General features: G+C 40.6%; 1 protein-coding gene and 1 long non-coding RNA gene across 6 annotated transcripts; one reads left to right on the top strand and one right to left on the bottom strand.

The window, feature by feature from the left end:
* Positions 1–10,304: 10,304 nt before the first annotated feature.
* On the bottom strand, positions 10,305–29,635 carry LOC133252056 (uncharacterized). The gene is made up of 3 exons (XR_009737795.1): positions 29,541–29,635; positions 28,911–28,980; positions 10,305–10,555 (listed from the first exon to the last, which is right to left on the bottom strand). It is a non-coding gene; the product is annotated as an uncharacterized LOC133252056 (long non-coding RNA).
* Positions 29,636–39,724: 10,089 nt separating this feature from the next.
* Positions 39,725–71,552, top strand: LOC133251546 (hepatitis A virus cellular receptor 1-like). Of its 5 annotated transcripts, none has more exons than XM_061424158.1 (10): positions 39,725–39,854; positions 43,192–43,249; positions 45,083–45,412; positions 46,663–46,881; positions 54,659–54,877; positions 58,754–58,849; positions 62,085–62,143; positions 65,628–65,700; positions 66,552–66,588; positions 68,820–71,552. In XM_061424158.1, exons 2-10 carry the CDS (start codon positions 43,204–43,206, stop codon positions 68,920–68,922), a joined length of 1,182 nt encoding a protein of 393 aa, XP_061280142.1. In that variant the 5' UTR covers positions 39,725–39,854; positions 43,192–43,203; the 3' UTR covers positions 68,923–71,552. The 5 variants fall into 5 exon arrangements, with proteins under 5 accessions (XP_061280142.1, XP_061280141.1, XP_061280138.1 ...); XM_061424157.1 differs by lacking the exon at positions 39,725–39,854 and adding an exon at positions 42,747–42,881; XM_061424154.1 differs by lacking the exon at positions 39,725–39,854 and having other exon boundaries at positions 42,888–43,249; positions 68,820–68,929; positions 69,990–71,552.
* Positions 71,553–72,089: the final 537 nt, after the last annotated feature.

Below are 72,089 nucleotides of genomic sequence, written 5' to 3'. Positions count from 1 at the left end.
ATGATGACTACTGGAAAAACCATAGCCTTGACTAGATGGACCTTTGTTGGCAAAGTAATGTCTCTGCTTTTTAATATGCTGTCTAGGTTGGTCATAACTTTGCTTCCAAGGAGTAAGTGTCTTTTAATTTCATGGCTGCAAACACCATCTGCGGTGATTTTGGAGCCCCCAAAAATAAAGTCTGACACTGTTTCCACTGTTTCCCCACCTGTTTCCCATGAAGTGATAGGACCAGATGCCATGATCTTCATTTTCTGAATGTTGAGCTTTAAGCCAACTTTTTCACTCTCCTCTTTCACTTTCATCAAGAGGCTTTTTAGTTCTTCTTCACTTTCTGCCATAAGGGTGGTGTCATCTGCATATCTGAGGTTATTGATATTTCTCCTGGCAATCTTGATTCCAGCTTGTGCTTCTTCCAGCCCAGCATTTCTCATGGTGTACTCTGCATATAAGTTAAATAAGCAGGGTGACAATATATAGCCTTGACGTACTCCTTTTCCTATTTGGAACCAGTCCATTGTTCCATGTCCAGTTCTAACTGTTGCTTCCTGACTTGCATACAGATTTCTTAGGAGGCAAGTTAGGTGGTATGGTATTCTCATCTCTTTCAGAGGAGATTAATTTACACTTAAAAGTTTTTTTTTTTCCACTTCCACTCTTTCATTTTCTAAAAGGAATATTTTCAGAGACTTGAGGTAGAAGGAAGTTTAGATATCATTTAGTACAGCCTCCTCATTTTATAGATGAGAAAGTAGGTAGAGAATATATTGTTTAGATTTCATTCTGATCATTGTTTTCTCTTTTGCTCTAGAGTTTAAATTGTTCAGTTTTGTATTATATAACTCATCTTGTAAAGGGTTGTTGCCCTGGTAATTCTTTGATTCACAATGTCTGACATCAGTTTTTCCTAACAGAAAAGCATTTTCTTTCTTCAAGGGATGAGGTTGAAACTCATCAGGCTTATTTCTATTTTGAGAAATGAACTGTTAACTTCCCTCACGTAATCCTCTACATTTTCCTATATCTTTGACCTTCTTTGTGTCACTCTTTCTGTTGTAGAGGAATAAATAGTCTTATGCCTACAAAAGCAAACTTTTCATGTGTATTCTTTTCCCCCATTTTGTTTCATAGTCTTTTAGCAAAGTAATCCATGTTAATTGAATACAAAATAGTAGTGGGGATACCCTAGTGGTCCAGTGGTTAAGATTTGGTACTTCCATCCCTGTGGTCTGGGTTGAATTCCTGGTCAGGTATATAGGACCCCACAAGCCATACAGCACTGCCAGGAAAAAAAAAATAGCTAAGGTGTCAACTGCAATTTCTATCTCAGCAATAATTGTCTAGAAAGCATAAGGTATAATTACATTAGCTTTAGGAAGTATAATGTAGTAATTAACCTAGTCAAGGATGCAGAAAAACTTTATAAAGAAAAATGTCATGGAACATAAGGAAAACTGATGTACTAAGTTCATGGACTGAATGACTTAACATTTATGAAGATGTCATTTCTTCCTTAATAAATCATCATTCAAGCTAATTCAATAAAAATCTAACAGGATCTTTTTTCCCTCCAATTTTATTGAGATATAATTAACACATAGTATTGTACTAGTTTTAAATGTACAACTTGATGATAGTTATTTGTATGTGTTATGAAATGATTACCACAATAAGTTAACAATAATCACCTTCAGTTCAGTTCAGTCTCTCAGTCGTGTCCGACTCTTTGCAACCCCATGAATTGCAGCATGCCAGGCTTACATAGTTACAATTTATATCTTGTGATGAGACCTTTTAAGATTTACTCTCTTAGCAACTTTCAGATATACAATATAGTATTGTGAACTTTTTTCACCATGATGTACATTATATCCTCAGACCTGATTTATTTTATAACTGGAAGTTTGGACCTTCTGACCACCTTTACCTATTTTTTCCACCTCCCATCCTAACAGAATCTGTTTAAGTACTCAACAATTATATCTAGAATTTTCATGGAAATATTAAGTATAAAATAGTTTAAAAAATTTTTAAGAAGACCAAAGAAAGTGGGAGAATTTGGAGTCATTTTTCTTAATATTAAAGCTTGATGCAATGTTGTTATACTAAATACTGTAGAAGAAGAAGAACAACAACAACAACAACAAAACCCAGCACATCAGAAACAGAATAGAATACACTCATATTCACACAATTTATCTACTTGTCTAATATTCAACATAGCATATGATAGAGATGGCATCACCAATCAGTGAAGAAAGAATGAAATTGTAGCAGAAAGTAGTGAGAAAATTAGCTTACTATACAGAAAAAATAAAGTTCAATCCCTATCTCATACCATGTACATGGTGAACTCCAGAGGAATTAAAGAGCAACTTCAAAAGTAAAACTGTAAAATTAATATAAAAAATAAAGGGAAATATTATAGTAATTTTGGAATAGAAATGGGACTCTTAAATAAAATCTTCAAGTCAGAATCCATGAGAACAAAGCTTGATGGATTTTAATATATCATTATTAAGGATTTCAGTTCGATGACATTTTCAATGGACAAAGTTGGCAGAGACATTATGGAACAGAATCACTTGTAATGTTCAAAGATGACATTATACACACACACGCAGATTGAGAGAAAAATAAAATAAATAGAAAAATGGGCAAAGATAAGAGAAGCCAATTCATTAATGGGGGACCATAATGTGATCAGTAAGTGAAGAGATGATTGACTTCACCAGTAGTCAGAGAAATTCAAAGGGAACACAGTAGCATATAACATTCGTCAGCATGGCAAAAATTCTAGAGAGATCATACAGAGGGATTCTAGAGCTGCTCTGGCGAAGCAGCTCTCAAGCACAACTAGTACCAGTAAAACTGTGCAGTTCTAGAGAGACCTTTGTCAGTACCCGTTGAAATTAAGTAAGTGACTAGCCTATAATTTAACGATCCCTTTTCTGGATACTTATCCCTAAGAAACTGTTTCTCAAGTCCATGTCAGGACATGTGTGAGGTTGTCAATTTAAATGATATTTCTACTAGTGGGGAAGGCTTCCCAGGTGACTAGGAAATAAAGTGGTAAAGAATCCATTAGTGGTAAAGAATCTGCCTGCCAATGCAGGAGATGCAAGAGACACAGGTTCGATCCCTGGGTCAGGAAGATGCCCTGGAGAAGTATATGGCACTCCAGTATTCTTGCCTGGAGAATCCCATGGACAGAAGAGCCTGGCAGGTTTACAGTCCATGGGGTTGCAAAGAAACATGACAGGGCAACTGAGAACATGCAGAGGGGTAAAACTACATGCTCATCAAGAGAATGGTTGACCATAATAGGGAATATGCCTACAATGATAAATTACGCAGCAGTTGGTAACTCTTAAGATAAATATGTTAACACAGAGCTCAAGAATATTGGGTTGAGTAAACATGAAGCAGAATGAGATGTATGGCAAAATATTTTGTCAGTTTGAAATATAGTATACAAAACAATGAGCTTCCTTGGTGGCTACCTGATAAAGAATCCACGTGCCAATGCAGGAGACTCAGGTTCGATCCCAAGGTCAGGAAGATCCCCTGGAGAAAGAAATGGCAATCCACTCCAGTATTCTTGCCTGAGAAATCCCATGGACAGAGGAGACGGTGGGCTACAGTCCTGGGGTTGCAGATGAGTCAGACAGGACTTAGTGACTAAACAACAACAGCATACGAAGCAATGCTATGCATCTTTCAAGGATGCTTACATATCCAATGACATTTACACAACACATTGAAGAAAAACTGTTAGTTATAAGGGGAAATACGAGAAGGCTTTACATACCTGAGATTATATTGTGCCTTAAGCTATACTATGAACTCAACTCTGCACCTATGAAAAAATATACACATTCACCCACAGCAAGAACATTTATCCATTCAATAAATACTTATTGAGCACCTACTGGAAAACAGTATCACCTAAACCTTACTTCAGAAATGACCATGTGTGACATTTTGTATACCTGTGTTCTTTTCTCCACCTCGTTTTTCTATTTCTGAATCCTTGACTAACAAAAATTATACTTTTATGCTGAAACACATTTTTTCCTTTAGAATGACCATTTCTGATGCTACAAAACTGGCTTTTTCCCCATCCTGAAAATGACCCATTCTCTTGATCATCATTATCTGCCTTTCTATTTCTCATGTCAAGACTGTGTCTTCAAATAACTTACTTTTGCTTCCCAATTTAGAACAGTTGTCATTTCTTCCAAGTTTCCATTAAAACTGCTGTTTTCTCAGAGGTCACCAATGGTTCCTTAAGTTTAATCAAGTGGCATTCTCTTTGTTTAAATAAATAAGCATGTATTGTTTATACATGTTAATATTTAGCATGATGCCAGGATTTATTGCTGGTGCTACAGGGAGATTTTGTTACAGTCCCTGTGTTCACACTCAGTTAGAAAGTAGATTTGGAACTCTATGTGATGTTCTGATTACAGAGATCAGCTGTGACCAGGTTGCTACTGGAGCTCAAGGGGGAACTTTGGATTCAGGAGAACATTTTGGAGAAGATTTCAGTCTGAGTGTTGAAGGGTGAACCAGTTAAATAACATTAAAGAATTCTAGACAAGTAGCTCTCAAACCTAGCTGCACATAAGGCTTTAAAAGTGCTAATGCCCAGGCCCCATGCAAGACCAATAAAATTACAGTCTGGATAGAAGCTGGGCATGTATTTGAGGTTCCTCTTACGATTTGAAGGTGCAGCCAGATCTGAGAACCACAGATCTAGGTTGATAGATGAACACAAGAAAGGACAAAGGGTGCAGAATGGTAGGACTTGCAGTTTGTGAGTGTCAGAGCCTCTAATGCTGGACTGTCTTACTTCAAAGAATGTTTTAACCCCTCCTGTTACTGCTTCCATGTGACCACGGTGGTGTTAGGTTACATGACATCATGTTGCAGTGAGGCAGTTGAGTGGTTTAGAACAATGCCGCTTTGTTTGTGTTTCTGTTTGCTTCCATGGAGGGTCGGGAGGGAAGGGTTCCCACTTGATGTCATTCTCACTCTGGGACCAAGGCTTGTGGAGCTTCCACTGTTTGGAGCCAGTTCCTCTGTCAGGGGAGGGAGGACAGTGAATTGTACACCAGTTCTCACACTTCTACCTGCATGTGACTCATGACACTTCTGCCCACATGCACAGGCCAGATCAAGCCTGGTGGCCATATGTGACATCATGGGGGTGGGGAATATCCCTTCACCATGTGCCTGAATTTAGCTAAAATATTTGTAAAAACGACTGTCACTAAGTTTTATGAAATCAAATTGAGCTCAGTTGGATGACATCACCAACTCAATTGACATGAGTTTGAGTAAGCTCTGGGAGATGGTGAAGAACAGGGAAGCCTGGTGTGCTGCAGTCCATGGGGTTTCAAAGAGTCAGACATGACTGAGCGACTGAACAACAACAGTTGCTCCAGGCAGCCAGCTATACTCATCTGTAGTTCTACAATGTAATGTAACCTGAAAGTAGTGATTTCATTATATTGGCCCAAGTAGGATATCCCAGGGGACCTGGATACTTTACTTTTTCTATCTTATGTCTTTCAATTTCTTAATCCAAGTTCTTGACTTGCCAGAAGAATAAGAGTTGTGTTTCCAAGCTTTCAGCACTTCCTATATTATTCAGATGGAAACTATCTTTCATCTTCAGAAGATAAAACCAACATAACAATGACTCTTTCAGCCAATCAGAATATGTTTCTGCCCAGGCTCCATTTCTGCCTTTCTGTCTGTGGAGCACCCCCCTTCCCCATAAGGATGATATTTCTAAGGCCTTTTGACTCATGCTGGTTTTCTCCTGTCTTTGTTGTCTTTGTTTCCATTGCTTGTAAATTAAAACAATATTTCCTAATTCTTTATGATCTCAAAGAATATAAGTAGTCTTATTTGATCCCTAAATCAAGTTTATGATGAATGGATTGTTCAATCTTATTTTACAGATAAAGAAATTGAGTTTGACAGATGTGAGACTTGATCTCATGAGATTTCTGAAATATTTGCATCTCCTGGGTTTGGGTGGACTCTGGAAGTTGGTGATGGACAGGGAGGCCTGGCGTGCTGCAGTTCATGGGGTCGCAGAGTCGGACACGACTGAGCGACTGAACTGAACTGAACTAAACTGACAACCACCTTGGTCTTCTTTCTACTCTGTATTAGTTTTTCCCTTTAATGAGTCAAAGTATTCTTTCATTCACTCAGTTTCTCATCCTACTCAACAAGCAATTATTATCTATTGGAAGCATTCAGCCAGCTGTAGGGGGAGTGTATTCCGAGTCTCTTCTTTTGGAGGAGTACTCTGTTAAAGAAAGTGCTGTTTTTTGCTCCACTAACAGCCTTTCCTTCTCTTAATTGAACTATAGTACTTTCTCAGAAAACCAGCATATTCCATCCCTTGATCTCTGAGACCATAAACCCCTATCCCAGGCTCAAGGAATGTCTCTGATTGGCCTAAATCAGTCATAGACATCTCGTAGATTGGATTAGAGAATTGACTGGTAGTGAAAGTCATGCAACAATGATGTAAAAGCACTTTCACTCTCCTTTCCCCTTCCCACAGATGAACTTGATGTCCAGAAGTATGTCAGCCTTACTGTGACCACGTGTTGTCACAAATCAGTAAGGTGGAACAGAAAGAAAAGAGCCTGGGTCCTTGATATTTTCTAATCTGTAGGTTGCCTACATCCAGATGTCTCTAATGAGAAGAAAAACAAATACTTTGTATGTTTAGGCTTCTATGAATTGGATTCTCTATTACAGTTGAATGGTTTCAACTGACCATTTTGGTGACATACATAAACAAATTTTATTTGTGGTAGAGTTCTCAGTCATAGCTGATTTACCCCAAGGGACTGTACCCCATTCATAGCACTCATTGCTCAAACTACAAATGGAATGATTGTATTCTACTCAGTTGGGTCTTCTTCTCATGGTGATGGCTGATCCTAGGGTGCCAACCACAGACCTGCCGGTGAACTGTAACCTCAGGTCTGCCATGGAAAATGAGGACTGGAGGGACTAGAGTCCTCCTTCAGGGCTGTGAACTTATAAATGAAAGAACGAGTCATTGAACTCAGAAAGCTGAGTTACGGGTGGCAGAGAGGACTTGGGGCTGGGGTGTATGCTGTGGACCAGGAGCAAGCTGAAGTCATGATGAGCCTGGTCGTGGGGAGAGGTTCAAAGACAAGAAGAGAGAGACATTTGAGAGAAATGCAGAACAAGTTATGCCTTGGGAGTATATGATGGGGTAGTGATTCCTGACCATGAGAGCCCTTGTCAGGAATCACCTCTTTTCTGGGTGACTCGTTGTCCATATAAGTGACTCTCTGACCTTCTCCTCATAGAAGCTCTAGCGAATCTACTAGAAAACAAAAGCTATACTTTGAGTTAAAGTTTTAACAATTCCAACCCTTCTTTCTTGCTTATATAATATAAAAGGTAATACTTCTTTACATGTTTGTAGTTGGAATTATATGTGAAAAATACAGTACTTGGCACATAGTAGCAGCCACATGAATGTGAATTCCTTTCATTTCCCTAACAACTAGGATTCTATGGAGCTAGAATGGACTACTTGGAAAAAAGATGCAAACAAAGGCTTGACCATGTGTATCAAGCTTGGAAGGTTGGTAAATTAGTGATCTTTCCTTTGACTTTGTTTCCAAGAGTCATGATTCTCCACATCTCTGAACTATCTTCTCCAAGTAAATCAGTCTATTTTGTTTGCCTTGTACTGATCCCTACAAAGGAATAGGTTAAATGATTGACTCTGTTATTGCAGCTGCTAAGTCGCTTCAGTCGTGTCCGACTCTGTGCGACCCCAGAGACGGCAGCCCACCAGGCTCCCGCGTCCCTGGGATTCTCCAGGCAAGAACACTGGAGTGGGTTGCCATTTCCTTCTCCAATGCATGAAAGTGAAAAGTGAAAGTGAAGTCGCTCAGTCGTGTCTGACCCTCAGCAACCCCATGGACTGCAGCCTACCAGGCTCCTCCATCCATGGGATTTTCCAGGCAAGAGTACTGAAGTGGGGTGCCATTGCCTTCTCCGATGATTGACTCTACCCACCCTCAGATGCTGGACTGGATCCACACAGATTGAGGAAGGGATAGTTCCATAAAGGAAGGGCTGTTGAGCAAGCAATGACAAGATGCATACTGCAACAGGTCATACTGTCTTCTGTGCTCCTCCAACACTACCTGAATCATAGCTACTTGGATAATAAGTAACATTTCTTGGGTGCTTACTATTTGCCTGGTACTCTGCTAAATGCTTTACATGGACCATCTTATTTAGCACTAACAGCAATTAGAGATATAGGTAATATCATATAATAGATAATATTATATAAACAGGTAATTGCGCACAGAGAAGTTAAGTAAATTGCTCATAACCACACAGCTGGTATGTAGTCAAGATGGAATCCAGGCTGGCTGGATTTCCCACAGGAAATCAGAGAAATTACAGAAGCTGATGCATGGGTCATAGATGAGAGGGAGCTTGCTGAGGGGTCCTCATGGTTGACAATAAGCAGGAGAGGCTACCCTTATCCTCTCACTAAGTGAGCCCAAAAAAATAGCCCTCTTCCCATTTCCTGATCTCAAGAGTCATGCTGTACAAGGTGGAGGAGATTTAATGATCTTGTAGTTAGTTCTTGAAAATGCTTCCAATTGTGAAATTCTTTTTTTTTAAACAAGTTTTACTTTGAGGTTCAAGGATCATACACAAATGACAGAAATAAACTACACTTCAATTTAAAAAAAAGGTGAGTACCTCTTCACTTTCATGACAATGCCTACACTCCTTTATTGTGGCTTTTCAGGCTCTTGGTAATCTGACTCAACCTGTATTCCAACTTTCTCACTTGGCACTTCCACTTCTTCCCTCCTGATTTCAAGTTCAGTTACAGTGAAATATAGGCACATATATATCAATCATAATCCTAGGATCACTACATGGTCTCATCATTAGTCTAAACATGTGCTAAGCCACTTCAGTCGTGACCAACTCTTTGTGACTCTATGGAATATACCTCTCCAGGCTCCTCTGTCCATGGGATTTCCCAGGCAGAAACACTGGAGTGGGTTACCATTTCCTTCTCCAGGGGATCTTCCCAACCCAGGGATCAAACCTGCATCTCCTCTGGCTCCTGCACTGCAGGCAGAATCTTTACTGTTGAGCCACCAGGGAATTTTTAAATTTTTTTTGAGAGAGCATTTAAGTTCTACTTTTAAAATTACAATATACACCTTTAAATGGTTTAAGTAATGTAATAAATGTCTGAAAACCTGAAATTCTTCTGTTAGTCTGAAGTGCCTTGCAACTATCACCACTGATAAGCTGCTCCCTCTGCCTGAAATTCTTTCTACCCCACCCCAATCCTCTCCAATGTCCTTTAGATCTAGACTTAAGAGAGTGTCTTTGACTCTCTTCTACCTTTCACACTGGGTAGGTTTCTTTTCCTAACACTCCCATAGAGTTTTGTCCTTTTCCTATCACATCTTTTCACACTGTGCTCTAGTGTTTGTTAACTTGATTATCTCCCTCTAGGAGGCACTAGCCTATGAGTTTATTGAGGACAATAATGACTCCTAACATTGAAGCTTGGCACAAAGCAAGAATTCAATATATGGTTCAGAGATTGACAGTTTTTACTGCTAAGATTATAAACATTTTTGGATATGTGGACCATACAGTATTTGTTCCATTTACTCAACTCTGTGATTGCCATGTGAAAGCAGCCATAGACAGTAAGTAGACACACAGGCATGGTCGTATTGCAATAAAACTTTATTTACAAAAATGGAGGATGGGCTGGATGTGGTCCATGGGCTGATCGCCCCTCCATTGTAATTGATAAGGAAAAGAACAAATGAAAATGAATGAGTGGAATTACATTTAACCAGAGAGGAATTACTGGCTACCACAAAGAGCCCTTTATCAGAAAACTTGGATTCTATTTTCTTTCTATTACTTAAAAGACTTGTGTACTCTGTGGCCTCCAGGGCCTTGTCTTTAAAATAGCACCTCATAATACTGCTTCTGCTTAAAGATTTGAAACTATCAGGTCCTTATGGTTAAATCTGTGTCTTATTTGTCTTCACTCCCTGAGCCCAGAATGTAGAATTCCTACATGCCTAGAGTATAAGAGATGACAAACACTAGTTGGAGTGAAACAGATGTTTGGTGAAGCAGGTAGTTGGACCATATAATGGTAAAAACCCTTAAAACTGGAAAAACTTGTCATCCAGCCAAATTGCCACTATGTAGACGGCCTTTTGGTTTAGATGGGGGTCTTTTGATTCCAAATAATGGAAGACTCAACAGAAATTGCCTAAAGCCCCAAAGGGAATTTACTGGCACATTGATGTGCCTTGTTCAGGGGCTCAAACCACGTCAGAGATCCAGGGTTTCTCTTTATGTCCACTTGCCTTCTGCCTGACTGGTTCTCTTATCAGTCAGGCTTCACCCATTTGTAGCTTGGTGACTAACATTGGCTTCAGGCTCCTGTCCTCACAGTTCAAAGCAGCTGCAAAGACAGAATTGATTCCATTAGCTATTGCTGCCTAAGTTCGTGGGTGCTCAGTCATGTCCAACTCTTTGCGACCCCATGGACTGTAGCCTGCCAGGCTCCTCTCTTCATGGAATTTTTCAGCAAGAATACTGGAATGTGTTGCCATTTCCTCCTCTCGGGAATATTCCAGACCCAGAGATGGAACCTGCTTCTCTTTTGTCTCCTGCGTTGCAGCAGATTCTTTACCTTGCAATTCTTTACCACTAGCGCCACCTGGGAAGCCCCTTAGCTATTGCTAGTAATGAGTATTCGACTCACTTGCTGTAAGGAGAGATGCTATGAGCATCAGTGCTGTACAAAAACACATCCAGAGAAGTAAAGACATGGCAGGTCAAGTGGAGTTCTCTAATGCTCTTAGTTTTGGAGTCTCCCATGTTCATATTGGTTTAATAAATTCAGAAAGCATGCTGGTCATAAAGAGAGGTACATTTTCTGAAGTAATCAGCTTCTTCCAGGAGTTACCTATAAATTACATACAATACTGCCAAGCCAGCCTAGAGAGCAGAGAGGCTAGGGAAAAGAAATTGGCTTATATGGAGAAATGGTGTCTTTCTGGATGTGAACAAGCTTTCTCTAAACTCAGATTCACTTATTTTTCAAGCACTTTCTAAGAGAAAATATGAAAATAGTGGCATGTTCACCACAAACTTCTCAGCTTATTTCTGGGATATTATTTGAGAATATTAAAATTGAAGAATTATGTCACAGATTACGTTTTTAATGAACTTTGAAGGAATACTATACAATTGATAAAGTGATTGATATTTTCAGATCTTTCTATTATTTCTTTTGCTCTGAATTTTCTCAAAACCATATCTTTGTCAAGTTACAAATTTGGATCGTGTTAAAACATTTGAACATGAACCAACATAGAGTATCTGAAAATAATCATAATTTGTTTTATATAACAAGGATTAATTTGTTTCAAATTATGCTCATCTGTAGTAATATTAAATGCTACATTATATTTTCTAACCTAAAGTAGGAAGCAATAGTTTACCTTACTTAAAGAAATGTTTTGAAGCATATTTGGTAACTTCGAAGTTAAAAGAAAAGCTCAAAAAGTCTGCAGAAATGTAGGAGCTGGATTATCTCTGGGGAGCTCAGTCTAAAACCTTAAACCTTGTTTTCTGGATACTGAATCTGGAAAATTCAGCTCTTCAAATTTAAATTCGTCAAAGAGGGAATTAATTGGGTGATATTAGATGAATGACGTTTTAACCCTTGCTAAGGTAAGAGTGTCAGTATGATAGCCAAACATAGGACCTGCATGGGATGAAGTGAGACTGTTCTTTAGAAGAGAGAGATTTTAAAAGACATAATTAAATACAGAGATATACCATACTTGTGCACTGGAAAATTTAATATTATTGCAATGCTAGTTCTGCATTTCTCCACAAGTTGATCTGTGGTTTTAATGCAATCACAACCAAAATGACAGAGGACTTTTTGCTGTTGTTGTTGTTTATTTATGGAAATTGACACACATCTGAAATTTATATAAAACACAAGTAAGAAAAGCCAAAACAATCTAGAAAAAGAATGTTGAAGAGCTCATACTACCTAATTTAGTATAAGCTACAGAATCAAGACAGTATACTATTCATTTAGTATCCTATTAGCAAAAGAACTGACATGTTGAATGGTAGCACAAAGTAGTAAATCCAAAAAAGGACTCAAGCATATATAGCCAGCACACATATAGACTCAGTTGACTTTTGATGAGGGTGTCAAGGCAGTTTGAATGGGGAAAAGAAGTCTTTTTTTTCTACAAATGGTGCTGGGAAAACCTTATTATTTTTTTTTTTAAAGAAATTGTCTCCACCTCATACCACACAGGAAATTAATTTAAAATAGATCAGAGGCTAAAAATTAAAACCTTAAAGTACTAAACTTCTAAAAGAAAATAATTTGGGATAATTATAATCTTTTTAAACTCTAAAAGCTCTTTCCTTTTCTCTGATTTTTCCTATTAGTGTGGTTTCTCCCTTCCTTCTCTTTTTTCTTAGAAGATACTAGTTTTTTTGTTTGTTTGTTTGTAGTCTGTTTTCTTCTGTGCTCTCTGTTGTCTTTATATCTTTTTCACACTGTATACTCTCCTGATCTCAGAGATCCTCAGTCCTCCATTCATATCTCAAAGTGATGGCCTAAACACTAATTAGGAGGGGTGCATAGATGACTGAGACTCTTAATCTGATGACTTTATTGAAAGGGGATTGGGTATATTGTTGTGGGGAGTCGCAAATCTCAGTATCTTTGAGTGTTTTATTTGGGCCATTCAGTTTTCTCAGAGATTACATTCCCCAGGTTTGGAGTGGGGAGTGGGGTGGGAAAAGGATTCCACAGTTTATTGAGCAATTCAGTGGAAAGATTTTCTCTGAATCCCTTTGTTTCCCTCCCTTCCCCACTGTTTCTGGCTTCTCTGAGTCCAGAGCCTCACCCAAGATTTGTATTTTCATGCATACTTCAGTGCGAGAAATTTGAAAATTTAAGGCTCAATTGGCTGGTTACTATCAAATGAAAATTTTTTTTAAAATCTTAAACATTTGTGCATCCTTAAATTCCCACTCTGGTATAGATAGGAGTTAGCCACTGGGGGTGCATTGCCCTAAAGGTCACAGATCAAAGGAGTGTGCAGTGATTAAGATCAAGGGCTTTGGCATCAGAAAATCTTGGTTCAGCTCTGTTTCTACATTTTTGCTGTGAATATTTTTACTTGGTTCCCTTAAGCTTCAGTTTCCTCAAGCTTCAGTTCCCTCAACTGTTAAATGGGAAAAATAATTATATTTATTTCTTAGGGTTGTGAGAATTAAATAATACATCTATATCACATAGCAGAGTGCCTGACATAAAGTTAAGCCTTCAATGATTAATGATGATGAGATAAATCTGTTTAAGAAAATACATCTGGTTGATGAACACTGATTTGATTCCTCTGAGTCTGTGGTCCTGGATATGTTGTTGAATCCATAGAGTCCAGAAGAGCCATAAATATCACCTAGTTCAAGCCCTGAAATCTGGTCCATGAAATGTGTGCTCTTCCCCATCAAGTGGTTTCACTAAAGTGGTGGAATTGGGCCCAGACCTTGGCTTGTTTACTACCTGAGCCTGTCTGGTAACTATCACCATATGCTTCCTCTATTGAACCTCTTCTTTCCTTGCCCAATAAACTCTAATGGTATTTTTGGTTTATGATATGGTTGATAGCAGCCCTGCTTTTATTTCTCCATTATCAGGGCAAGGAGGCCAAGGGGCTGGGTAAGGGAGAATCCAGTATGGGAGCAGAACCAAATTCCTGCCTAATTTTCCTTTGGCTCCATGAGGAGTCTGTGTTTAACTACTGCCAGCAGGGAGAGTTAATTGCATTCGAGTGTGAATTGCACAGTAGCCAGGAGGACCATGGCTGATGCACAGTTTATGAGCAAGCATACACACAGCATAGGTGCTCATGTATGTGTGGGAAACCCCCAACATGCGTGGACAGCAGTGTCCATGCATGCCCACACCATCACTCCACGTGTCTGCATACACATTAATGGCCAGGAGGAAAGTGCTCAGCACATTTGATCATACATCTCAGATTGAGGGAGGCCATTCAGGAGAAAGAAAGGGAAGATTATGAGGCAGAAAGAGAAATGAAACCTAGAGGTTCTGCCCTGTCAGCATTAACTGGAATGTAAGAAATAGAATTTGGACAGACAGACAAACTCCTGACATCTGCCAACAGCTAAAATGTTCAAAGGGTTTCTAATTCTCTAGCTGGTGATTGAACTTGGGTGGGTTTACCTGAGTAAGAGTTCTCAGTCTTTCCATCCAGGAGTCCCAGGAGGCTTGGCACCCTGTGATGAATTTTCATGGCTGATCTGTAAAGCCAAAGTCCATGCATTCCTGCATCCACTCAGCTTCTCTTCTTGGAGGGTCTCTCCCTTTATTTGTGATACACTGTTTATCCCGAGACTGGTTTGGATGTTTTAGGGTGGGGATATTTATGTTCATACCAGAAATGATAATCGAAGACACAGAGATATGGACTCGGATAACATGGGAAAAAGAAATTGCCTTTGCAGGTGTTGCTAGCACTGCCAGAACAAGGGGAATTTGTTCTGCTGAGAGCTCTTATTATAATTCTTATTTTTCTCTTTTTTTAGGAGTTTTTGCTTGCTTCTTGGTTCATTTTATTTTGCTGGGGGTCAGGCATCAAGGTGAAGTTTACCTTTTCCGCACATCATTTCCAGGCTTTGGAAGATGCAAATGTACACACTCAGTGTGGGCCAGAATAGACCGTCACATGCTGATGCTATAGGGTGAGATGCTCTGAACTGAGCTGCAGTCACATCTTGGTTATTATCTTTTGACACTGACATCTATGGCCCTTCCAGATAAGAAAAGAGGAACATGGATAGGGCCAGTTTTAATAATCCATGACTCTAGGATGAGACAGTATCTAATGCCCTTTGCAGTTTTAACAGTTCATAATTCCTGCACATGAATCTTTCAGATGTGCTGCATGAGAAAACACCTGTATTCCAAAAAACAAGCCCTTGTCCTGCTGCTCTCTGTTCCTTTCTGTCCTCTGTGACTCCATGCATCCTCAGGTCTCCATGTAAGCCAGGCTTTTCCAGTCCACCTACAGCTGCCAAACTGGTCTGCATGTGTCTACTGTCTTCCCTGGAGGTCCCCCATCAGAGAACTTGTCACCCTGAGGTAATTATTCATTGAACTGCTTCTCTCCCCAGATACCCTGTGGTAGCTAATGGAATGAAAGCAGTTCCTGTCACTTTCTCATCTTTTTCCCTGGTCTATATATTCTCCTATGGGCTGGAGGTGTGGGGAAAGGTTTGGTGATGGCTGGACACTGAGCGGGCTTCTCCAACCCTCCTTGAAGAAGGCTGTGCCTGGTGGCTAATCTGTTTGCTTTGCTTTTGTGCCTTTTCTGAAGGTAGTGACTGCTCGGGCTTATCAAAGATCAGAGCTAAATGTGCTCTTAAAAGTTGCAAAATCAAACTCTTCACTATGTAGATGACGAAATTGAGACCCAGATTGGGGAAAGGCCTTGATTAAGTTCACCAGCTAAAGAAGGAACCCAGTTGGCCCCAGAACCCAGGTTGTACCCACCATTCTGGGTAATTCCTGAAAAGAGAAATTGATTTAGCACCATTGATTCCTGCACTCCAGGATAATTTTGCAGCTGAAAAGAACAGTTTCTTTTCTATTTCTAAATTCTGATATGCTTGGTGATTTGTACTAATAGCTTATTTGTTTCATGTGGCCTTTAATGCTCCACCTCATGTGAACCTGAGAACTATTTCTGAGGTGAACATGATCTCTCCCCTTTCCTGCATAATGAGGTCAGGATTATTGTGGCTTTCCTCCAGAGAACACAAAAGCAGTGACTGACAGAATGAGGTTTTCATTGTAAGCATAATGTTTTTTTTTCTGCCACACTTGCTTCCTTTTTTAATGTTGATTTTTAATCAAATGAGTAATACAGAAACACCCTTTGTATAACAATTAAAATGTTATAAAGCTAAAATCCTCTTTGACTACTACCCTCAAGCCCAGTCTCTTTCCTCTGATCAAGGAGATGCTGACACAGTGAGTTGAGTGTATGTCCTGTCAGGCACTTTTCTATACATTTACTTTTATATGTCTGTGCCCGCAAATCCTGAAAACTAGTTTATTTTTCTCTTAATGGTTTTGTATTTTAGGTGAAGTTTTGAAGTCTCCCTCTCTATGTGATGTTTTGAAGTCTCCTGTTTTCAGTAAGGCTTGGAGTTTTCACACAAATGGATACAAATCTGTCTAATTCTCTTATCCTTGTACATGTGGTTCCTTGGAAGAACTGTGCCATAGGTAAGCCACTCCCCGTATACACATATTCATTCCATCCCCACACATATGACACTGCTGGTAACATTTGCAAATATGTTTCCTTGTGCACGTGTGCTTTTCTAGAACAGATAACAAACCATAAAATTGCTCTGGCTTCGCTAGGTCATGTGCATGTCAATTAACCAAAACTGCCAAATTGCCCCAGAGTGTGGCTGTACTAATTCATACCCCATTTCACTCCAGGAGGCCAAGTCATTTCCTAGGCCTCTGCCAGGCCAATACTTGCTATATCAGTGTTCTAAATTTTTTCCAGTCTAGTAGGTTATATTTACTGGCTGCTCATTTTTCCTTATCTATGAATGGGGGACTTAAATAGATACTCCTCCAAAGAAGATGCACAAATGACCAATAAACAGATGAGAATAGGATCAACATCATTAGCCATTAGTGAAATACAAATCAACACCAAGAGATATCACTTCACACCGACTAGAATGGCTATTTTTTTTTTTTTTAAGGAGAGTAACAAGTGTTGGTGGGGATGTAGAACAACTGGAACCCTTGTACATTGGTGGTGGGAATATAAAATGGTGCACCCACGGAGGAAAATTGCATGGTAGTTCCTCAAAAAGCTAAACATAGGATACCCCATGACCCGACAATCTCATCTCTGGTGTAAAACTCCAAAATTCTTAAGCAGGGACTTTAACAGATACTGTACACCAGTGTTCATTGAAGCATTATCCACAATACCCAAACAGTGGGAAAAAAACCAAGTGTTATTCAACAGATGAATGGATAAATAAAACATGCTGTGTACATATAAAGGAATGTTATTCATCCAAAGAAAGGAATGGAGTTCTGATACATGCTACGACATGCATGAAACTTAAAACATTACAGTATGTGAAATAAGTCATATGTAAAAGGACAAATATTATATGATTTCACTTATATAAAATATCTAGAATAGGCAAATTCAGAGAGACAGAAGGTAGAATGGTGGTTGCCAGGGGCTGAGGGAAGAGGGAATGGGGAGTTATTACCTAACAGTTACCAAGTTTCTGTTTGGGATGATGAAAAGAGTTTGGAAATAGATAATGTACATATTGTTGTACAATACTGTGAATGTAATTATACCATTGAATTATACAGTAACATGGATAAAATGGAAAATTTTATGTTATATATATATTATGGCATTTTTTTAAAAGTTAGAATCCAGGTAGAAACCAGAGCATTTTTCATAGAGGCTTCATCATTTGGTGGAGGTGGAAAGCCCCCACTATAAACTAAGATATACAAGATGGATTTAAAATTCAAATAGAAAATAGCCCAGTTAATATTAACATAAACATTCAATGCATTGTCTACATTGCACATTCCTGATGTTCTAAAATCATGATTCAGGTTCAAAATGGTGCCCTTACCATGGTCCAAGATTCTCCATCATACTGGAAATCCAAAGAGGTGACTGGTACCAAAGACATAAATGAAAGGCAGGAAAGGACAGAAGATGATAACCATCAGCAGATGCACAGAAGCCACAGAGTGCCAGCATCACCTCAGAGTAATTTATGACGAAAAACAGAATGAAGCCAAAAGCCAAATCTCAGAGGCGTTCCAAGAAAATTGCCTGTGAACCAGGAGTGATAGCTGAGAGTAAGAACCACAGACAAAGTGGGCAACGCCCTGGAGTTGACCATGGTAAACCACAGAAGAGCAAAATCAGGGCCAAGCACCGGGCCCAAAGATAAACAAGGGTAAAGCAGCGTCAGAGTTCAGAAGAGGCTGGTGATGCAGAGGGGTCAGGAGCTGGGATGGGTAATAGAAGAACTGTGGAACATGGGCAGCCACCCTAGAGTGTCTGTTGCCCCCTGCTTCAGAACTCCACCTGGGGAGGTTATAAAAAACACAGGTAACAGGACCCAATTCCATATTCATACACTCAGCATCTCCTGGAGGTTGGAACCAGGTATATGCATTTTTAATATGTTCTCAGATGGTTCTGAAGCTCCTTAGAGTATGAGAAATGTAGATAAGGGGACATTCCCACAGCCTCTTAGATAGACCACCAGTCCCTAGGTTCAACATTAGCTCACAGGATCAATCTTCATCGGGGGCAGGCAGGTCCTGCCAGCAAGCTTTGATAAACACAGACTCTGAGCTTGTAGGGCTGGAGAGGGAGCTATGACAGCAGCACCTCCTAGCGCCTACTAGTCATGGAGCACCCACCCCATGCCATGCTTTCCTGGCATTGCTACATTTAATGCTTACTTATGAGGAGAGTCCCATGATCAGTCCCACTTTATAGATGATGAAGCTGAGACTAACAGAAGCAAAGCAGTGTATCCTGGGCCTCCTGGAGCAGCTTCAGGTTCTGGGCCGGTTTGACTCCAAGACTCTTTGCATACACCGAGGTGTTACAAAATGTTTCAGACATCGTTTTAAAAAGTTGGGGGAAGAAAAATGTGGAAGATCAAAGAGGAGATTGCAGTATTAGTTGATGGTGAGTCTTTGGTTAATGTAAAAAAATGTTTTTCACAGCAAGCCTAAGGCATTAATGGGGAAGCAAGACTCTGCTGTCTTTTCTTGATCCTCCAGCCAGAGGTATTATCAAGTTACATAATCTCTCTTTTTTTTTTTTTTTAATCTCAGTGAAGAAGCATCTGAGATTAAGTTTGGGAAGAGATTGAAAATCAAAGTTCAGAGGAATAGATTAAAATGATGCAAAGGCATCCTGAATCACGAGGGGAAAAAATGACAGGACTTTGTTGATGGAGCTGCTGAAGGAAGATAAGACACTGAAGGCATCTCAGAGGGAAAAGGGGCCTGGGTTGGGAAAGAGAACCGAGCAGAAGGAAGAGATAACCGGGTGGAGAGCAGAGATAAGAGGCAGGGTGAGGCAAGGCCAGGGAGGAAGACCAGACTGGATTTTCTAGTCTGGAGTCTGTCCAGGACTCTGCCTTTCTCTTTCTTGTTTGTCTCTCAGAATATATCTTAAAAGGGAGGAAGGAGGCCATCTTTGTAGTATATTTCTACTATATCTTAAATGTTCAATTCTGATACTCGGTCTCTGTGCCTGAAAACATAGTCACATTTGCTGGTAAATCTAAACTCTCATCTCTTCAAGACCGTGAGACCCAGGACCCGAGACCCTCTGGCATCATGTCCTTTACATGCCCCCCTACTCCCATTTCCAGCAAATTTGGAAAACTTAGCATTGGTCACAGAACTGGAAAAGATCAGTTTTCATACCACTCCTAAAGAAGGGCAATGCCAAAGGATGTTCAAACTACCACACATTTGCACTAATTTCACATGCTAGCAAGGTAATATTCAAAATCCTCCAAGCTTGGCTTCAATAGTACATGAATGGAGGACTTCCAGATGTTCAAGCTGGATTTAGAAAAGGCAGAGAAAGCAGAGATCAAATTGCCAACATCCATTGGATCTCAGAAAAGCAAGAGAATTCCAAAAAAACATCTACTTCTTCATTGGTTACACCAAAGCTTTTGACTGTGTAGATCACAACAAACTGGAAAATTCTTAAAGTGATGGGAATACCAGACCACCTTACCTGCCGCCTGAGAAACCTGTATGCAGGTCAAGAAGCAACAGTTAGAACCAGACATGGGACAACAGACTGGTTCAAAACTGGGAAAGGAGTATGTCAAGGCTGTATATTGATACCCTGCTTATTTAACTTATATGCAGAGTACATCCTTTGAAATGCCAGGCTAGATGAAGCATAAGGTAGAATCAAGATTGCTGGGAGAAATACCAACAACCTCAGATATGCAGATGACACCACCCTTATGGCAGAAAGTGAAGAAGAACTAAAGAGCCTCTTGATGAAGATGAAAGTGGAGAGTGAAAAAGCTAGTTTAAATCTCAACATTCAAAAAATGAAAATCATGGCATCCTGTCCCATCACTTCATGGCAAATAGATGGGGAAACAATGGAAACAGTGGCAGACTTTACTTTCTTGGGCTCCAAAATTACTGCAGATGGTGACTGCAGCCATGAAATTAAAAGACACTTGCTCCTTGGAAGAAAAGCTATGACCAACCTAGAGAGCATATTAAAAAGCAGAGACATTACTTGAAATTGTGAGTACCAGATTGTTGGATGACATCACTGACTGAATGGACATGAGTTTGAGCAAGCTCTGGGAGATGGTGATGGACAAGGAAGCCTGGTATGCTGCAGTCCAATGGTGCCTCAAAGAGTTGGACACTACTGAACAACTGAACAGCAACAACTACAACAACAACCCATTTCCAGGTTGGTTTCAGACAGATGTAGGCAGAAAGAACACCTGATTTTACTGAGGTTATTAGGGGGAGACCTACGACTCCCAGCTGACTATCCTTCCCACCTCACACACTAGCATAATCCCTTGGAGGTCACCCCAGCACTTTGTGTGCCTGAAGGGGCCAGAGCACAGCACAGAACCTTCGGCTTTGGAGCTGCTCCACAGCTTGAGTCTCAGCTCGACTGCAGATGAGTTACCCTGTGTATCTGAGCTCCCATTTCCTCATCTCTCAAACAGGGATAAGACTGGAAGCTCCCTCACAGAGAGATTGATATGGTGAAACAAAATAATGCACGTACAGTGCTTAGGGCAGTGCCTGGCACACAGAAGTGCTCAAATCGTGTTCGTCTGACTGCTGGTCCTGTTAGTAGGTCCAAGTGCAAAGCTGGGTGCACATGGCAGGAACCCCATGAAGATGATATTGACCCCCTGGGTTGAGGATGCTTGATTCTAGTTATATTTCATTCAACGTAGAGGGAACCAGGGGTGTCACTGGACCCCTCTGTGCTTTCCTTTCTCTCCTTTATAAAATGGAGCTATGCCCTTCCTCTAACAGACTGCTGTGTGTTTAAAAATGCTTGGGACAGTGTGAGACAGCATAGAAATACAGAAGTGGTAATTTCCATTACTCTGTCACTGCACTTTTACCAAGCTGACCACTGACTACTGAGCTTATCAAACTTCCTGTAGCTAAGAATTATTCAGTTCAGTTCAGTTCAGTAGCTCAGTTGTGTCTGGCTCTTTGCGACCCCAGGAAGCATGCCAGGCCTTCCTGTCCATCACCAACTCCTGGAGTTCACTCAAACTCAAGTCCATCGAGTCGGTGATGCCATCCAGCCATCTCATCCTCTGTCGTCCCCTTCTCTTCCTGCCCCCAATCCTTCCCAGCATCAGAGTCTTTTCCAATGAGTCAACTCTTCCTATGAGGTGGCCAAAGTACTGGAGTTTCAGCTTTAGCATCATTTCTTCCAAAGAAATCCCAGGGCTGATCTCCTTTAGGATGGACTGGTTGGATCTCCTTGCAGTCCAAAGGGACTCTCAAGAGTCTTCTCCAACACCACAGTTCAAAAGCATCAATTCTTTGGTGCTCAGCTTTCTTCACAGTCCAACTCTCACATCCATACATGACTACTGGAAAAACTAGTAAAAAGAGTTATTAGTTGCTATAATTTGCCTTCACCTTCTAAGGTGGAATGTTTGCTCCTTCCTGCATTGACCTGGATACTGGCATCAAAGGCAGAGCTGCAAGGATGTGTGCAGGCAGAATTCCAAACTTTCATTCTTTTTTCTCTCATCATTCTTTTTGCTTCTCAGGTACATTAGAAATGATTCAAGTCTCTATATTATGCATTTAGCCTAATAAAGACAGAAATGGCTTTATAGACTATAAGCTGTCTGGAAATGAGGACTAATTCATTCTTAGACCCCAGTACACAGTAGGGCCCTTGGCACGTAGGAGACATCCAGCATACTTTTGTCAGATGAATGAATGTGGTTGAAATCAAGATTGTTTACCCAACAGCCATTCCCAGTTTCTTCCATACAGACTGATCCTAAGTTTTGGCTGAATGGCAATGTGCACAGCCTGTAATGATTCTTGTAAAATAGTTCCAGGCAGCTCAGTCCCCCATGCTAAAGAATGGGTCTGTGACCCAATGAAATGAATGGGCAGTGAAATATATGGGGAAGTCTTCTGGTTGATTCTAGGAAATATTTCTCTTTTGGATAAAAGGTAAGTGTCATATTAGGGGAAAAGTCCCATTTCCCATCTTCTTTTTCCTTCCTGCTTGGTATGCTTTTGTGGATGCGTGTACTAGAGCTGTGGCAGCCATCTTGGGACCAAGGAAAGTCAGAGAGACTCTAACACCTCATTGTCAACTAAAGAATGTCACTCCCCATCTGGCTCAATGAGGATTGAGTAACTGCTCCTCCAGCTTCTGTCCTTCAGCATAGCCAAAGGAAGTTCAGGGTGGAGATCAGGAATGAGGTGCTCCGTGTCTGGGGAAAAGGGCAGAACAGGCCTTCAGAGGGATATGTTCAGGAGAAAATTTTTGAACCAGGATTCTTGCATTTTCACATACTTAGAAAAGCACTAAAACCATTAACTAAGGTGTCTGTTCCCTGTGACTAGCAGTGACCTTCTACAGAGATGTGTGCTTGGTTGACAAATTCTTTCACCAAATTCACACATACATGGGACTCCCATTATGTTTAGGTACCAGAGGGCACAGGGTTGCCCTTTGACCAAGCTCCTTGTTCTGCACAAAGGTTTCCAATGAACCCTTCCTCCATGTTTGTCTTATCTTAGTGCTATCTCCTCATTGTCCCTCTCATATCTCTGAACAGATTAATGGCACCACCTTGTCCCCGCAGACATTCCTTCTCTGTTGATCTTTGAAGTTTTCTCATTATCACTTTCCACAGACCAAATATTATATCTTGGTTTTTAATTACTTTAATGGGTCTCATCCACAGCAGTTGGGACATTGAAGTCATTACCTTGTCTCCTCAGATCTTCCTGAGCAATCTTATTGATCATTTCTTGGAGCAAAATCACGTGGGGGTACTAGACCCATGTAAACTTGTAACTTAGCCAAGAGTTATCCTGATTAATTAGCAACATTGCTTTCTGGTGCAAAGCTGCCCTGCCTGTAGACTGTGCTGTGCTGCGTTTAGTCGCTCAGTTGTGTCCAACTCTTTGCAATCCCATGGACTATAGTCTGCCAGGCTCATCTGTCCATGAGGATTCTCCAGGCAAGAATACTGGAGTGGGTTGCCATGCCCTTCTCCAGGGCCCTATAGACTAGTGCTTTGCAAACATGGCTATATAGCAGAATTACCTGAGGTGTTTTCAAAACTCCTGAAGCCCAGGTCTCCTCCATGTCAATTAAACCAAGAGAGCAGAGGGAAATCCAGCTTCAGGATTTCTTTAAGTTCCCCACAAGATTCCAGTATACAGTCACATTTGAATATCAGTGCTTTAGACAAGTACTTCTTGATCTTTAATGTGCATGTGAAACAAGTACTCAAATCTGCACTTGTTTAAATGCAGATTCTGAGGGTCTGGGATTCCACTGATATTCTGCATTCCTGGTGAGCTCCAAGGTGATGACAATAGTTGTCTGAGGCCCACATTTTGCAGAGAAAGGGTCTTGAATCTAGATTTAGTAGTCTATACTAATGCTGGATCTGAAATTAAATTCCCCTTAGGTCCAATTGCAAAGTCACAGGAAAAAAGAAAATATATTGCCTGCAATAAAGCCAAGAGCAGGGGCACTGAATTGAAAAAGTCAGAAGAGTGTTGTTGATCTCCAATTTAGTTATGGACTTGGGTTGACAAATTAGCCCACTTTATGGGGGACTGAGGGAGGTTTTCAAATGCCAGGATTTTGAGTCTTAAAACTGGAACATGTTGGTCACCATAGTTAGAAGCAGCATTCCAAAGAGCAACAGCCAAGTTTTGCACTTCAGCGTCTGGTTCCTCTTTCTGGGAGGAGGAGGGAGTGCAATAGGGTCAAGTGTTGTTAGGAAAGACCGCTTAAGGAAAAGAAATGAGAGTTGCAGGCCCAACAAGAACTTAAAGAATGTGACTTCAAAAGAGTAAAGAATCACGCAGACCCAGATGGAATTAGAAAATTTCAAGGACAATATTATCACATGGCTGTAGAGATAAGTCTAGGGTACAAGGTTTAGGTTTCTGCTCTAGCATTCCTTTCCTGTGTTTTCTGGGGTAACTTATTCCCTGTCTCTGGGCCTCAACTTCAGGAGCTAAGAAATGGGTGTTGAGTCGAAGGATGTGAAGGGTCTTTCCTGCTCCCATACCCCCTAGCTCCTTATGCAACATGGATAATACTACCACTGCAGAAGTACATCTTTAGTACAATTAGAAAATGAACCTTCTGATTTGGGAGCAACCATCTCCAGGGCTCCCCAGGCACCTCCACAACAGCATTAGCATTTATCATATTCAGGAACACTTCCCTTTTCTGGCCTCTGATGTTCAGAGAGCCAAGAACTCATAGTGCTTTTTTTCCTTAAGACTGTAACATGTATACAAATCTAAATGAAACTCTATCTCAGATACAACTTTTTGGTTACAAGTGGCTTCTTCTTTCTGTTCTTGCTTCCACAACAGGCACCCACTTCTCAACATTTTTTCTTTAAATGGACAAAGAGTCTCCCCAGCTACCCATTGCAGGATTCCTGTTAACCTTTCATTAAGCTTGCTAACAGCTGGCTTCAGCTCTTTATAACTTAGTTCAGTACATTCCCATTTCAATGGGTCTCACCTGGCTTCATTAAGGTTGCTGCCAGCTTCTCCACTAGCAGCTTCCTCCACAAATGCAAATAGACTCTGAGTAAATAATATGGGAGCAGGGGAAGACTAAACTATAAAGGGATTGGCATTGGAGAACCAGGGCCTCCCCTGTGGCTCAGTGGTAAAGAATCTGCCTGCCAATGCAGGACCTGGGCTCTATCCCTGGGTCTGGAAGATCTCCTGGAGAAGAATAATGTCATCCCAGTCGAGTATTCTTGCCTGGGAAAACCCATGGACAATGGTGCCTGGCAGGCTACAGTCCATGGGGCCACAAGAGTCAGACAGGCTTTAGCAACTAAACCACCACCACAGGGAAGTGATTCTCTCTTCTGGTCCCCCAACACAGTGGATACTAGGGAGTTGTTTATGCTGCTGCTGCTAAGTCGCTTCAGTCGTGTCCAACTCTGTGTGACCCCATAGACAGCAGCCCACTAGGCTCCTCTGTCCCGGGATTCTCCAGGCAAGAATACTGGAGTGGGTTGCCATTTTCTTCTCCAATGCATGAAAGTGAAAAGTGGAAGTGAAGTCTCTCAGTCGTGTCCGACTCTTAGCGACCCCATGGACTACAGCCTACCAGGCTCCTCCCAGGGAGTTGTTTATAGATGCTACCAATTCATCCTGATGGCACAGAGAGGGAAAGAAGAACCAGTACCCCAACTGCCTGCTCTGATCAAGGAGTCTCAGGGTAAGAATTCTGGATGTATTCATTCTTTATCCTGTGACTCCCACCCTCCACCCCCTAGACCTTTGAATCTCACACTGGCTGCCTTGTTTCAGTTTGTGGCCATCCAGTTCGAGGATGTTATTTACTAAGTGTGGTGTGAGTGCCTGTAAGTAGACACACAACATTCCATGTCAGTTTAGGCCACTTCATTCCCACGTCTTCATTCCTCCATATCAGCTGCCTGGCCTCTGAGTTCCCCACTGCAGCCTGGGGCAGAGCCTAAGGGTGTTTCCTCTAAGTCCCCTTGTGTGGAAAATAGGAGACAGGAATCTCATATCTGCATTTGGAAGATTCCTCTGCCACAGCATGGAGGACAAATTGGAGAGGGAAAGGAGCTTAGTTGGTGAGTGTAGTTAGAAGCTACCCTAAGAATCCAGCAGAAAGTAATGTTAGCTTGACTGAGAGCTGATGACTCCACTGGAACCTTGGGCACCAGTTGCTGGAAACTCTGCCCCTACTCCCCACTCCACCTCTGTGGTCACGCCAATCATCCTGGGGCCCTGGTTACAGAAGAGTCTTTTCTTAACATTTCTACCCTCCTCTTAGGGATTATATGCAGCCAGAGTTCTCAAACTCTAAGACTCATCTTAATCACTTGTTAAAATACAGATCACTGGGCTCCAACCTGGGGTTTCTGAGTCAGTAGGTATGGATGGGCTTCTCAGGTGACTCAATGGTAAAGAACCTGCCTGCCAATGCAGAAGACATAAGAGACATGGGTTCAATCCCTGGGTCGGGAAGATCCCCTAAAGGAGGGTATGGCAACCCACTCCAGTATTCTTGTCTGGAGAATCCCATGGACAGAGGAGCCTAGCTGGCTACAATCATAGGGTCACAAAGAGTTGGACATGACTGAAGTGACTTGGCAAGCAAGCAAGGTGTGAGGTGGGGACAAGAATGTGTGCCTAACAAGTTCCATGTGATGCTCAGGCTGCTGGTCTGAAGTGCCCTGTTTGAGAACCACAGAGTGACAGCAGTGGTTCTCAGCCCTGGTTGCATGTTAGAACCACCTGGAGCATTAAAAATAAACAAATAAAATAAAATCAGATGCCCCGGCTACACTCAGACCAATCACAAAAGAATCTCCTAAAGGGTGGGACTCAGGAATTGACATTTAAAAAAAATTCTCCGGGTAATTACAGTGTTCAGCTAAGGTTGAGAGCTACTAGGCTGGAGGCTACTAGGAGGTTATTATTAGTTGTAAAACACTATGATTATGCATTTAAGTGTTTATAAATCTGACCAAGGCGTTTTAGAAACATACTTAGTAAAGACTGAAGATGGTCTCTTGCAAAGATACTCATTGAGCTGAGATGTTCCATTTAGGGGGTATGATATTTGCTGTCATCTCTTCTAGTCAGACCCAAGTCGATGGTGGTATTGGTGGTGGTTTGGGAGGGTGGGTAGGGAGCATGAGCTAAGTTAGGAATGGGGTTGTCTCATTAACCCACAAAATATTAAAACCTGACTGTCTGTACAAGGTCATCTAGTCCCAACCCATTTTCCAGATGGGGACACTGAAGCCCTGTACCTGATTCTAGATCCATCGCCCCCCAACCACCCATCCCCAGGTTCTAAATCTCAATTGAGCCTGCTGGTCATTTCCAGTATTTTGAGTTAACACAGAGAGGAAAGCCAAGCCTAATAAAGAAGCAACCCGTGTGCTGCTAGTTATTTCCTTCCTTCCTTCCTTACTAGTCCAACCCTGCCTCTCCTCTTGGCACCAGGTGAGCCAGGCAGAGGGCTGGCCGCCCTGGGCAGGTGGTTCTCCAAGTGCTTGGGTGAGAGGGGGTGCTTTTATTAACTGCTCTATTTGTGTGAACCAACAATGGAGGGATCTAGAGGCTGTAGTGGTCAAGTGATAAGACTGGTACTTTTTCCCTCTCTTGAAGTAATGTCAAGAGAGTCAAAATATAAAGCATGGCTACCTGGAAAGACTGTGCACCTATTTCATGAGTGTGTCTACTGCCCAAACATACCAGGAAGTATTTCCGGCAAATTTCTTTCAGCCCCAGCTGACTTTCCACATTTCTTCCTAGCCAGAGGCCTCTCACTGAGGTGCACATTCTTTCCTTCAGTCAATGACTGCTTGTTTTAACCTCTCTCCATGGTTCCTCATGCTACCGGCTCTGAAAGTGTTCAGTTCCCATGGACTGTACTTAGCGAAACTGATCTGGACTGCCTCACAGTCATAACCATGGCCGGCTCTCTATGAACATCCACATCATTCACCTTAGTGTACTCTGATGAACTCTTAGCTATTTCCAAAATTAAATTTCTCAAGCAAGAATTAAGATGTGACAAAATATGAATGGAAAAATAATAGAAAATCGGGACCTTTTAGAGGTCAGTCAAAATGATGGTGTGATTCCTTTTTGTTTCATTCATTGCTGAGGACAGTCAATAACCCAGGGATGCTCACACCATACCCAGAGTGAGGCACTGAATTCTTAATGCTGGACATAAACAGAGATATAAAAGCAATATAAAGCAAAGTTAACAAGGGTAGGGAAGGGACCATAAATCATGTCCCATAAACAAGGCAGTTTGGAGAAACATGAGGTTTTCCTCTAGGTACCGGAAGCACTGCTACCAGGCAATAGAGAGTTTAGACCTGTTCTTTGTAATCACAGAGTTGAAACAGGGCCAACAGGCAGATGCTATCTGGACATAGACCTTGTTTTAAATATTTCTAAGTCTCAAAAGCGCCCCGAGATTGAATAGACTTCCTTAGGTGTGGTAGTGGGTCCACTGTCACTAAAGGCATTCAAGTATACTGTGGAAGATAACTCAGCAGTGATGCTACATATATTAAACCATGAGACAGACAAAGTGTAGTCTCTAAAGTAACTTTCACTTGGGAAATTAAAGCATGACTGGATTCAGTTCAGTTCAGTTCAGTTCAGTCGCTCAGTCGTGTCCGACTCTTTGCGACCCCGTGAATCGCAGCACGCCAGGCCTCCCTGTCCATCACCAACTCCCGGAGCTCACTCAGACTCACATCACACCAATGTGATAGGTGAGTGTTTGTTTTTTAAACAAAATCTTCCAAGATATATTTTGATGATTCACATGTCATACCCTCATCATCAATCCTAAGAAAAAGAGGTACATTACAGTGTGAAAAGACCATCTTCATCTTCTGTTCCACTGAGGACATTTTTTACTTTCTCCAACATTGTCTAGCCTGTAAAGAGAGAAGAGAGCCTGCTGATGAGAACACCAAGACCAGTAACCAATGGATGCTGCTAAATTACAAAATGACTAACCAAGGGCTGTTTGAGTTAAAATGGCCCAGAGTCCATCCAATCCAAGCCTCTTATTTCACAGATGGCAAAACTGAGGCCACAGGAGATAAAGGGCATTTGCCAATCTAGTATAATAAGGGGATTTAAAGTTTCTATATTAGCAAAACATAAAACCACGATCTTAATGTGTTTCTTTACCAGGAGAATCTCCAAGTATGACTTTGAAAAGTTACCTTGCTAACCCTCAATTTCCTTACTTATTAATATTTACTTGCTAATAGATACTGTGATATTGGTCAATTATTAAGAAAGCAAGGTCTTTATCACAGTTTATACCAAATCCTTTCATTTCTTTTCTAAAAAGCTATGTAGCAGAACAGGTATGCAAAATCCCTTTCCAGAGAGTTTTCAAATTATTTTTTAAAAAAAGACAAAACAAAAAATCTGCTCCCATTGCCTAATTTGGTAGAGGAATTAAAACCCAGGAATGATACTGTACATGTTTTTTCATGTTCGATACCGTTAATGCTCCTTCAATGAACTCCAGTTTAACAATGACCTTTTGAAATGAGTCACCCAGAGTTGAGCAAATAATGGGTAGAATGACACATCACATTCCTTCTTTTGTGTGTCATACTTCTGTCAATAGAACCTGCCACTATATTTGCATTTTGGGCAAATACCACAGTGTTAACCAAGACAGGTTAATGTGAGCTGAATCCCCATATCTTTTTTTTTTACCTCTAAGACCACCTCTCCAACTCTGTATTTAATCAGAATGCAAGCCCAAGGCATTAAACCACTGAGTAGTGCTTAATCATTTGTACCAGCTTGTACAGTCATCACAGCAATCAGTCATGCAAGATGAATTACCTGGGTGTTTATGGAAACAATTGGTTTTCATGAATTTCCCTGAAAAGACAAGGCCATGTTGAAAGCAGAGTAGCTGTGCTTGTGTGAATGAAATGCTGGGGAAGCACAGAGCAACCTTATGAAGAGCAGAAGTGGTCCAAAGATGGGAACTTAAGAACTGGATTTGGCAGAGAAAGCCACTCCTTTCCAAGATCAGATGATTGCTTCTTTTGGCCCGTTAGTTCAGTTCAGTTCAGTTCAGTTGCTCAGTCATGTCCGACTCTTTGCGACCCCGTGAATTACAGCACGCCAGGCCTCCCTGTCCCTCACCAACTTCCAGAGTTCACTGAGGCTCACGTCCATCGAGTCACTGATGCCATCCAGCCATCTCATCCTCTGTCGTCCCCTTCTCCTCCTGCCCCCAACCCCTCCCAGCATCAGAGTCTTTCCCAATGAGTCAACTCTTCACATGAGGTGGCCAAAGTACTGGAGTTTCATCTTTAGCATCATTCCTTCCAAAGAAATCCCAGGGCTGATCTCCTTCAGAATGGACTGGTTGGATCACCTTGCAGTCCAAGGGACTCTAAAAGTCTTCTCCAACACCACAGTACTGCCCACCAATTACAAAGTTGTCTCAATATTATAGACACTGGTGTTAAGCTGCTTTGGGGTAGCATGCAGAATCTTAGTTCCCTGACAGGGATTGAATCCATGTCACCTGCAATGGGAGTGCAAGTCTTAATCACTGTACCATCAGGGAATATTCTTGATTTATTTGAATTCAAGTACTCACATGGGTTTTAGAACACTTCCTTTGCACATGTACCCAGAATTTCCCAAACTGTAACATGTGTTTGTATTGAGGGTTAATGGCAAATTTCCACTATGCTCCAAATTTCCCTCTACAATATTCACTAGGGACAAGTGTGGAGACAAGTTTCACTACTGTTGTTCAAACAGACTGAGATGGTTACTAGTAGTCAGAACTGCTCACTTACTACCAGCTTCTGTTAGTGACTACAGAACAATTTTTGCCCTCGTTTTTAAAGCACCATTTCACATGTTCAGAGATGTGGAGTGATTTGCTTAAGATCACACATCAGTGCAGAGAGAGCTGGGACTCACCCACAGGTTTCAGGAATATTATTAAACCGTGTCCATCCTGGGCTTCCCCAGTGGTGTCAGTTCAGTTCAGTCCCTCAGTCATGTCTGACTCTCTGCGACCTCATGAATCGCAGCACACCAGGCCTCCCTGTCCATCACCAACTCCCGGAGTTCACCCAGATTCATGTCCGTTGAGTCAGTGATGCCATCCAGCCATCTCATCCTCTGTCGTCCCCTTCTCCTCCTGCCCCCAACCCCTCCCAGCATCAGAGTCTTTTCCAATGAGTCAACTCTTCGCATGAGGTGGCCAAAGTACTGGAGTTTCAGTTTTAGCATCATTCCTTGCAAAGAAATCCCAGGGCTGATCTCCTTCAGAATGGACTGGTTGGATCTCCTTGCAGTCCAAGGGACTCTCAAGAGTCTTCTCCAACACCACAGTTCAAAAGCATCAATTCTTCAGCCCTCAGCCTTCTTCACAGTCCAACTCTCACATCCATACATGACCACAGGAAAAACCATAGCCTTGACTAGACAGACCTTTGTTGGCAAAGTAATGTCTCTGCTTTTGAATATGCTGTCTAGATTGATCATAACTTTCCTTCCAAGGAGTAAGCATCTTTTAATTTCATGGCTGCAGTCACCATCTGCAGTGATTTGGGAGCCCCCCAAAATAAAGTCTGACACTGTTTCCACTCTTTCCCCATCTATTTCCCATGAAGTGATGGGACCAGATGCCATGATCTTTGTTTTCTGAATGTTGAGCTTTAAGCCAAATTTTTCACTCTCCACTTTCACTTTCATCAAGAGGCTTTTTAGTTCCTGTTCACTTTCTGCCATAAGGGTGGTGTCATCTGCATATCTGAGGTGATTGATATTTCTCCTGGCAATCTTGATTCCAGCTTGTGCTTCTTCCAGCCCAGCGTTTCTCATGATGTACTCTGCATAGAAGTTAAATAAGCAGGGTTACAATATATAGCCTTGACATAGTCCTTTTCCTATTTGGAACCAGTCTGTTGTTCCATGTCCAGTTCTAACTGTTGCTTCCTGACCTGCATACAGATTTCTCAAGAGGGAGGTCAGGTGGTCTGGTATCCCATCTCTTTCAAAATTTTCCACAGTTTATTGTGATCCACACATTCAAAGGCTTTGGTATAGTCAATAAAGCAGAAATAGATGTTTTTCTGGAACTCTCTTGCTTTTTCGATGATCCAGCAGATGTTGGCAATTTGATCTCTGGTTCCTCTGCCTTTTCTAAAACCAGCTTGAACATCAGGAAGTTCATGGTTCACATATTGCTGAAGCCTGGCTTGGAGAATTTTGAGCATTACTTTACTAGCGTGTGAGATGACTGCAATTGTGCTGTAGTTTGAGCATTCTTTGGCATTGCCTTTCTTTGGGATTGGAATGAAAACTGACCTTTTCCAGTCCTGTGGCCACTGCTGAGTTTTCCAAATTTGCTGGCATATTGAGTGCAGCACTTTCACAGCATCATCATTCAGGATTTGAAAGAGCTCAATTGGAATTCCATCACCTCCTCAAGGTTTGTTCGTAGTGATGCTTTCTCAGGCCCACTTGACTTCACATTCCAGGATGTCTGGCTCTAGGTCAGTGATCACACCATCGTGATTATCTGGGTCGTAGCTTTGTTTGTAGTGATGCTTTCTCAGGCCCACTTGACTTCACATTCCAGGATGTCTGGCTCTAGGTCAGTGATCACACCATCGTGATTATCTGGGTCGTGAAGATCTTTTTGTACAGTTCTTCTGTGTATTCTTGCCATCTCTTCTTAATATCTTCTAGTGGTGTAGTAGTAACAAATCAGCCTGTTAATGCCAGAGTCAAAAGACCCTGGGATTCAATTCCCAGGTCAAAAAGATTCACTGGACTAGGCAATGGCAACCCACTATAGTATTCTTGTTTGGAAAATCCCATGGACAGTGAAGCTTGGCTTGCTACTCTTCATGGGGCCAAGATGGAGTTTTCAGTGGATAAACTCAGGGGGGAATGCAAGAACCACCTGAAATTATATATGTGTGTGTATTACACACACACACACACATACACATATATATATGTACACACATACATATACATATACTATATATGTATATAGTGTGTGTGTATCCACACATTTTTCTGTGGAAAAAGTCTAGAACTTCTGTTAGATTCTCTAAGATTTCTGCAAAGCCCCAAATAAGGAACCATAATTCAAACACAAACAACAGGAACAACCACAATTACAATTCTCATAGGTTTCCTACCCCAGGTAAAGGCAGTCTGTTAGGGGAAAACGAACTCTTGTCCCTCTAAGTAGCTGGGAATTCAGATCATTCTGTCGAGCCTGTGGATTAATTTCATTTCTCACTAGGCTACAGGAATGTGTGGAATGGCCCCAAATTGCTCCTTATAGTCCTAGCTTCTCTCTTGGGTCCAGACCCTGAAGATAGCACGAGGAAACCCATCTCACTAAGTCATTTCCTAAATAAAATCCAGTGACATGAGATTAACTCCCTTATGATTATGCCTTATCCTCATTTTTACTGCCTGAATAACATCCCAAATCCTTTTTGTCTAGTCCTTTGCCCTCCCAGTCTTCTGGGTAGCAGTAGGTGGAGGTTAAAAGATCTCAGCTGGCAAGTGTAAGACTCATGGTTATGCACCAGCTCCACCATTGTATGCTTTATTTTTTTTTTTTAAATTTTAGAATCTCAGGTTCTTGTTCTAGCCTTTTCTAAGTCTATTTCCTCAAAATCAACAATGGAGATGACAGTACATGTCTCACAGGGCTGTGACTTAGGAAATGCATGAGGACAGTGCCTGGTCTGTACTTCCTGGTGGTGAATCAGAGCCCTCAGGCGGGACTCCCATCCCCTCTCCTCACTGCATCTCTGTTGATCTTCCTACTCACATACCTTAATTCTCAGGCCATGCTGGCTGGGGAGCAAGAGGCCACATCTACCAGCTCCCAGCTGAGTTGGTTCCTTCCAGGTTCAGTTCAGCCGCTCAGTCGTGTCCGACTCTTTGCAACCCCATGGACTGCAGCACACCAGGCCTACCCCCTGGGAGCTTACTCAAACTCATGCCCATTGAGTTGGTGATGCCATCCAACCATCTCATCCTCTGTCATTCCCTTCTCCTCCCGCTTTCAATCTTTCCCAGCATCAGGGTCTTTTCCAATGAGTCAGCTCTTCACATCATGTACCAAACTATTGGAGTTTCAGCTTCAGCCTCAGTCCTTCCAATGAATATTCAGCACTGATTTCCTTTAGGATGGACTTGTTGGATCTCCTTGATGTTCAAGGGACTCTCAAGAGTGTCTTCCAACACCATAGTTCAAAAGCATCAATTCTTCGGTGCTCAGCTTTCTTTATAGTCCAACTCTCATATCCATACATGACTACTGGAAAAACCACAGCTTTGACTAGAGCTTCCTTCCAAGTACAGAGACATTTTTTTGGTTTTATGGCTTTTTGTTTGTTTGTTTGTTTGTTTTTACTGCTGATCACATCAGGGGGAAAATCAGTGATGAGTGGCAAACTTACTTTCACTTAGGGAAGTGAAAAAACCTTTTTAAAAAACATCATGTTAGTCATTCTTGACTCACTATTAGAATAAACTTGAGGTTCTGAAAGGTTTTAACTGACTCCTTTTTGCATGGCTCTACAGAACTCTCAGTTACAGGTTTTGTTTCTCTGAGCGGACATCTTTAATCCTCTGATAGCCCTCAGATTTTTTTGTAATATTCACATCACTCAATGTAGAGGGCCTATACTCTATAATTTGGGCTTCCCAGGTAGTTCTAGTGGTAAGAACCTGCCTGCAGGAGACATTAAGAGACGCGGGTTCAATCCCTGGGTCAGGAATATCCCCTGGAGTAGGAAATGCCAACCCCACTCCAGTATTCTTGCATGGAGAATCCCATGGACAGAGAAGTCCATAGGGTCTCAGATTTGGACAGGACCGAAGCAAGTTAGCACACAGGCAGATACCATTCTATAATTTAGGCTCAGAAATCAAGTTTTGCTTGAAAAAGAGCTGTGGTCAAATGTGTCATGCAAGGGCTTCCTGATGTGTATTATTTATTTTATAAGATATCTCCAAGTATAGATCTCCTGCTCCAGTGTCTTCCTCTGCTTTGAAGGTGTTTGGTCTGCAGACATCATCTGAAGAAACCCTACCTAGGCTGGCAAATCCTCACCTCCACTCTGTGGCTGCCTAAATGGAGCTCAGAGATGTGGAGTGACTTTCCCAAGATCACACAGCAAAGCAGAGGGAGAGCTGAGACTCATACTCATGTTTCAGAGGCTTTAAATTTGAGTCTATGGACTCCTGGGAGTGGTGTTGTCAGTGGGAAACTGATGCTAAATTGAGGCTCAGAAAAGGCCACTGAGTTCAGAGAGGGCTTACAGTTGGGGAGATTGCTGATCAGAGGCCAGTTCTCTTATTCCACATAGTTAACCTTTGTCCCAGGACTAGCAGCCTCTCTCTCTCAATAGAGCTCCCTGAGGGCAGATTTTCCTATTTGCTCCTCAAATATCAGCCTTCAGTTTTTCTCAGACCCAAGTTGGCTTATTATGCTCACCAACAGCAAGAAGTCCAGGCGGTAAATCATTTCAAATCCCACACATTCAAATACGCGTGAGGACTTGGCTGTCCACCGAGGAAAACTGGAAAAAAGTGAAACCTGCTCTGGTAATCATCAAATTTTCCTTTCTTGGTGATTGTTACAGTAGTTTTTTCTTGGTCCCAGGGTTGGATGGTGGGGGAGTGGAAATGGGGGACTTTTAGGAGCATTTGTTCTCTTACTATGTCTCTCTGTTTTATAAAACCAGCCCAAGCTTCACGGTCCAGAGCAAGCTGGTTTTTCCAGCAAATTGAAGGATTCTCAGAGGGAAAAGTGGTTGGAGATGAGATTTTTATATCTTTATCTTGGCATTTCATTTGGATACATAGAAATAGGTTGCATGATACTTGGTAAAGGCCTTTCAAATCTATGATTCATTAAACATGGCTTAACTGGTTGCTTCTCTGTGCAGGGCCCAGACACACCAAAATGAGGAAGTCTTGACATCTCTCCTTAAAGGGGTTGAAGAGACAGGCTTGTCTACAGCAAACAACCATCCTGTGGGATTTACTTTGGGGTAGAGTTATGAAAAAGTGCCCTGGGGACCCAAAAAAGGGAGAGAAGGATTCTAAGTGGGAAAGGAGGGCCAGGATGTTTCTCTCAGAGATCCTTGAACTGATTTTTCATGGATGAGAACATTTCATTGAGCAGAGAGAACAAATAGGGAGAACAGCCTGAACAGAAATAAAGGGACGGATAAGAGTGTAAAATCTTTGGTGATTGATTAAGAGCCTGGTTTAATCTAAGGGTGACTGGGGAGCTAGGAGTGGCCTCGGTTCTTAAAGGACTTCATTGATAGGCAGAAGAATTTAGATTTCATTCCAGGGTCTTAAGGAACCATTCATGTGTGTGGATTAGGAAATGGTATTTTCAGCTCTGTTTTAGGAAAAATTGCTCCTGTAAAGTCTATGGAAGGTATGTTGGAGGGGAGAGGATGGTAAACAATCTGCCTGCAATGCGGAAGACCCGGGTTGGAACCCTGGGTCGGGAAGATCTCCTGGAGAAGGGAATGGCTACCCACTCCAGTATTCTTGCTGGCAGAATTCTATGGACAGAGGAGCCTGCTGGGCTTCAGCCCATGGAGTCCCAAGGAGTTGGATAAGACTAAGTGACTAACACTTTCACTTTCCACAAGCCTCTATGCAGAGAGGCTCCCCAGGAGGTTCCTGCTATAATTCAGACAGGAGAGGAGTGTCTCGGCTAGAGTGACAGCAGTGGTAACAGCAGAGAAGGGACAGAGTCAGAGCCATTTAGGACTTAGAATTGTGAGGGCCTGGTGGCTGGAGTAAGAAGGAAGAATGACTGAGTCTCTGTACTTGGGAGATTAGCTGATGTGATGGGTTCACTGGTAAAAGAACCCTGGGAGATGAAGTGAAAATCATTTGGATGATCTTGAGTTTGAAGTGCTCCTGGATGATGTTTAGCAGGCAGTTGGAAATGTGGGGCTGAGTGGACTTTTGGATGCCTAAGTGGGGATTAGTGTCTGATGATTGGTACTTCCCTCTGATCAAATAATCATTACTATGATGATACAGTGTAAGTGTTGAATAGGGACTTGCCACTATACCAAAGCTTTCATAGTTATTACCTCATAGGGGAGAGTTCTGGGCTATCTATGTAATTGTGGGAGTCACTGATAATAAAAAACAATCACCGAGTGCTTTTTATAGGAAAGGCCTGGGCTTGATGCTTTTGAGGGCATTATCTTGTTGTGAGGCCTCATCCAAATGTTTGAGGAAGATTCTATTATTACATTCATAATAAAGGAGAAGAAACTGAGGTTTGCAGAAATTAAGACATTTGCCAGAATTAGAAAGGTGGCATTTCAAAGTGAACTCTCTTGATTGTACTGAGACCTGAAATAAGTTTTCCATACTGCCATGCCGGTCCTGGACGCACCATATAGGGTAAAAACTCTCTCTCTTTCACGTAGGAGGAGTTTGTGATGGAAGACTCAAAGAATAAAGAAGGTGGTCTTCTTCCCTCCTTTGATTATAAAAATGTCACCCATTAAGTACTTGGTGCAGCACAACACTCATCTGTCAGCTTATGAGTCTCACAAGCGTCCTATTCTTATAAATCACTTCTGATTTATCCCTTTTCCGCCTTTGGCTGAATTCTTTCTGTGCTATTTAGGGAACTGGAGCTCCTCAGAGTTCCCAGATCGCCACCTAGTGGTTTCAACTGGCAACCACATCTGACAGTAGATAAGGAGGTCGATGATGGGTCCTAGTAGGGCCAAGGGACTGCTGCTGCTGCTAAGTCACGTCAGTCGTATCCAACTCTGTGTGACCCCATAGACGGCAGCCCACCAGGCTCCCATCCCTGGGATTCTCCAAGCAAGAACACTGGAGTGGGTTGCCATTTCCTTCTCCGATGCATGAAAGTGAAAAGTGAAAGGGAAGTCGCTCAGTCGTGTCTGACTCTTCGCGACCCCATGGACTGTAGCCTACCAGGCTCCTCCGTCCATGGGATTTTCCAGGCAAGAATACTGGAGTGGGGTGCCATTCCGGAGTCCAAAAGTTCTGGGAAGGACACTCTACCCTTGCTGCCAGTATTAAGCAGGCCGATCATCCCTGAATGATTTGGGACTCTGGGTACCTAAGTACAGACCATAGAAATGATTACTGGATGTGTAAAGACAGGGAACCAGGGGAACGGTGGCAATCAACGTGGGTTTCCACAGAAAGGTAGTATGGATATTTGGAGATGTAAAAGGGATCTTATGGTTGGCACATGTGACAAGGAGTGTGATATGTAAAGAGGAAGAAATTTTACCTTTTGGGCTGCTTCTGACAGGATTTGGCAGTCTATACTCATCTTCCTAATTCTGAGAGTTTTCTTCTACATTTTGTGTGTATCCCTGTTAAAACTCAAGTCTGTAAACTTACATTTTTTAATTAATGCAGACATATTTTTAGCATCATCAACCTTAAGCATAATACTTTATCGTACCTGGGTTTTCTAAAAGTTAGTAAGTTAACTTTATATTTGTTGTAAAATTTGTCAGCAAGAAAATTAACCCCTTATTGTCAGACTTTTGCCAGTCTGATGTCCTTGAAGCATGACTATTGTCTGCTCCTAAATGGGAAAAACTAAGATAGATTTTTAAAAAGCTGTAAATTAAACAGTCAGGAATATGGGAAATCCAAGATGACCACTTGGCTTTTCCTGGCTCCCTGGCAAACCCCATTCTTCATTTAATGGGTTAAAGCCTTTTTTGGCTACAAGACTGGTATCCTCACAGTGAAAAGAGAATGATTAAAAATGTGTTTTTCACTTGAGGTATACTTTTGTATTTTTAGTAACCAAGGTACCTACCTTATTGGAAAAATTATACAGGCCTATGTGATCGATCTGGCAGTCTTATTTTGTAAACAGATTAATCTTAATTTGGCTATATTTGATAAAAATGAGAGTAATTTTAGAGAAAAAGATTGTTTTAATAGGTATAAAATTTTAGTTTTGCTACTTGAGGTATGTATCTACTGTCTAAAACTTACTTTTCAAATAGTTCTTTGTTACTATGTTATATTATTATAAAGCTTAAATGAGTTACTAAGAAGGTACTCTAAGCTTGTTTCTGAAGCTGGTCACTGATTCTAAGCTTGTTTCTGAAGCTGGTCTTTGGATTGTGACTAGATGCCCATAATCTATTCCCGGGGGATTATACATACTATCATTTAGAGGACTATGGCCAACCTAGATGAAAGGCCTCTTATCAGTTTTCTTAAGTATATGATATACAAGGAAACTGATGGGAATCATCTTCCAAGACTTACGGTCCTGCCTGCCTGCTAAGTTGCTTCAGTCGTGTCCAAATCTGTGCGATCGTGGGGACCATAGCCCAACAGGCTCCTCTGTCCATGGGGATTCTCCAGGCAAGAATACTGGTGTGGGTTGCCATGCCTTCCAGAGGATCTTCCCAACCCAGGGATCGAAACCAGGTCTCCCACATTGCAGGCAGATGCTTTACCAGCTGACCCACCAGGGAAGCTCAAGACTTAAGGTACTTCCTCCTAAGTACTTGAAGTGCCCAGCAGAGGATTTCCCAGTCTTCCCCTCCCTCCAACCCTTATAATTGCTGATCCTTTATTTTCAATTTTCAGCAAGACCAGTGTCTACTCACTGTCAACACCACTGGAACACCTTCTCTACTATTCCTTTGCAGCAATTTCTCAGGCAGTAACACCTGCTTGGGAGACCACTTTGGAAGGAACAACATCTAAAGTTGTAAGTACAAATCTTGATTAAATTACACAGGGGATTTTGACATGGGAAGGAAACTTGGATAGCTAACTACTGCTCGAGTGCACCCCACTGCTGCAACAGGAGCTATCTTACAGGGGGAGCCCTTGCTCTAGCAGAGGCTATTATCCCAGGGGAAAACACACCCAAGGCTGAGGAACAACCTCCACTATCAGGAGCTCCTAGGTACCCCAAGTTACCCAAGGGACCCAATCCCAGCCTAGCTGGCTGACAGCATACCAGAGTATGTTACCAACCAACTGCTCCTATGGTTCTTCCTCTGAGAGGACTTTCTCATAAAAATCAAGAAACAAATGTGTTTTCTTTGATGTCTGATCTAAGTCTGGCAGAGGTTAAATTGAGAGGTTTTTCTGAGGACTCTGAAATTTTCACAAAGAAGCTTACCTGGGGGGAATCTCACCTGGGGGTATTTACAGATTTTATCCCACCGCTACCCTCCTAAGAAAGAACAGCACTCAGTACTGGCAGCCAGAGCCCATGCTGACCGAGTAGCAGCCCAAGCCCAAGAAGGCCATGCAGTGCATCAGGTGGAAAACAATGCTTTCCCTGAGGCAGATCCGCATTGGAGTCTCCAGATGAATTGTAATGATAGAAATAAGTAGGACCATAGGAGTAATTATTTATTAGTGGGTATGAAAAAGCTTATAGTGAAACCCATCAATTATGAAAAAAGTGAAAGAAGTCCAACAGGAACCAGAGGGAAATCCTGCAGTCTTTCAAGAGAGATTAGTGGAAGCTTTTAAATAGCACCCAAATGTGGATCCCTCCTCTCCTGAGGGACAGATCCTTTTGGCTATACATTTCATAACCCAGTCTGCCCCAGACTTCAGACGCAAAATTCAAAAAGCAACTGCTGGAAGGAGGAGGTCCTCAGACCTTTTGAGTGATTTGCTCCAGTTCTTATTTGGTTTTCAATAATAGGGATATGGCTGAAAAGGCTGAATGCATCCAGAGAAATACACAAAAGGCCCAAATGATGGCGGTGGTCCTGTCCACTCATGGACCATGAAAGGGAGGCCAGACTTCCTGGGTCATTTGACTGTGCAAGACCCATGGGTATCCAAAATCAGTGTGCCAGGTGTGAACAGAAGGGACACTCGAAGGAAGATTGTGATCAATGAGCTTTTAGAAAACATCCAGGACATTGAAAGAGGGAATGCCCCAGATGCCAGTGAGTGACAGGGGGCCCTTGGCTATTGACAGTTTCATAATCAGAAGACTGAGGTGGCCTGAAGCCAAAGGTGACTTTGCCTAGAGAGGCCATCTACATAACCAATGCCAAACTTCAGGTGGTCATTGATGCGGAAGGCCACTTAGTAGAATTTCTTAGAGATATTGGTGCCAACCTCCTTCTTAACCCAGAAGGTTAGAAATCTTAACAAACATAAGAAATATGTAATGGAAGTTTTCCTGAAACCCCTTTTGTACAACATCAATGGCCAGTTGTTTTTATATTCCTTTCTGTTTGCGCCTGATTGTCCTCTCTTTAATGGAAGGTGGTATGCTGGTTTAATTGCTAAGTTGTGTTTTACTCTTGCAACCCCATGACCCTTGCCGGATTCCTCTGTCCATGGGGTTTCCCAGGCAAGAATACTGGAGTGGGATGCCATTTCCTTCTCCAGGGGATCTTTCCAACCCAGGGATCAAACTCAGGTCTGCATTACAGGCGGATTCCTTAATGTCTGAGCCACCAGGCAAGTCCTATCTCTGTAGTGGAAGGGACTTAACTAAATTAGGGGCCACTCTGTTTCCTGAGGGACAAGGAAGCAACTCTATCACCAATTGATATTCATAGAAAATAAAGAACAGATTAACAGAGATAGAAGACTTAATAAACCCTGAAGTATAAAATATTAAGATAATGGGCCTAATCAAAAACAAACAGATTAAGGACTTAAATGACCCTTTTCCAGATTTAGAAATTTTTTTGGAAAAATGTTTTGGATCGCCAAATCATGGTTATAATCTCTTTTAATGCTAATTTCTTTTCATTTTTGTCTTTTGTAAATCCATCCTCCAAAGCTTAACGTCTAAGAGAGCTAAAAGGATGATACTAATTGGTTTATAATTCTTACCGCAGAAAAGAGACAGCCAGCCAGACATTTCACTCCTTCCTCAGGCAGGCCTACATCCCATCTCAGACAGAAGCAGTTAAAGACTCACTGTTACTTCTTACCCACTTTTAAGCATAAAATGGTAAACACTTGGAGTAGGAAATTATAGGGACAAAGTAAAGGGACATGATAGTGATTTAATAGTTAATCCCATGAGGTAATTATATGTAAAGAAAAAAGTAAGAGAGATCCCTGTAAGTTGATGATCATCCAAGAACAAAATGGAAAAATCCTGAAACAATGCGGGCTTGCTTGTCTCATAAAGCAGAGCAAGTCACTTAGCATCAAAGCCAGATCTTCTTGCCAAACAACAAATCCAAGCTAACTTGCTTAGCCATAAAACCATTTAACAGAAGCATGAGACATGCCCTCAAACTGTAAAACAATAGTGGAAAATAGGGTCTAAAACCTGCCCAGTGACATGAACAAGGTAATGACCCCTAGGACATGCTCTCTGCACACACACACACACACACAAATAATTTATGGAAGGGTACATTTCAAAGTGAATGACCCTCACTGTTCTGAGACCTGAAATAATTTCTCCATAGTTCCATGACAGTCCCAGATGCACCATATAGGGCCAAAAACTCCCCTACCCAACTTGTAGGAGGAGTTAGTGATGGAAGACTCAAAGAAAGACAAAGAAGGTGGTTTTCTCCCCTCCTCTATCCTCCTTTGATGATAAAAATGTAACTCACTGAGTACTTGGGGTAGCACAACACTCACCTGCTGGATCTGATGTCTCACAAGCATTCTATTCTAATAAATCTCTTCTTTATCACTTTGCCTCTGGCTAATCCTTTCTTGGCAGAGAAGGCAATGGCACCCCACGCCAGTACTCCTGCCTGGAAGATCCCATGGACCGAGGATCGTGGTAGGCTGCAGTCCATGGGGTTGCTGAGGGTCGGACACGACTGAGCGACTTCACTTTCAATTTTCACTTTCATGCATTGGAGAAGGAAATGGCAACCCACTCCAGTGTTCTTGCCTGGAGAATCCCAGGGATGGGGGAGCCTGGTGGGCTGCCGTCTATGTGGTCACACAGAGTCGGACACAGCTGAAGTGACTTAGCAGCAGCAGCAGCAATCCTTTCTTGGAGCCCTCAAAACATCACCTAACTGTTTTGATTCTGATACGATATGGTTGGAAGACACACTAACCACTTTGCTTTCTCTTTCCTTCAGGACAACAGCGCCATGCATCCTTGGGTAGCCATCCTGGGCTTCCTACTCCTTCTGGCAGGTAAGTAAACAGGTGGGCTGTGCTTTGGAAGCCTGAGGATGGGGAGTGTAGGGGCTGTGTGAGTGATGAGGCAGAGTAGGTGTGCTAGGGCTTTGTCAGAAGGTAATGGGGTCAACAAATGAGCAAAGAACCAGGCTGAAGGCTAAAGCCAAAGAAAGTGCTTAAATGCTAAGAATTACAAAATCTGTGAGTGGGTTACAAGGCATGATGCTGTACAGTGTGGTTTATGCATTGCTTGTATTTAAACAACAACAACAAAATAAATGGAGGGGTGGGTAGGTAGATGGTTGTATATGCATGAACTGCTCATGTGTAGGTAGGAAACAGTAACAGCTGTTATCAGCGTGTAGAAGGGGATGAGAAGAAGAAATGGGGGTGAGTGGGGAAGGAAAGAGTCCTTTACTGTACCATTCTGTGCTTTTTGATTCCTTCAACTGTGGGCAACTATTTCTGTTAAAAAGAAAATATTTTAATTTCCCTGCTTTTCCAGTTGTTAAGACTTTGTGTTTCCAATTCAGGGTTCCATCCCTGAATGGGTAACTAAGGTCCCACAGACCATGTCGTGTGGCCAAAATTTTTTTTTAATAAATAAAATATTTTAATTAAAAATATTCTATGAGACAGGGGGAAATTTAGGAATACACATATCCTAAATTTTAAAACAATCTCTAGAATTGGGAATCTGAAGAAAGTATGTTTTAAAATTATACTTCTAGAACAAATTTTTATAGTGATACTGTATTACCTTTGTAATCCAAAAATGATACTAAGCAAAACTAAATATTACCAGAATTCCAATGAAAAAACTAGACTCTTATTTTATGTATCAATGAGTGTTTTATTCCCAGAGCATTTCCCAGACTTACAGCCCAGCCCCATGATTAGTCACTGAGTCTCAGATTCTTTTACAGACCACTCAGACTGCATTTGACAATGTAGGGATTTTTAAGTCGCTGACTCAGGAGAGAGGTGTTTTTGTTTGTTTGTTTTTTAAGAGGCAACATTTAGTATTTGACTGAATATTCTCCAATTTTTTGGTTTCACCTAGGTAAGTGAACTGTGCTCCATTGTACATTGCTCAAGAAGGGATCCTAGCTTGAATTTATCTGGTTGATCCTTAAGCCCATGATAAAGCCTCAGTTTCTCCTGAATGTATTATAAACTCATTTTCCTAAGAACTGATTTCTAAACAGCTTACAAGGCTTTGGCCTTCTAACCAATGATGCTTTAAGTAAAACTTTAACTCTGCTTCTTTTTTTTAATTTAATTAAGAGCAGGGTTATGAGGTGATTTAATTTGAAAGAGCTATTTAAAAACTTGAAGTAAAGACTTAAAATCAAAACTAAAAATGCAAAAGAGTTTTTAAAAGAGATTTCAACTGAAACAGTGACAATCAGGGGAGAAGAAAAGCTACATGTATGTATTACCTATTTAATAAGCAGATACATGTCAAAAATAGAAAGAAATACACACATATTCATGTATTACTGTAATACCATTTATTTCAAACCTTTTGGTGAGAAATTTGGTCTTATTACCAAGAGATTTAACATATTTCTGCCCTTTATAATGAAACTTTCTCTCAGAAATCTATCCTATTAGGAAGTAATTCTGAATACAGGAAAACATTTATATGATGTTTCATCTAGAAATATATCTAGTAAATGATAATGCTGCTAAAGAATATGTGAATGTAAAAAAATGCTCATACTAAGTTTTAAAAACTCAAGATGTTAGTCAGATGATTTCAAACCAAATAAGCTATATAAAGAAAAAAATGAAAGTAAAGTTAAAATATTGAGACCTCATGCTTTGGTTTCTCTTTATTTACAGATGGTGTAACATCTTACCGAGAAGTGATTGGAGTGGTAGGCCAGTCAGTCACGCTACCCTGCTTCTATGAAGGAAAAGTCACATCCATGTGCTGGGGCCAAGGGAAATGTTCTTGGATAGACTGCAGAAATACCATTATCAGTACTGATGGATACAAAATCACTAAACAGAAGAATGAACGTTATAAGCTCAAGGGAGATATTGGTAAAAGGGATGTTTCTTTGACCATAGAGAATGCAGTCCCTTCTGACAGTGGCTTGTATTGTTGCCGTATTCAGAAATGGCTTTTCAATGATAAACAAAGCATCATAAAGTTGACTATAAAGCCAGGTGAGCTTGTCTTCCTACTTACTTTGATCACTTGCTGTGAGTTTCCCTAGATAAAGAGGTTTCTATTTGATATTAACCTCTTTTTCCTTGATTAGGGAAAGAAGAGGCTCCTATAATCTTGTTTTCTAATAACTCTTCATAGGATAACTTGTATTTGTGTAGAATGAAGTGTTAACATTAACCTTGATTTAAGACCATAGGCTAGAGGAACTTCCCAGTCAGCAAAATATGACTTCTAAGGCATGCTTTAGGAGTGCTAATTGATTAATGAAAAAGCATTCACTGTTCCACACTGAGATATAGTGAACATTTTTATGGAGCTGAATTTATTCCAATTAAAAAACTTCCCTTTCCTCTGAGATTATTTCTTAGAAGATTTTTTAAATGTCCTTTCCTAACATTTTAGGAGTTATTGAGAATTTCACACGTATAAAATAGGTAATATAACGTCTGGTCAAGTATTTGTATGATTTGGCTTTCAGTTCAGTTCAGTTCAGTCACTCAGTCGTGTCCGACTCTTTGCGACTCCATGAATCGCAGCACGCCAGGCCTCCCTGTCCATCACCAACTCCAGGAGTTCACTCAGACTCATGTCCATCGAGTTGGTGATGCCATCCAGCCATCTCATCCTCTGTCGTCCCCTTTCCCTCCTGCCTCCAATCCCTTCCAGCATCAGAGTCTTTTCCAATGAGTCAGCTCTTCACATGAGGTGGCCAAAGTACTGGACTTTCAGTGTTAGCATCATTCCTTCCAAAGAACACCCAGGATTGATCTCCTTCAGAATGGACTGGTTGGATATCCTTGCAGTCCAAGGGATTCTCAAGAGTCTTCTCCAGCACCACAGTTCAAAAGCATCAATTCTTCAGCGCTCAGTCTGTTTCTTAGCAGCTACTATCTAGGTCCTAGTCATACACCACTGAAAAGACAAATGCAGCTTCAGGATCTAGACACCTTCCCCTTACTCACAGATGTTTATTTAGATACATAAGCATAATATACATGACTAGTTTTTATAAATTGTATGTCCATACCTCCCCAAATTTTGTCCTTTAAATGCAGCTGTTTTCTTGTTGTGACCATGTCTTCACTCACTCCTCAGTCAGAGATTCTAGTTGACCAATGATGTGAAGTCCGGGTTCATGGGAGATAAGTGTTCATTTCTGCCTGAGGACAGTTTCCTTGGTTGTATTGATTCACAGGCTCTTCTTTCCTGCAGTATGATGAACCCTTGCTTTCATGTTGATTTCTAGCTCCACCTATGACAACAGTGAGCCCCTATATCACTTCTGAAAGCACAAGCACCAGTACTACCAATATTCCAAGGACAACCTACACCACTCCTCCAACAATGAACACCACCATTCCAGAAGGGAACAGCACTACCACAGTAGTCATGGATACTCATATGACAACGGGGGCCTCTACCTCTGCTCTTCCAAAGCCAACACCCACAGACGACGTCAAGCCAGGTAAACAGTTGTGCTTCTGAGCCCAGAAGCCCTTAAAGGATTGGATATAGACCATCGTGGGCACAGTGTTTAGGCTGAGGTATAGTATAGAGTAAGGATTCTTAACAGGCTTCCATATCTGACTTTAGAGTTTGTGAACTCCTATCCCTGATAGCTCAGTTGGTAAAGAATCTGCCTGCAATGCAGGAGACCCTGGTTCGATTCCTTGGTTGGGAAGATCTGATGGAGAAGGGCTAGGCTTGCCACTCCAGTTTTCTTGGGCTTCCCTTATGGGTCAGCTGTGAAGAATCCGCCTGCATTGCAGGAGACCTGGGTTCGATCTCTGGCTTGGGAAGATGCCCTGGAGAAGGGAAAGGCTACCCACCCCAGTATTCCGGCCTGGAGAATTCCATGAACTGTATAGTCCATAGGGTCACTAAGAGTCAGACACGACTCAGCAACTCTCACTTTCACTATACGTTGTTACGTTCATCTTTTGGAAGTACAAGCATATCAGAATGAAGGGGACTTGTGACTATCTCATTCTCAAAGGAATTCATTAATACAAAACAAGTCAGACCACTGATCTTGGACATGTAAGGAAAGGCAGACTTGGCTGAGTTGACATGTTGTTATGAAGGAAAAGTAGAAATGCCAAAACAAGGTCAGGTAAATGAGAATCTGTCCTTACAATGAGCTGTGAATAGAGATTACTTAATCCATTCTGAGGCCCAATTCAACACTTGAGGAGAAAGTTTCAGTGAAGATAATATTTATTCTGTTTCCTGAGTCAGGAACCAGCCTAACCACTTCTGAAGTATTAATCCACTGAATTCTTATGATAACCCTATGCACTGTAGGTGTGACTCAGGCCTACTTTATATTTGTGAAGACTGAGACACAGTGTCTAAGTTCATCATTGGGAATCACATGAATAGAAAAAGGTTGAGTCTAGATTGTCCCATTAATTTGAATTTGAGGCCTCTCTGCATTCTATCCTGATCATAGAGCATGTATTTGGATGAGTTTGGCCTGATCTGACATCTTCACTGGAAGCCCCTTTATACAATTGCCCTGTCTTTCCAAGGTGTCAAGGACTTACACAGTTATGCTTCTAGCACCCTTTAATATATTTATGTAGCAGGAACTGTACTCATACTGTAATAAAGTAAACATCAGATTTAAGGACTGAAGAGATTTAAAATGCACACGTTTGTTTTTTCAATTCAGGGTCCAGAGTTTATACTTGAGATTTCTGTGAGATGAAAGTTTAGGTTTAATACAAATGGAGAATAATTTGACTTACAGGTGGGGAAATAGCTTGCCATTCAGAGGACCCGTTTATGATCAAATTTTCTATCTTTTGGATTAAAAAGATAGCTTTTACCTTTAGAGATTCCCAAAGCCTCCCTAACTCTTTGACACTTTGAAGTGACTCTGCAATCTGAGAAGTAACAGAAATATCACAACCTCTTAGCCAAAAACGTCTGATGGAACACATTGATTTCAATTCACTCACATTGAACCGTGTGTGTATTCAACTAGGAAGGATCTGAAGGACTGGACTTTGATCTGAGTTTGGAAGAGAGGACTTTAGGTTAAAACTGTGAATTTAGAGTCATGGAAGTTTATTAAAAAAAAAAAAAGTTTTCTTCCAGGCAGCAAACACATTAGAGCATCTGTTGACTTTCTCAATATTGATTTACTTCTTAATAGTTTGTGTCTGCCGAGGTGCATGGATTAGTGCTCCTGGTTTGGGGAACACGTGTAAGTTATGGCCCTTGTTTAAAGCAGAGGTTCAGAAAGAAAGTCTTGGTGTATTTGTCCATAGGACCTCTGTGTGAATAGAACTCACTGAGTATTACATGTATCCTGATAATTTCCCTCAAAGTCTGAGATTACAGTTGAGCTTTACAGGGTAGAAAGGAGGAGAACATGGAAGAAGATCCACTGCAGGGGTATTTGTCCTTACATCCGTTTCCTCTCTATGCTCTGTGACCCTGTCCATGCTGGTCACCTAAAATACTCCTGCACTGATTGGATGTAAAATCACACGAGCCCACCTGCTCCTTCCCCCCACTGTGTCCACAAATCTCTTCTCTATGTCTGTGTCTCTATTGCTGGCCTACAAATAGGTTCATCAGAGCCATTTTTCTACATAATCTTCTGATTAAAAAGAAATGTATTTTTTTAAATAAATAAACAAAAATTAAGTCATAGGAGCAGTGGAGAAAAGAAAGATGCCCACAAAGACCCAAACTAGAGAAAGAAGTTAAGCAAAAAAGGTCTTTCGCAGATTTAAGTTGAATACTCTGATCACCTGACTTTCTTCTTGCCCTGTTTTAGTTCCTAAAGTGAGCCACATCCTGTTGTAGATTTGAGCATTGGGGGAAGCAAAACAAACAAAAGAGAAAACCAAAATGCTACTACCAGAAGCAGTGACTAAACAAAGCAATGAAAAATTCCACAAAAAACAAAGACTCCTAAGAACAAGAGTTAAAGGTGATTTTGAAATATGAAGTCCACGGTGAACTAGTGAATAGAAGACCAATTAGAAGCCATAAGGAAAGTCCAGGTGCTGGGAGCCGGCAAGAGGCAGTCCACTCATGGCAAAGGTCATGAGGAAGGAGGCTTGGCATACGAAAAGGCGGGATCGAGCCTCAGGAGTGCCCCTGGATAGTCTTGAGCATCTACCCCCCAAAAACCAGAGTCTGCCTACTTAACTGCTTTGTGCTCTCACCTCTGACTTTACTGGGGGCTGTCCCCCACCACCATCTCACTCTCTCTGACAAAAAGTTAACTTACAGCTCCAATTAATAAAGTTCCTAGGCATTGGGAGTGTTTAAATACAAACCCCTCAGATAGCTCTCTAACTCGCCTGACAAGTTTACCCAGACTCCTACAGCTATGCATACGATTGTTTACAGTCTCCCAGCCTTGAGAGGCACCAGAAGCTTAAGATATTCAAATAGCTTAGAGCCTCTCAGAGAGTTAGAAACTGTCAGAATAAAACTAGTAAAAGATTTCGTTGATGAGCCAATGCTTGCTGCCAAGTTTCCACATCCCCTGTATTGTATCCTTGAATGTGTATTAATTAATATACTTGGTATGTAGAAAAAATAAGTAGTGCCTTGGTGTTAGCAACTTTAGACCCTTAAGGTAATAAATTCTTTCCTTTGTTGTAAACCCACTGCACCTCTGCCCTATAGGAATGCAACTTTATCTAACACCTTCAGAGGATGGCGCCAAACCTTAAAATAATTACTCTTAGAGAAAATAAGTCTTACGGTTGACAAATCTTTGTCAAGAGTCATAAAATGTTAATAGGCCTTCTGGCTAGAAGATGATGTAAATCACCTAAACCATTTGTATACGATAAATTTGCAGGAAAGAAACCCTGGTTTTTGATAAGGATCAAAGACTGCTGACTTTGCATGATTTCACATCCCCTATTATCCTCTATGTGTAACTTAGGGTATAAAAGCCCCTGTTGAAAATAAAGCTATGGGCCTTGCTCACCAAAGCTTGGTCTCCCCATGTCATTCTTTCTTTTCACATTCTGGCTGAGTCTCCATCTGGAGCATGGAGGTCCTCTGCGACTATTTATTTGCCTGGGCTTCTAAGACCCACTTGAGAAGGTGTCTAAGGTGGGGCACCTTCCGCTATTCGAGAGGGCACCTGCGACCTCCGTGGTCAGAGCTAACCTGGTGTCACAGGTTATATTGATTTTCCGCGTAAACCAAGCTACTCAGCCTCTTTTCTCCACTGAATTTTCCTACTGAGCTATCCTCATGCTATTACTCTTTATATCTCGAATTAATATTTAAATAAATCGCCAACGCCGTCTCTCCTTTGAATACCCTGGATCAGCCGGGGCTGGACCTCGGCATCCAGATTTGGGAACTCTTGTTCAGGCAGCACCACTAACTTTCCTGGAAATTCTGCGGTGCTCTCAGAGGAAGGGATATAAGAATCTTATTAAGAGACAAATGGTCAACTTTGCAGATCAGATGAGATGTCTGATAGAAAATAAAGGAGAGATTTCAAGGAAGGAAAAAGGAAACATAGCCCTGAGAAATCCCAGTGAAGTTTTTTGGTGAGAAATGAAAGATGAGTTAATAACACCGGATACCAGTCCTATGAAAGGAGTGACCGGAGCACAACTGCAGAAGGAACCAGGGTGCCAGGAACATTGGTTTGTGACTCTTTACCAAGACTCAGACTTTGGACAGTACTTTGCCTTAATGTAACCTCAAGAACTTGGATATTCTCAGTTTATTTTCTGTGCTGGTTAATATGTGCATCTCTCTGGAAAGATGTGTAGATGGATAATTAGGAACTTGAATAAGGTCAGGAAATCCAGATTGGGGTTCTTGTGAAGGGAGTGTATTAGTGCCAGCTCCAAGGCCCTGCTCCACAAACATGAAATAGCACTGGTATGAACCCAAGTTTAACTGGGTGTCCTTCTTAACATGCATGGTTGTAGGCTTTAGGGCACTTCTCAGTATAAAAAGTGAAATAATTCTGTCTATTGTTAAGCTCTCCACATCATTTAGGGCAGCTTTATTAATAATAATAAAATATCTATATGGCAGGGTAATACATCATGGCCATCCTTGAATTTTTCTCTAAGAAAGTGTCAAAGAGTAATTCCTGATTTTTGTTTTGTTATTTTTGTTAGCAGTGGAAATTTTCCTATGCAAATTACACATGAATCTTCCTTTCTTGTCCCTCATTATGCCCCAAATTTTTCTTGTTCCAAACATTATGAGCTAAAAGGAAATATTTGTGAAATTAATGTTTCTTTGAGCACAGAGAGTGCAGTTCCTCTTGACAGTGGCTTGCATTACTGCCGTTTTGAGAAGAAAGGGTAGTTCAATGACATAAAAAACATCCTAGAGTTGTGTATTAAGACACGTGAGCTTGTATTTCTACTTACTTTGATCACTTGCTGTGAGCTTCCATGGTTTTTTGTTTGATATAACTTCTTCATTCATTAATAAGGAAAGAAGAGGTTCCTATAATCTTGTTTTCTAATCACTCTTGGGATAAAATAACTTTATCTACACAAATAACTGTATTTGTGTAGAATGAGGTGTTAACACTAAACTTGATTCAAGACCTTAAGCTAGAGGAACTTCCCAGCCAGAAAAGACTGCTATCTCCTAAAGCAGTCCTTCAGTAGTGCTAGCTGGTTCATGAAAAAGCATTCACTGTTCCACACTGAGATATAGTAAACATTTTTATGGAGCTGAATTTATTCCACTTGAAGAACTGTCCTTTTCTCTGAGATTACTTCTTAATAGAAATTTTAAATATCCTTTCCTAACATTTTAGGACTTACAGAGAATTTCACATGTATAAAATAGGCAATATAATGTCTGGTCAAGTATTTGTATACTTTGGCTTTAACAGGGGCCAGTTCAGTCTTGTTGCAAATACACTGTATGGGCCTTTATACTATATAGTTTCACCTCTTCCTTCTGCCTTGTCTTGGATTTTTTGAAGCACATTTCACACCATATCACTAAATTACTTCTTTAAAAATTAAAACGGGCTTATTGCAATATGAAAACACTTGCATATCAATAAATGTTCACTGGTACTTTTTAAGAATACTGTGAAATAAAAAAATCAGGGAAGTTTACATTTTTCTATCTTGATGTAGACATCCTACTTTTTCTTACCTCTTGATGAAAGGACAAGGTTCTTCAGGATTTCCTGGTTTCTGGTACTCTTTCCTAATGAATGTTCTCCCACAAAAGTCTTCTATTGAAAATAGAACACTGTACCCAGGACGTCATAAGTTGTGTCTCTTTTTTGCTTTCAATGAATTTGATATTGCAATCTTCCAACTTTGTACTCTGTGTCCTTGATGAAGGCAAGTAAAATAAGGTCAATTCGGATGCAGAAGACACTGACTCTAGGGAAACTGCCTCTCGGAGTCAATTAATGGAAGCCAAAGAGGCTGACCATAGAGACGTGGAAAAGAGACAGCTTGTGAAGAGATCATTTTGGAGTTGTGATATTATATGACTGGTCTAGCTGAATATATTTTTAAATGACATAGAAGGAAATTAGGGAAATTTTGTAGTGCTCAGAAATCTTTAATACATGAATATTTACAAATTCACTGCCCTGTCCAGAGGGAAACCAGTCCATAACTGAGCCAAAGTGACTTTCTGCCTCCAATCCAATTTTTTGCTTAAGTTTTCTTGCACTTTTGACAGGATGAACTTACTTTTCAACCTTCTGTTAAGGTTCTTCCTCAGCATCTTCTTCTACCCTTAGCTTCCTAGCTTCTTCCTCAGGAAATATTTACCACCAAGGAAGACAGTTCGTTAAAAAAGCCAAGTAGACTTCTTCCTTGTTATAGTCTTTTGGTCAGATTTTTTTTTGCTTGCTTCCTCTTTTTGTCTAGATTTGATTTCAAAAAGAATGGAGGGGATTTGGGTGTGCTTTTCATCAAAACCTCTGACTACACTTTTAGACTTGGGTAGGCACGACAGAGGATGAGATGGCTGGATGGCATCACTGACTCGATGGATGTGAGTCTGGGTGAACTCCGGGAATTGGTGATGGACAGGGAGGCCTGGCATGCTTCGATTCATGGGGTCACAAAGTGTCGGACACGACTGAGCGACTGAACTGAACTGAGGCGAATTGTAGCTCTAGGACCAGATCAGATTGTAAAACAGGCTCACCAAAAGATTGATAAAGTTTTATTGAAACACAGACTCAGCTATTCACGTATATACTATTAATGGATATTTTCACACTGACAGATCAGAGCAGTTATCACTGAGATCACAGGACTCCCAAATACTAAAATATTTACTAATACCTTGTACATAAATACTTGTTGAAAAAAATTTTTGTTCTTGAGGGCAAAATTGGCTAGTTTCCAAATTAAGCTGCTTGAATTCCTCAAATGAGTGTTCACAGCAGTTGTCTCGTATTAAAGAGACTTGATGTTCTAATTTACATTTTGTAGAGTTGAAAACTGAGAATACCGCTTGTGGGCAAAATAGATGTCCCTTGAGGAAAAAAGTCCCCATTCTTGAGTCTACCCTATAACTTTGGCTCTTGTGCCAGGCACTGTGTTTTGACTCACTTCTAATTTCAGTTCTTCCTCTGGGTATCTCTGGGGACTTCAATAAGTGGTTTGGAATCCCACAGGATTTCTGATTCTGGAAAGCGCCAAAGTTATTCCCTGTGGTTATTATCTCTCATGTAGAAAGGAACCTTAAAACATCTAGTCCACTTTCTAACCAAGTGCATAATGCATGTGTTATCTAGCATATGCTCTTGGTGTGAGTTAATCTGCATTTAGGATGCAGGTCTTTTGGAAGGGTACTCATAACGCTGACTGAATGAATGGCATTTCTTTGGTAAATAGTCTGTTTCTTAGGAGCTACTATTTAGGTCCTACCACTGAAAAGACAAATGCAGCTTCAGGATCTAGACATCTTCCCCTTACTCACAGATGTTTATTTAGATACATAAGCATAATATACATGACTAGTTTTTACAAATTGTTCAGCACAAATCCCAGGTATCATTGTTTTTATGTCCATACCTCCCCAAATTTTGTCCTTTCAATGCAGCTGTTTTCTTGTTGTGACCATGTCTTCACTCACTCCTCAGTCAGAGATTCTAGTTGACCAATGATGTGAAGTCCGGGTTCATGGGAGATAAGTGTTCATTTCTGCCTGAGGACAGTTTCCTTGGTTGTATTGATTCACAGGCTCTTCTTTCCTGCAGTATGATGAACCCTTGCTTTCATGTTGATTTCTAGCTCCACCTATGACAACAGTGAGCCCCTATATCACTTCTGAAAGCACAAGCACCAGTACTACCAATATTCCAAGGACAACCTACACCACTCCTCCAACAATGAACACCACCATTCCAGAAGGGAACAGCACTACCATAGTAGTCACGGATACTCATCTGACAACGGGGGCCTCTACCTCTGCTCTTCCAAAGCCAACACCCACAGACGACGTCAAGCCAGGTAAACAGTTGTGCTTCTGAGCCCAGAAGCCCTTAAAGGATTGGATATAGACCATCGTGGGCACAGTGTTAAGGCTGAGGTATAGTATAGAGTAAGGATTCTTAACAGGCTTCCATATCTGACTTTAGAGTTTGTGAACTCCTATCCCTGATAGCTCAGTTGGTAAAGAATCTGCCTGCAATGCAGGAGACCCTGGTTCAATTCCTTGGTTGGGAAGATCTGATGGAGAAGGGCTAGGCTTGCCACTCCAGTTTTCTTGGGTTTGCCTTATGGGTCAGCTGTGTAGAATCCGCCTGCATTGCAGGAGACCTGGGTTCGATCTCTGGTTTGGGAAGATGCCCTGGAGAATGGACAGGCTACCCACCCCACTATTCTGGCCTGGAGAATTCCATGAACTGTATAGTCCATAGGGTCACTAAGAGTCAGACACGACTCAGCAACTCTCACTTTCAGTATACCTTGTTACATTCACCTTTTGGAAGTACAAGCATATCAGAATGAAGGGGACTTGTGACTCTTTATCTCATTCTCAAAGGAATTCATTAATACAAAACAAGTCAGACCACTGATCTTGGACATCTAAGGAAAGGCAGACTTGGCTGAGTTGACACGTTGTTATGAGGGAAAAGTACAAACAGCAAAACAAGGTCAGGTAAATGAGAATCTGTCCTTACAATGAGCTGTGAATAGAGATTACTTAATCCATTCTGAGGCCTAATCCAACACTTGAGGAGAAAGTTTCAGTGAAGATAATATTTATTCTGTTTCCTGAGTCAGGAACCAGCCTAACCACTTCTGAAGTATTAATCCACTGAATTCTTATGATAAGCCTATGCACCGTAGGTGTGACTCGGGCCTACTTTATATCTGTGAAGACTGAGACACAGTGTCTAAGTTCATCATTGGGAATCACATGAATAGAAAATGGTTGAGTCTAGACTGTCCCATTAATTTGAATTTGAGGCCTCTCTGCATTCTATCCTGATCATAGAGCATGTGTTTGGATGAATTTGGCCTGATCTGACATCTTCACTGGAAGCCCCTTTATACAATTGCCCTGTCTTTCCAGGGTGTCAAGGACTTACACAGTTTTGCTTCTAGCACCCTTTAATATATTTATGTAGCAGGAACTGTACTCATACTGTAATAAAGTAAACATCAGATTTAAAGACTGAAGAGATTTAAAATGCACACGTTTGTTTTTTCAATTCAGGGTCCAGAGTTTATACTTGAGATTTCTGTGAGATGAAAGTTTAGGTTTAATACAAATGGAGAATAATTTGACTTACAGGTGGGGAAATAGCTTGCCATTCAGAGGACCCGTTTATGATCAAATTTTCTATCTTTTGGATTAAAAAGATAGCTTTTACCTTTAGAGATTCCCAAAGCCTCCCTAACTCTTTGACACTTTGAAGTGACTCTGCAATCTGAGAAGTAACAGAAATATCACAACCTCTTAGCCAAAAACGTCTGATGGAACACATTGATTTCAATTCACTCACATTGAACCGTGTGTGTATTCAACTAGGAAGGATCTGAAGGACTGGACTTTGATCTGAGTTTGGAAGAGAGGACTTTAGGTTAAAACTGTGAATTTAGAGTCATGGAAGTTTATTAAAAAAAAAAAAAGTTTTCTTCCAGGCAGCAAACACATTAGAGCATCTGTTGACTTTCTCAATATTGATTTACTTCTTAATAGTTTGTGTCTGCCGAGGTGCATGGATTAGTGCTCCTGGTTTGGGGAACACGTGTAAGTTATGGCCCTTGTTTAAAGCAGAGGTTCAGAAAGAAAGTCTTGGTGTATTTGTCCATAGGACCTCTGTGTGAATAGAACTCACTGAGTATTACATGTATCCTGATAATTTCCCTCAAAGTCTGAGATTACAGTTGAGCTTTACAGGGTAGAAAGGAGGAGAACATGGAAGAAGATCCACTGCAGGGGTATTTGTCCTTACATCCGTTTCCTCTCTATGCTCTGTGACCCTGTCCATGCTGGTCACCTAAAATACTCCTGCACTGGTTGGATGTAAAATCATACGAGCCCACCTGCTCCTTCCCCCTGCTGTCTCCACAAATCTCTTCTCTATGTCTGTGTCTCTATTCAGTTCAGTTCAGTTCAGTCGCTCAGTCGTGTCTGACTCTGCGACCCCATGAATCGCAGCACACCACACCTCCCTGTCCATCACCAACTCCCGGAGTTCACTGAGACTCACGTCCATCCAGTCAGTGATGCCATCCAGCCATCTCATCCTCTGTCATACCCTTCTCCTCCTGCCCCCAATCTCTCCCAGCATCAGAGTCTTTTCCAATGAGTCAACTCTTCGCATGAGGTGGCCAAAGTACTGGAGTTTCAGCTTTAGCATCATTCCTTCCAAAGAAATCCCAGGGCTGATCTCCTTCACAATGGACTGGTTGGATCTCCTTGCAGTCCAAGGGACTCTCAAGAGTCTTCTCCAACACCACAGTTCAAAAGCATCAATTCTTCGGCGCTCAGCCTTTTTCACAGTCCAACTCCCACATCTGTACATGACCACTGGAAAAACCATTGCTGGCCTACAAATAGGTTCATCCAAGCCATTTTTCTACATTATCTTCTGATTAAAAAGAGATGTAGTTTTTAAATAAATGAACAAAAATTAAGTCATAGGAGCAGTGGAGAAAAGAAAGATGCCCACAAAGGCCCAAACTAGAGAAAGAAGTTAAGCAAAAAAAGGTCTTTCGCAGATTTAAGTTGAATAAAGACTCTGATCACCTGACTTTCTCTTGCTCTGTTTTAGTTCCTAAAGTGAGCCACATCCTGTTGTAGAGTTGAGCATTGGGGGAAGCAAAACAAACAAAAGAGAAAACCAAAATGCTACTACCAGAAGCAATGACTAAACAAAGAAATAAAAAATTGCACAAACAAAGAAATAAAAAATTGCACAAAAAACAAAGACTGCTAAGAACAAGAGTAAAGGTGTTGAAATGTGAAGTCCATGGTGAGCAAGTGAAAAGAAGACCAATGAGAGGCAATAAGGAAAGTCCAGGTTTGGGAACTCTTGTTCAAGCAGCACCACTAACTTGCCTGGCAATTCTGCATTGCTCTCACAGGAAGGGATATAACAGTCTTATTAAGAGACAGATGGTCAACTCTGCAGATCAGATGAGATGTCTGATAGAAAATAAAGGAGAGATTTCAAGGAAGGAAAAAGGAAACATAGCCCTGAGAAATCCCAGTGAAGTTTTTTGGTGAGAAATGAAAGATGAGTTAATAACACCGGATACCAGTCCTATGAAAGGAGTGACCGGAGCACAACTGCAGAAGGAACCAGGGTGCCAGGAACATTGGTTTGTGACTCTTTACCAAGACTCAGACTTTGGACAGTACTTTGCCTTAATGTAACCTCAAGAACTTGGATATTCTCAGTTTATTTTCTGTGCTGGTTAATATGTGCATCTCCCTGGAAGGATGTGTAGATGGATAATTAGGAACTTGAATAAGGTCAGGAAATCCAGATTGAGGTTCTTGTGAAGGTACTGGCTTAATGCCCGCTCCAAGGCCCTGCTCCACAAACTTTTAATAGCACTGGATGAACCCAAGATAACTGGGTGTCCTTCTTAACATGCACGATTGTAGGCTTTAGGGGAATTTTAAGTGTATAGAAAATGAAGTAATTCTGTCTCTTGTTAAGTTCCCTAGATCATCATCTAGAACAGATTTCTCCATGATAATGAAATATCTATATGTCAGGGCAATCACTCATGGCCATCCTTGAATTTTTCTCTAAGAAAGTGTAAAAGGGTAATTCCTGATTTTAGTTCTGTTATTTTTCTTGGTGGTGGAAATTTTCCTCCATAAAATTGAATCTCATTTTCCCGTTCTTGTCATTCCTGTAGCTTCTTCATCTTCTCCCACGCAGACTACAGGAACCCAGTCTACCTGTTCACATAAAACAAATGTAACGCACTCACCATGGTGCTCTTCCACAACAGGTAACTTCAGTTTCTTTTCAGAACAGCTGGGAGCTTTTAAATTTTGATAGATTAGCACATATTCTGAATTAAGACAAGTCTGAATTGAGTGCCAGTACTGATTACTCCAATTAGCTATGCAACTAGAACAAATATCTTACCATCTTTGAATCTGTGTTTACCCTTTTGTAAAATGGATTGAATGTTACTTACTCTTACAATGATTAACTGAAATAAAAATCTTAGGGCACAGTTAAAATGTAAGTGATAGAGTGGCAATTATGATTATTACTTAGAATGTCTAGATGTATGTTTAACTGAGTACATAGGAAACTTGTCTGACCTGAAAATATTCACAGGCATATCCATATTTTTCTAAATTAAATGAACCAGCTTTGTTTTCAACTTATTACTTGGCTCACTTCCCTGGACAGAGCCTTAAAAGTATTAAATCCAAAGTAAGCTGGTCCAGACCAAACTAGTCACCTGTTTATGTTTCCTCCAGAAACTACACAGAGCCATGAGGCTCCTCTGCTGCCTTGTCGAGCTTTCATTCCATGTGGGCCCTTTGAGATGGGTTGAGGACATGGACACCAGCATCACAGAGGCATGCCCCACTGAGATTCTGCTATTCCACCCCTTAAGTATTCCCTATTATCCCTAATTTGGGCAGGTCTATATTCTTTGGGATGTAAGATTTGTCTGTCTTTCCTGTGATGGAGAAAGGTAATGCTGAGTCCTGTCATCTTTCCCAGCTAACTCTGTTACCCATAGTGGTAAATTTGGGGAGTGCCACATGTGAACCCCTTTGTAATGCAGCATTGGCTTATGTGTCCTTGCACCTGTGAAGCATCCAAGCAAGGTTAGGCTTTGCAAGACTCCTCATGCATATGACTCATCAAGAGTTGCTAATTTGTAGCAGACACCAAGTATGGCCTACCTTTTGCCAATCATTCAAGGAAACTCTTAATTGAAAATGAACATGCAGAGGTATTCAGAATGCTGCTGCTGCCGCCAAGTCACTTCAGTCATGTCCAACTCTATGTGACCCCCTAGACGGCAACCCACCAAGCTCCACCGTCCCTGGGATTCTACAGTCAAGAACACTGGAGTAGGTTGCCATTTCCTTCTCCAGTGCATGAAAGTGAAAAGAGAAAGTGAAGTTGCTCAGTCGTGTCCAACTCCTAGTGACCCCATGGAGTGCAGCCTTCTAGGCTCCTCCATCCATGGGATTTTCCAGGCAAGAGTACTGGAGTGGATTGCCATTGCCTTCTCCAGGGACTCAGAATGGGACCAATTTAAATTGGGATTAGCTAATAGTTACATTTGGTTTTGAAAGTGGAATCCTTGGTGTGAACTCAAAATCAAAAAGAAAGCAGATTAAAATACAGGTAAGAGCAGTTGGAGCAATTGCACCCAACACTTTTAGGCTAAGAGGAAGAACAAAGTAAGAAATGGGAAATCATTCTCTAAAATATGGCACTAAAACCTGGTCAAGTAGACTTGGCAGCATGGAACAGACATTGCAGCAGCTGTGTCCCCACGACTTCTGTGACTGCTGCCGTCTTGACAGCATCTCTGAGGCCCTTCAGGCAAATCCTCACAGTGCCCGAGTCACACTTCAGTGAATTAAAGCCTCCCAAAGCAAGCGGTGTTAGTCTGGAAGGAATTTTGGTCACCATATGGCCTGACACCTACCTTTTCAGACAAATGTGCCAATAAACTGTTATACGTTATCTCACTTAATTCTTTCAGGGCAGGTTTACTTCTTGCCATTGCCAGACTGGGAAGGACCTTTAGTTCTGCTTTGGAGCCAAGCAGCTTCCAGTTCAACTGCCCGCCCATGGCAGATTCAAGTTGCACACCCATGGGCAAGTTGTTTCATTCCTCACTGCAAGTTTGTAAGGAATGAAGGACAGGATATTTGAAAGTCCATTGCATGGTGTCCCCCTACTCCATTGCTCCTATTTTTCTAATATGCTATTAAGCACCTTACATGCATCATCTAATGTGACTACTTTCTGAAACAGGTACTATCAACAGCTTGCAGTTCAAGGTTACCCAAGTTAGAAAATTATACATTTACATGCATACATATATAATGTACATGTAAAGGACCTTAATCAAGGTCACACTGGTAAGGGACATTGTCAACGCTGAAGTCAAATTTTATCTGACTCAAATCCTTGGTGTTTTAAAACCACTCATTCTGTAGAGTGCTTAATATAGAACAGATACTCAGTAAAGAGAGAATTCTGTATTTGACCTATAGTTGCTTAGGAGGGTCAACAGTATATGTTCTGTGTGACAAAAGAGATATTTCAAAACACTATTAAAATCTGAATATTCAAAACTTTAAGACATAATATGTATATGGATACTACTTAAAACTTTAATATAAAAACACATTATATTACAGGATATTGTTATATTTATGATATATGTTATCTCAGCCCCAAGGCCAACGTAGGATAACTATATACATATACATATAGTATATATATAAATATATACACACTATATACACTATATTTGTCTTGGGGGCTGACGTAACATGTTTTTTATAGCACTTTTGGATCAATATCTGGGCACACTGGCGCATAATGGAGGAGCTGGATGCCACCTGTTTGGGATATCTTAGTGCATTTCACTCATATTTTAAATGTAAAACCAATGTAACATCCATTTTGCACAGGGTAGTTCTGCTCTTTGGTACGCAATGGCTTCTGAGCACTCATTGGCAGTTTCTTAGCTGTTGTGAAAAATCTGACCACCTCCCTTAAATGGTAATTTTTAACCTAGCTCTGAGAATGGGCCACTATGACTCCTTGAAATTGTAGGTAAACTTTCTGTGAACCTGCACCTTTTTCTATAGAGACAAAAAAAGGTTTCATTATCTCCGCATGATAAAATGTGGAGAAGGCAATGGCACCCCATTCCAATACTCTTGCCTGGAAAATCCCATGGACGGAGGAGCCTGATGGGCTGCCGTCTATGGGGTCACACAGAGTCGGACACAACTGAAGCGACTTAGCATCAGCAGAAGCAGCATGATAAAATGGTTAAGACACACAGGTTGCAGGTTAAATTAATAAAAGTCATTGACTTGGTATAATTCCTGCAATGCCTACAGTATCTGGCCATATGATTATTCAACTTTTCTCATTCATACCAGATGACAATGTGAATACATTGGTGTTTGCAGTGAAAACTTAATATTTCTTTATAATTCTAATTAATTTTCCTTCTTGTTTAGCAGGTGGGAATCACACTGTGATAAAGTTTCCAAGTGCTGTTTGTTGTAGCATTCAAACTGTAAGCATATTCCTTTCTATTTTTTTATCTGTGTTCACTTGTATGTCTCCCTGGAAGCAAGTTACATTTAGAGATTATTATTTGTAAAGCTAGACTAGTCCACAGATTGATTCTTTGTAATCCATAAAACAAAGGAAGAAATGAATCTGACTCTTAAATAGGGATACTTTGTGTTCAGTCACTGGGTCATGTCTGACTCTTTGCAACCCTATGGACTATAACTTTCCAGGCTCCTCTGTCAATAGGATTATTCAGGCAAGAATACCGGAGTGGGTTGCCATTTCCTCCTCGAGGGGATTTTTCTGACCCAGAGATTAAACCCGCATCTTTTGAGTCTCCCGCACTGGCAGGCAGGTTCTTTAGCACTGATCCACCTGGGAAGCCCAGAGATGCTTTAATTAATTTAAAAAGTTTTATATAGATGCACTAGTTTGTTAGAAACACCTGAAAAATGGTGTACTCTACACACACACACACGACACAAACACATATACACACCCACTACAGACTTTCTCCTGGCCAGAAAATTGGGGAAAAAAGAATGAATTAATTCAAGGATAGTGAGTAACATTACTACCAAGGAAGACTGTGATCCTTGTTAGAGAAATAACATGCCCTGAAGTGATGTGGTGGAATGGGAGCAATCCCAACCCAAAATTTTATGCCAGTGAAAGTGTGCTTGCTTAAATATATGCCCCTAAAATCTTTTTCCAAGTTAATTGTCCTTCTAGAGAGAAATTTTGAGGCCACTGCTAAGTCTTTCTATGTATAATCCTCCCCGTATGATGACTTATTCAGGTCCTAAGGTCTTGAACAACTTTGTGATTCTGTAGGATGTTCTCATACATTTTCACAGTTAGCTTGAGAGAAAAATCTAAGGAGTTCTAGTCTCATGAAGTTCATCAAAGCCTCATCTTTGAAGAATTCTTTGAAGAATTTATTAATAGGTTGTTTTCTTTTGGCTCCCTTGGGTGAAACAACTTTCCTTTTATTGTGTGCAAATAACTCTTAGAAGCAATAAACAAAAAGAGTTTAGGTATGAAGTAATCCTGATCATAAGTGGTGAGTAATTGCAGCATGGCCATTGTAAAAGTCCAGCTCAAGAAAATGGGGTTATTTAGTATGAGGTCAAATGGCCTATGCTGCATACCTTAGTGACAATGCGAACACCACCACAAGATTTTAATCACTTTCACGGTATGGGCACTGACTGATCTGATGGATATGGACAGAATTTGTTTATGCCTGTTAAATAGCAGAACTGCCACCATGTAAGTAACTGTTGTATTGTTACATAGTCAGATTATGCTGGATTTAAAAAAGAAACAAATATACTAAATTATGAGATTGTTTCTACCTGCCAGACAGGTATGTGTAGCAGAAAGTAAAAGCTATATCTGGGCTTCCCTGGTGGCTCAGTGGTAAAGAATCCATCTGCCAATGTGGGAGACATGGGTTTGATGTGGGAAGATGTGCTGGAGAAGGAAAAGGCAACCCACTCCAGTATTCTTGCCTGGGAAATCCCTTGGACAGAAGAGCCTGGCGGGTATACTCCATGAGGTTGCAAAAGAGTTGGACTCGACTTAGTAACTAAACCACAACAACAACCAACAAGCAATATAGAAGCAAGTTCACAATAGGCTGTAGCAAAATCATGGGCTTTTTGGTGTCTTGACTTGAAGGTGTTGCAGTGTCTCCCAGGTGTCCTGAAAACCACACAGCATATATTCTGTCCCAGTACTAAATCAGTTTCCTGAACTCTACCTTAAGGAGAGAACTGAGCAAATATGTGAAGATGTATAAGAAAAGATGTTCATTGCTGCTATTTATAATCATGGAATGTTATCAACAACCTAAATATTCAATAATGAGATTAATTACTTAGTCAATTAAGCATGCCCTCTTATGCCCATTAACAATGTTGTCACCGCAGTGTATTTACTGACATGAGAAAATAGTATCAATTGTTATGTGAAAAAACTAACTTTTAAAATAGTGTAGGGTTCTTTGATGGTCCAGTGGTTAAGACTGCACACTTTTTATATAGACGTCACAGGTTTGATCCCTGGTTGGGGTACTTAAATCCCACATGCTGTGTGATATGGCCAAATATATATATATACAAAAATAAATGAAATACTGTATATGCTGTAGTATATATTGAATATGGTCACTGTTTCTGTTAGTAGAAATATTGGAGAAATAAAATTCTAGAGGAGTATATTTAATGAAAAATGGTGATAGTGGCTTTTCTGGATGTTGGAATTATGATTGATTTTTGTTTTTCTCTCTGAGCCGCATATTCTAAAATGAACCTGAAAAGTTTATGTAACATATTTTTTTAAAATGAAGCAAAGCCTGCTTCCTGTCATCCCATATTCCATCCAACCACTTTACCGCCAACAAGTAAGGTGATAACACAGCTTTTTCCTCCCAAGACACTGGCTATTCCCCCCTTTAAGCAAGGATAGCTCAGAGGCTAAGTCACCCTCCTCTGTATTCCTCATTTTGTTCATCAGAAACTACATAATGTACCTTTCCCAAGAACCTTATTTAATCTGCTAATGACAGAGAAACAGAGGTTCAAAGGGGTTAAATAGCTTTAGCAACTAAGTAAAAGTTAAGCTGAAATTCTGGCTCCAGAGTTTAAACTCTAACGCAGGAAGAGACTTCGGACTTAATCTTTTTCTCTGGTCTTCCACTCTTCTTCTGTTAAGATACCTTCCCTGCAGGACATCTTTAGGATTAGGATTAAGTTATATAAAGGGTCGAACATGATGCCTGGTGTATTTTGGGGTTTACCACAAGAGGTGATTCCTTATAAGCCACACCAGGAGGCTTAAATAAAACTGTATTTTTTCCAGTTGTGCAGAATTTTAATTGCTAAGCAGCACCAAGTATATGAGCAGCTACTTCAAGTCTACTTATAAAGAAATATATAGAATCTTGAATTCTAGGTAAAAAAAAAAAGAATTCTCTAACAAAAGGCCAAATTCAATAACTGAGCACATAAATGTAATACCACCATATTAACTTATATATGAACAAAAATTGTTTTCTTTTCTAATATCATGAGGATTATATATGAAAATACCTTATTAATTTTTAAAAATATGTGTAATTTACATATAGTAAAGCAGACTCATTTGAAGATTATAGTTTGAATTTTGTCAAATGTATACACATCTGTAAATACTACACCAAGAAAGATATACAACATTTCTACCATTTCCAAATACATTTTGAATTTTAAATTGTCTTAGAATTTCCCCATATGGTTATAAATTCAGATCATTTGGTCTCACCCCTCATGATCCAGAACTAACCAAATATTAATAAAGATAAATGTGTCTGGGTACATTACTTTCAGAAATGTTTTCTATCCATAATTCTAACAAGATTTTTTTTTTTTTTTTTTTTTTATCTGCTGATGTTTCATTAACCTGTGATGCTGGCACATGATCCATGGATGATCGCCAACAAGGGAATCTACATTGGAATCTCTGTTATTGTCGTGGTATTATTGCTCATGCTTTTGGTATTCATGATTAGCAAAAGTAAGTCACTCAGGACTGTGCCTACAGGGGTATTTTTGAGATAAGCTGCCTGTAGTCCTACATCTCACATGATTTCAATTTCACACAACTTACTTGATTATTTCCTTGTTCCTTTTTAATCTTAAAACTATTTTCCCATAAAGAGAAACATTATATTTGAATTCTCCATAGAAGGAATTAAATATGGAGAGTTAGCACTGGTTGGGTAGAGTTGGGATTTGGAAGTCAATAAACCAGTATAATATATAAGATCTTTTCACTCCTCTTTTTCTCATTCTCTCTAGAACCAACTTCTGTCCTTATAGGAGGTAAAATTGTTGAGGGTTTTACAGCACCCACTTAACAGAAGAAGCTCATGAGACTTTGGGAGAGTACATGATTTCAGAGCCAGGAGGAGAGCAAAGGATTTCACAAGAGTCCTCTGGTGCCTCCTGGTCTCCTTCCACCAGTTGTGTGTGTGTGTGTATAAAACCTGTCATCTATGAGAGAAAACAATGACCCATTTTTATTACACTGAAATATGATCATATTAAAGTAAGCTAGGGCATATGGATGAATATACTAATCATAATAAACACAAGATACTTTACACCAAGGGGCTTATTTGACTCCTAGAGATTCAAGAAGAGTTAACCTGGAGTTATAAGAGAATGGTCCAGATTGATTTGTTTCTCCTTCTGTTTTAAAACATTCTTTCTGTTAAGTTAACTTTTTTAGGCTCTGATGTCCATATAGATTTTGTTCATATTAAAGTAATAACAGAAATAATATGCTTGTTTGATTAAAAAAAGAAATCTCATGAACTCTTTGGCTTACAAGCTTAATTTTCTCTTCATTTTCCCACAATTTAGGATCTCTTTGCCTGGGTAACAAGATGAGGCTACTATGGTAAGATTGAAAGATTTTTTGTCAATGCTTTTTGATATTCTTACTCTGATAAAAATGTGGAAAATTTCTTTGTTCCTATCCTCTTTTTCTTTTGAGCTCTCCATTTTATACTCTAGGATTCTGAAAAATCTAGTTTATTGAGCACCTCCACAGCTGTCCGACCTTCCAGTAATGATTTTAGCATCTCTGTTTCCCTGAAATTGTGCCAGAATTGCTACAGAAAAGCACTTCTCACCGTACCTGTTAAAACAAGAGACTACATTGCATTTTGTTTGATGCACCATTTGAATGAGTCGTTTGGTTTGTTATTTGACTTCATTCAGTGCTTTGTTTATTGAATTCTTATTATATTCTCTGAAGAGATGAGAAGAATAGACAGAAACATATAAATGAATAAGCAGGGAACTTACAGAACTTCCAGAGAAATACCATGGGGAATACAGAGACAGACAAGAGACTATGCGAGTGAGCCCCAAGGGAGCAGAAGGCAGCTCTGCAAAGATCTGGAGGAGGACAGCTCCAGGCTGAAGATGCACAAAGGCAGCGGCCTCCAATCCTCCATAGTTCGCAGCCTTGCCCTTTGTTCCACACCCAGCCTGCTCTGCTCTGCTAATTACATTAGCTGTGTGGCCTCATAGGCATTTGAATTTACAGTTGTGCAAATCTATCCCTCTGGCCAATGAAAAGTTAAATCCTCTTTGTATACATCCCTGTAGTCATTTTCCCAAACACCTGTAAAGGTGGGAACCCACTACCTATTCCAAATCCAAATAGCCTGCTTCGTCTGGTCCAGTTTAGGCTTTAAGCAAGGTCTTTCTTTGATAAAATCCATCCCTCTTAGGCTGCCATCCATTACTCCTAGTTTTCCTTCTTTGGATGTTTGTACACAGCCTTCCTTATGTATGAGTTAATCACATGATCCAGTCCACAGAACATGCCTTGAACAGTCCCCAGCATATTGCAAGTGTTCCATAAATGCTGACTTTTTATTGCAGGCATGCCCTTCACAGCAATAAACCTGTGAGACAGGCACTTGTATTAATCTCAGGTTTCAAATTGGAAAACAAGTTTAGAGATGTTAAGTGGCATCCAAGGTCACATCACACAGCAGGTAGAAGGTTCCATCTTAGGTCTTTTAGAGTCCAAAACCCAGACTTTTAGGAGTTTTTGACTATCTGCTTCCAAGAATGGAAGAAAAGAAATACTCCCTATGGACCTAAAAGTATGAAAAATAGCATCCTGTTAGTTCATTTTTGTCCTTTCACTGTTAAGGTTTTTTTTAAGGTTCACTTTTTATCTCATAATTAGAAAAGAAAATATTTATTGCAGAAAATAATATATAATATAGACAAGCAACACAAAACAAAAAGGAAAATTTCCTAATAATTTTATTTTTGGAGGAGCTATATCACCTTGACTTATTTTGAGCTACCAACACTTAAACTGCTTCCACAAATGTATAAGTAATTCATTTAAAGATCAGAGTTTAATGAAAATTCAGTGCCTTACATATTATTTCTGGGAAGGCTTAGGTAATTAAAATTGTGACTATATATACATCCTAAAAATGCAGCAATATCAAAACTCCACAAATGACCTTTTCATATACTTGATATGTGAGTGTACATGTTACAAAATCAAGTAACCCATGACTTTCTAATTTTCCACGTAAGACATGGTAAGATTTTTGACTCCATGATCCAGTGCAGATTTATGTGGAGCAGTACTGTTTTATTATATCCAGTAGCTCTAATATTTTGTATACTTAGATATATATATTCACCTTAAGTACAAGATATAGACGACTACATAGATTTAATTTAACCCTCACTAAATAGTCTCAGTCCGCAGTTGGAAAAACACCAGCCAAACCAGTTCCTGACCATCTTTGAGAATGTGCATCCTAGTTTAATACTTTAATTTGAGGCCTGATACTAGTCTTCTTAGATTTTTTGGTTTTTTATTCTGTTATATGAGTCTCTTGACAGATACCAATTTCAGGGTTTGTTTTTTTTTTTTTTTTTTTTTTTTAATGACTGCTGAGGTTTTCCACCTCATTATTAAGACTTTCCTGCAACTTCATATTCACAACTCTGAAAGCTTTCATTCCATAGGCTGTGGAATTGGCATCTGGGAAATGCAAATACCTAGTCTTGCCTGAACATAAACAACTGTGCAGCTCATGCTTGAGAAGTGGTGCTTTTCTCTTACTTGTGTTATTCTTTCTGCAGTATGATTCCATTGAAAGATTCTCACATTGGAGCTTTGAAAAATGCAGCCATGAAGCCTGTCCGAGCAGAAGACAACATCTACGTTATGGATGAAGCTCTCTAAGTCACGGGTTGAGATCTGGTGGCCTTCTAAGGTCTATGTCCTTCACTGTAGAAGACAGTGACTAGATATCACCATGTCAGAGTCCTTTCAAGCAGCAGGACAGTTTTTTGGTCAGTTTCCCATGGCATTCCAAGGAGTCAGGGATATTGGGTAGAGTGAGTGTAGCTCATCTGTGCACAGTCAACCTCTGTCACACAGTCCTAATTTTTTATACTAAAAGTGGCTCAATCTTTCTGGTCATTGGAGATCCCTCTCCAAAACATGAAATGTACTCTTTAGAACTGTACATTCTCTTTAGACCCTATGAATCCTGTTATCCCATCAAGAATTCTCATTGAGAAGACAGATAACACACTTCTACCTTGGTTAACAAACTGTCAAGAAATGAATACAGCTTAAAATCAGCAAACCCAGCTTGGGACTAAAGGACTTAACATGAAAGCATCTCATGATTCTTTTTTCTATTTAAGTGACTCCAAATGTTAGATTCCTGAGGACCTCAAGGGTTTCAAATCATGGGATTGTACTGATTTTTATTTACCCATTGGGAAAATAGAAGTGAGTGTGATTTTGCCATTATAGGTAGATCTTGTTTCTCAGGGATCTGGAAATAGAAGGCATTAAGTGCTTTCCCTGGGACCAGAATGGTATTTTAGCAGTTAGAAGAAGATAAGGAAGTGAGTGGTTCACGGAGACACCAGGGGAAGAAACTCCATTGCCATGTGATTTACGCTGTTTCTGCTACATTGGTACTACAGTTCTAGGTGTTTATGTAGACAACTGGCAGGCTCTGATGGAATCTTAAGAATGTGGCAGGGCAGAAATAAATATAAGGGAAAAGGAGAGGGGCAGAGTAGCAAAAAAGGCTTTCTGCCTTAGAAAAGTGAGTTTGCAAATATAGTAGTGTTGTTTGAGAGTGTTAACCAGTTTCCACCAAAAGGCTAAATTGTCCTCAGACCACTTTTATTCTTAAAATTCTTTTGGAAGGATAAGGGGTCTTTTCTGTATTGAATCAATTCCCATGTTGTATCTTTTTCACATCTCAATTAAATTTTTGTTTTTTCCAGAAAAGTTAGCTGAAGACTAAAAGTAAGGATATTTTAGTCACTATGAAGCATTTCTACATGAACAGTTAAGAAGGCTGGAAAAGAACTTCGCTTTGAATAAACCCTGACATAACTCATGCTTGAGTTATTTAGGGGGTGTTCAGAGTTACTGACACCAAAGTGGTCCATGAGGGCTGGATGGTTGTTTTTGAAGGCAATGGCTTTCACACTTCTGTGGAATTCTCAGAAATTAATATGACTCTGAATAAACATTGTTTGGGCAAAGAAGATTGATAAACATTGTATACTAGCTTTCACAAATGGGACAGGACTGATAGAGTTTAAAAAATTATGTTCCAACTATGATGTTTGTTTCTTTAATTCAAGAGAATATGCATAACCATAGAGATCTGAAACTGATGCCCCAAATTGTAACTTGTCAGGAAAGCCCTAGCAACAGTGGGTGACATCCCTATGCAGCCAGGGCCCTGTTAGATGCTCAGCATCCCTCAGCCCTTGCCCTACCTACAGCCTCATGTTTGTACCCGCTTTGTGTCTTGTGGACCTTTGAATTTACGATTCATGCTCTATTCTCCCTTTCCTTTCTGGAGTTTTATGATGGCACTTTATGGGTTTGGAAATCTTCTTAGTGTTGTTTAATCCAGCATTTCCAAAATTTGTTTGAAACCCCTGAGCACAGTGACTCTGGGCATACCCAGTAGCGTTCTGTGGAACAAGACCTGGGGTGTGGGAGAAAGCAGGTGGTACTCAGAATTAGAGACAGAACTTGAGTTCTAATCCTAACTCACACCAGTAATATTTGGGTGACATTATGGTAAATCCTTCCTTATGCCTAAATTTTTAATATATTTTTAAACGAAGTGTAGTTAATTTACAATGTTGTGCTGATTTTTTTTTTACACATATTAGAATTATTTCCACAAACACATTGGTGTTCAGTGGTAATTCCAATGACATTTCTTTTTGGGAGAAAGATAAAAGTGAAAAACACTACAGAAATGCAAAGTTTTGTGTGTGTTTGTGTGAAGTCTGTAGTGATAGGAAGGAGATCTACGATCAGTGTTCAGAAAATAATTTCAATGGTGTTGCAAATCTCTTGGTATATGGTCCCTTTTTATTATTTTTTGAATTACATTTCTCTTTTGGAAAAGTCTATACTGGGTAATTTGGCTATTATCTTATACTGTAGAAAAATTTGTTTATAACTAAGGGGAAGAATGATTTATAAGGAGGGAAAGGGGGTATTTAGTTAATACAAAATTATTTTCTGTATATATACCAATCATATAGAAAATATTGACTTGCTTTTGATCTTTTGAGATGATGAGCTTACATTTTATACAGTTGATCTTGGGGCACTAGGAAACTGGTATATTAATAATTAAAATCATATATTTGAACTTAGAAAATTTTGTGCATCTTTAAAAAGTAGTAAACCAAGCTTTCACTAATGGCTATGAAGATAATTTTATGAGTACATGAAAGTGTGAAAGATTCCTCATTATGACTTTCATTCATATGTACACTCGTTAATTAAACACACTTTTGTTTTCATTTTGGAAACTGACTTGTTTTCTTATTTTCATCATTTACTTGAGGCCAGGCATCTTCAACTCCCTGTGAAGCTCTGGGCTTCACAGGACAAGGGCAAGTGGGACCAGAGTTGAGAGTCAAGGTGCCTGAACTCCTCTAGGTGCTGGGGATGGAGCAGGGAACAACCCTGACCTCCAGTTCCCAAGAAACTCCATTCAGTAGGAGGGAAACTGCAGCACGCTCAGTTCTGGTGCCGACGATGCTAAGGGAAGAACAGGTACACTGACCAAGCGGAACTCTTCAAACATGGCATTTGGGGCCAGCTAACCATTTGTGGGGGATTGCCAATTGCCTGGAGAATCCCAGGGATGGAAGAGCCTGGTGGGCTGCCATCTATGGGGTTGCACAGAGTCGGACATGACTGAAATGACTTAGCAGCAGCAGCAGCAGCAGCAGCCAAGTGGTGCTAGTGGTGAAAAATCTGCCTGCCAATGCAGGAGATTCAAGAGACATGGATTCAATCCCTGGGTTGGGAAGATCCCCTGGAGTAGGTAATGGCAACCCATT

The sequence above is a fragment of the Bos javanicus genome, chromosome 7 (genome assembly GCF_032452875.1).
Source record: "Bos javanicus breed banteng chromosome 7, ARS-OSU_banteng_1.0, whole genome shotgun sequence".
In the NCBI taxonomy this organism is placed as follows: Eukaryota; Metazoa; Chordata; class Mammalia; order Artiodactyla; family Bovidae; genus Bos; species Bos javanicus.
Note: the sequence above shows the minus strand (reverse complement) of the source record. Positions and strands in the feature narration are given on the sequence as shown.

Coding starts and splice junctions, on each gene's coding strand:
- LOC133251546 (XM_061424154.1), top strand. CDS start 43,147: ATGGTTGGAAGACACACTAACCACTTTGCTTTCTCTTTCCTTCAGGAC. Junction 45,413..46,662: donor AAAGTTGACTATAAAGCCAG/GTGAGCTTGTCT, acceptor GTTGATTTCTAG/CTCCACCTATGACAACAGTG. Junction 66,589..68,819: donor AACAAGATGAGGCTACTATG/GTAAGATTGAAA, acceptor TTCTTTCTGCAG/TATGATTCCATTGAAAGATT.